Raw genomic sequence first — 72,089 nt, 5'->3', positions numbered from 1 at the left:
TAATAAGTTATTTCTCTGTCGTAAATTTCTTAACAACTGGTATCAGAGCTAAGTTGGCTTCAGAGGGATGTTTTTTGTTGCCAAGGGTTTGTACTAGCCTAGTAGATAGAGAGATAATTAAGTTTCGTTATTATATTTAGATCAAATGCCATAAGATGTGAAGCAAAGCTACACACTATTAGGTCAGGAGAGATTCAGTGGATGAGGAGGATATATCCACGTGGATTAATTAATTGATGAACCATGTACCTAAGAAGAATGCTTAGATAACTAGCGGTTACAACAGCTAGTGACCCATGTAATTCGGTAGATAGGTTCTTTTTATATGGACATTGTTGTAATATGTACAAAGGGTAAACAAGAAAAAAAATATTATAATGGAGTGAAATTTTTAATTTGCATGTAAATGGGCATACTGCTGTAAGACCTAGTAAGGCATGCAGACCCCTAGGTAATTACTGGTAAAGTCTAGGTTAGACCTAGGTAATAACAGGATGTCAAGTTAACAAATCCTGGGTAAAAAATTTGAACGGGGTAAGGGCTAAAGTGGGTCGAATTGTCTCACTTAGGAGGTTTTGGCTAGATTTAGTCAAGGAACCCCAAGTCAAGTTTAAGGGGGGAATTGTTATGTAAAATTGACTCGGGGTATGAGTCAAGGTTGACCTAGTTAAATACTAGTGGTTTTGGGTACATGGTAGAATGTACCCACGGTATTATGGTTTCTGGTATTGCATGTACTAGAGCATATAAAAGGTTGGGAATACTCCATTGTAATTTAGGCCTGGAGGTGAGTGGTGAAGGCTCACTTTGTCATATTGGCCAGGGTTTTGGCCGATGCTAATGAGATGTCATTGGGTTGGGTTTTTTCCCCGAATTTCAGGTTTTCCTGCATAAATATTGTGTGTATAATATTTATGTGTATTGTTGCTGGTTATTTTATTATTCCTCTCTACAAATCTCAGTAATAATTTATCTTGCTGTCATAAATTTCTTAACACAACAAATACTGAAGGGTGTAAGATACACTCAATAAGCGCAAGAGAAATGAAATTGATGTGTGTGAAATCATACTGATCTTTCTCAATAGATGAAAATGAAACCTACAGGACTAATATTTATTGAAAAACCATGAACAATAAAAGCTTAGCAATGTATGGTCATTCCTAAATAAACCTAAACTACAAATTCTTCATTTCTAAATTTTATACTAGTGTTAACCAGAAGAAAATGAAATAGGTAACTACACTAAGTAACATCACTACCAAGTATGGTTTGGTGCAGTAAAACAAAAATTTTGTTATAAAATTACAAAGCATATGTAATGCACACTGAGATCACCTTTGGCTCCTTACCGACTAAATATTTTTACTTTTCAAATGAAAAAAAAATCAGATAGCGAATAGTGACAGAGAAATATGTATACAAACTGGAATTTGGGGAATGCAGAAACATTCATAATATATTGGAGTTAACAAAAATAAACACCATTTTAAACACTAGAAAATATTAAAGTACAATAGGCCGCATATGGACCATTAATCCCAAAGGTAATTATGATCATTGAATATTCAATGAAAATGGGTATTACACCCTTTGAAGAAATATAGAGGCACTGTAATTATGATGGTGAGTCACACAATTTCAAAGCATAATCCAACACAAGTCCATTTGAAAAACGTTATAAAACCCATCTCCAAGATGGAGAGAACAAACCAACCTGTTACCGGGCAGATCATCGACCTGGAACAAAGCGAGGAATATTAGTCATGTTACTAGTGGAAACTAGGGTAGACAACTGAGGAGAGTGCGCTAGCCTCCATACCTATATCTGCCACGACACACAGGCACCAAATCTGAACTGTAAGCCAAGAAGTAAATTCAAAAATTTATTCACAAGCTATAAATTCAACGAAATAAAGAGGATAACCTATGGAAAATAATTCGTAGGTGCATCCTTTGCAGCTCAAATGGAAGCACTAGATATATATCAAAATTAGAATGCATTGAATTGAAACTCATTTGGGAAATACAACCATCGAGTAGTGACTGAGAATGGCACAAAGAGGTAAGACGAGATAATATTTGATAGGGGATGAAATGGAAATAAACCTTACGCATGCCTCGCCATCCGAAAAAGGAGCTAAGAGTAATTGACATTTTGGGAATTTCTGCTACACCTAGGGTATTAAAGAATGAGAGAAAATTTAAAACCGTGTTGGCTTGGTAGAGTGGATTAAAATAGTATAATTGATGGATGAATAGAGCTAGACCATACCAATAAAGTTTCTGTGCATCGAAGACCAGATTACTCGCACAAGCATCAAACATGAGACCATGCCCGTAGAAAAGCCCCAAGCTGCATATTGAATTGAGACCAGGAAAATTAGAGGAGTAATGAAGAAATGATAGTATATTTACATACCCTTTTCTTAGGAAGTAAATCAAGAACAAACAAAACACAACAAATTTACATACCCTTTTCTTAGGAAGTAAATGAAGAGCAAACAAAACACAACGAATTCACATACCCTTTTCTTAAATTAAGAACAAACAAAATGCAGAAAGGGGCTTTTTACCTAATAGGAATCTCGAAGAGACCCTACACAAAGAAAACCAAGAAAAAAAATAAGGGGTTCGCACAATGACTACAATAATTTGTGGGAGTGTGAATAGGAGCAACTAGAATGAAGAACAAGTAAACTTATATTGATAGCAAGAGTGTAGTATTTACCATTGAATAGACATGGTGAGGTTGTATTGGAGAAATGCCTATACGATAACAAAGGAAAAGACACTAGTCACCATCTATTTCTTCCTAACGTCAGTCCATTGTTAGATTTTGACACCAAGAATGTGGTGTAGTGTGAGATGTAGTATCTCTGTGAAAGGAATTTGACATCCTCCATGACAACACTGTTATTTTCCAAGGAAAATTGTTGTTCGAGATATTTCCACGTAACCATAGGTAGACTAACAATAGATTCATCACACAAATGACCAAGAAAAAATGATGTTAAGAGTTTAGGGTTTTCAAGGTAAACAACAACCATTAGATTTCCTTGATCAATCTGAGTCATCCATCGAAAGTAGAGGTGGGTAGTCACCTCAATCCTAGGTGATCGGTGTGTGATAAGGGTTGCGTGGAGAAAGAGGGTTTCCATGTAGCGGCGACATGTATCGCCTTCCATATACATTTCCGTGTGTATGATGGCATATGTGGAATTGCACCATGGAGGAAATAATTCAAATGAAACTTTAGAGCGGTAGTACCTCAATTAAATGACCAACTTCCATGGTTTATGGAGGTAAATATCATAAATTAGGTGTTAAACCAATAGGTAGGTATGCATAAACACTTACATTGAGTTATATTAAAATACACACAAAGATTGCAGCTTACCCTGGATTAGAGCATAACTGTAGTTCCCTTGACCGAATCTACAAAATACCATGGGTAGAAAACCATCATGCCCAAAACCATGTGCAAAACCCATGCACAAAACCATGGGTAGGTCTTCTCACTGTATTTTGGTTTGCCCCCCATCCTTGGGTTTGCCCAACAAGTCGTGGAAATAATATAACGCACACCCAACAACTCTCACACTCATTTTTTGTAACTTGTTGTTGGAAGTTTGATGATAATACATGTGCAGTGTCTTAGTGAACTGACATTGAAACCTAGTAATGATCCTTGTATCCACCATTTCAATGTATTTCGCCATCTGATCCAATAAATTGATTTTTCTACCCCTTCAATAAATAAATCATAAGTAATTAGTAGAGGGATCTCAACAAAAATACAGGAGAAATAGCAAATGAAGGCTTCCACCACCACCAAGAAGAAGAGGAAGACAACTTCATGGGCATCAAAATAGAACCACAATAGTGTAGAGATGGTAAAATTATATATATGTTTTAGACTGATGCATGTCGATGATGCGTTCGTGACATTTTGCAGTGAACACTCGACAACTTGCAAGTGGCCTTCGAGAAATGATGAAAGCTAGTGGGGCATTTCCCCCAAAATATTGCCTTCTGTATAACTAGATGAAGTGAATTCAAAATGACCCTTTAAATCCAATTCTTGGATATTATCACAATTTCAAATCTTTCCAGGGAACTATTAGAAGAATTCCTATAATTCACGAGACTGATAACACTAAGCCATTAACAAACCCTAGTCAAGGTCTTAATACCTAAATCTTGTGAATTGGGTATGGAACTCAAGGCAACATTTCCCTTCTTCCAGCAGAGTACAATTATTCACAAACCCCACAAACCATATATTTGAAATGCATTCATGTGGTTCTTCAAGGTTCCTTAATTATAAAGTAACTAGGTTTTAAGGGATTTAGGGGCTAACTGGAGATCTTGATCCTGGAACTAATCCATGCATTTATAGATTTAAGTTCGTCACATATTTGAAGTGAGAAATGAGAGGAGGGAGGAGTGCATGTTACTTTATCATGAGATTTTGGGTTCCCTATGTGAGCAATTCGTTCCAGACTCTACACATCATGGACGCTGGGAGAATATCCTACAACACCGATAGTTGTATCAAGATTAGGGCTAGACTCTGCACACCATGGATGCTGAGAGAAGAACTTGTGGCCCCAAAAGTTCTCTTAATATTAGTGCTAGAATACTTTTGGAGGGAAGGAAGTGGGATGCAGTGGGAGTCAATGATGGTTTTTCCGGCCACTCAAAATCCTATGCTATTTGTAATCGTCCTCCTCCCACATCTACCCAAGCAACTGGCCAACCAGGGTAAACATGTGATGAGAGAGGCCACTATAAGGGATCATACCTCCTCAGTGACCTCAAGGAAATGGAATCGAAAGATCACATTAACCAGACCTTACACATTAGTAACAACAACCTCATGAGACGTCTCAACCACTCAAACATCCCACCCATGGGTCCCACTGATCGTTTAAGCATATTAACCCATGGATGCTCTCATGCTATAGGCATGCCAGCATCCAGGGAACTTTGGGTGCTCTCACAGGCCTGCAAGCTAGCGTCCAAGGACTTTTCCCAGTGAACTTGTGCCAGCATCTGTAGAATTCACGGCACTTTTCTATCCCATAATATTGGCGTTGCCTAGAACATGTTATAACTTCCAAAATTCATCAAATAAATGATCAAAAAACTAATAAACTAGAAATCAACCTTAGGACTAAACCTAACCATCCCCAACTGGGACTTGACATTCTGTCAAAAACTTGGCATCAATGCAACCTACAAGTCTAGGATACAAGACAAAGCATGAGTGACTGAAAACACCTATGAGACATGAAAAGAAGGACAACCACCTTCTCCATTGAACTGTTATAACCTCAATTAGGTATTGCATCTATCTGTTTAATAAATACAAGTAAATGCATGAGATAACCATGACATGAACCAATCAATTAATCATGCTTATAACCATCATAAAACCATGTAAATAACAAAGATATAACAATTATTAAATCCACATACAAACAAGTGAAAAAATAAGGGAACTTAGCTTTCATTAATCATAGGAAAATCCAATAAGGTTCAGGACTTCCATGTACCTCCCAACCGTAGACATGGTTGAACCAAATCTTTCCTTCAGCCAGTCACCCTCGTGCCATATTCCAATCATGAATGTGGGATCTAGATAAACCAATCCAAAAATAACCAAGGGAATCTATAGGTTATACCACCTTCACCCTCAACAAACCGTGATCACACCAAAACCGGTGCTTTGATCGCAACCAAACCGAACCTCGAATTCCATCCAAAATCCATCACTATCCTTAAGGAATTTTCTATCTCCTTGTCTCTCAGGATTTACCGCAATCCAATCTCAGATCACTAGGCTGTAAACCGAGACAAGACTCTCAGGCTTTACTTCTATCCAGACCTAGATCCCTAGGACCTAAATTGACACTGCTCCCTCAGGATTTACCGTGTATCCCGCCAAAAAGGTCAAGGGATTCCTAGGCCTTTGGGAATGAACCCTGAGACCACCCCACCCTAGATTCAGAAATCCATCTAGAAAACTAAAACTCAGCACTGAGATAAACATCCCAACATACCATGACATCAAGAAAAATGAAAGGCTAGGTTGAAAACCACTGTCATAACCCAACAAAACCATGCCACCGATAGCAAGAGAACCATACACCAACATGAAAAGCCATGCATGCCAAATCTAGTGAGGAAATCGCATGTGCAATGTGTTACGTGTAAATATTCCTGCTGAAGCTACTTGATCCTTTCTTTACTTTGTTTTTTGTTGCTTGGTTTTCCTTCCTTGATCCAAATCTAGTGCTCCAGGAAAACTCTAAGAGACCAAGAGTGAGAGAGAGATAATAATGAGAGAGCTCCAAAATTTGAACTGACAAAAGCTTACAAACTGATCCTCATAACCCTTTTTATCAATTAGACCTCTATTTTCTTCATTTCCCATTATTTTCCTTTAATTTCCTGCTCACATGGAACTTGTGACCTTTCACCTTAATTTTCTTCTAATTTCCTTTATTTTCATATATAAATGTGCCAAAAACTCCCTTTTTCCTTTTAATGCCTTTGCCAATTTCCTTTTCCATAATAAATCGAATCAACACCCACACCAAGAAGTACTACCGAACATTTAGATCTTGAAATAAGTGTCCCTTAACTGTGGTCTTATTTTTCCTTTATTAAATTTTATAACATTATTTTTCTACGAGGGTTGTTACAGAAACCTCCTGCTTAGGGAACACCATCTTCAATGTTAAACCACACCAAGGCCTTAGCAAAACCACTAAAAAGAAAACATAGTTCCCATGGAGCTTTATAACTTATCTCGTTGTAGTATTTACAATGAAAGACCTACTAGGAAGAAAAACATCATGACAACATGACAAAATAACAACCATACCACTTATTGGAGCTTTATAAATTAGCTCATGGTGGTATTTACACCCAGATATATACATGTAACAGAACATCATCAAAACATATGCGAAACATATAGCAACATCAAACCAAAAATTCTTTTCCTCGACCGTAAAACAATGTAGAATACAGGGCCCACATCTAATCCACCATCTCCCATGTAGATTCTTCATGTCGAAAGTGCTTCCACTGCACTTTCACTTGCTCTGTGGATTTGTTCCTCAGTATGAGATGTTTCCGATACAATATGCATTGAGGATCTGGCTAGAACTCTCCTTCTTTATCCACCCGCAATAAAGACTAATCGATAACATGATCAACATCCTTTATATACCTCTTAAGTAATGAAATATGGAAAAAATCATATACTTTCACTGTTGGAGGCAGTGCAAATCAATAGGCCACTGGTCCAATCCTCTCAAGGATCTCAAAAGACCCGCAATATTGTCGTGCCAACTTAGCACATGATCCAATCCTCAAATATCTCTTCTTGGGGTTGATGCACAAATACATATGCTCCCCAACCTGAAACTCCTTGAACACCATGTGTTGATCTGCATAAATATTTTGTCTATCTTGTGCTCCCTTTAGATTCTTATTTATGACCAACATTTCCTACTCCATGTCCACCAACATATCTGACACAATAAGTACCCTGTTCATTGGATCACTCTAGCTGATGGGAGTGTTACAACTCCGTGCATATAATGCCTCGAAAGGATTCATCCTTAATGACTTTGAATAACCATTTCTATATGCGAACTCAACAAATGGAAGATACTCATCCCCTTTCCTTTGATGATGCATCACATACATCATCAACATGTGCTCTAATATCCATTTGACCCTCTCTGTCTATCCATCTGTCTGTAGATGATCAATTATACAAAAGGCCAACTCTACACCTAAGCCTACAAATAGATCCTTCCAGAACATGGAAGTGAACTTTGCATCCCTATATGACAAAGTCATCTTTGGAACACCATGTAATCTCACTATCTCTCGGATGAATACCTATGCTACCCCACTGGTGGAATATGTAGGCTTCACTAGAATGAATTGAGCTACCTTTCTCAACATGTCAACCAAAACCATAATAGAATCATTTTGCCTCACTATCCTCGGAACACCTATAATGAAATCCATGGAAATGACATCCCATTTCCATTCTAAAATCAAAATACATTGTAGTAAACCACCTGGATGATTGCATTTAGGCTTTACCTGCTAATGATCTAAGCATATAGCCATGAACTCTACCACTTCCTTCTTCATATACGGCCAAGATTAGAACCTCTTCTCCACTGTCAATGTTTTCTCATATCCTGGATCACCAAATTATGGCTTGTCGTGAAACTCCCTCAAGATAAGCTTCTTGAGCTCACTCCAATTTGGCACATAGATATTTTCCTAAATCTCACCAAACCATCTGCCGTGGGATGATATTCTGCATCCTAATCACCAATACCTATACCTATATATACACCCACACTTTCCCCTATACCTGTACCTTCACTTGTACATGTACTCTGTTCTAATGTGTGCATGGTTTCCATGTACTTGTCATCTCATTTTCTGCAATATCCTATCTTGTAGCTCTATCCCATAAGAGCTCATAGTTCCTATATGATTTACTTGTACCTTCCTGCTAAGAGCATCTACAACATGATTCTCCTTCCCTTTGATGTATCTGATCTCAAAGTCAAACTCACTGAGGGTGGCAAATCATCTAGCTTTCCTGACATTTAGATTCGGCTGGCCAAACAAATATCTCAACCCATTGTAGTAACTCATCAGTATAGACCTCCTAATAAGAAGATAGTGCCTCCGCACCTTCAATGCATGTATGATCACTGCTACCTCAAGATCATGCGTAGGAAAATTTTTCTCGTGCTCATTTATTTTTCCTGACTCATAGCACACTACCTGTTCTTCTTGCATGAGAACTTCACCATGTCCTCTCTTACAAGCATCTATACACAGTCCAAACTCCTTGTCCAGATCTGAAATCTTTAGTATTGGTGCATGCGTCAACAACTGCTTAAGCTACTCAAAACTAGCCTCACATTCTTCTATCCATTCGAACTTCTTACCTTTCCTCTACAATGATGTGATAGGATATGCAATGCATGAAGAGTTCCTGATAAGCCTCCTGTAGTAACCTACCAATCCCATAAATGACCTCACCTCATCCACATTCTTAGGAGCTACCCACTCCATGATGGCCCTTATCTTTTATGGATCCACTGCTATGCCTTCCTTGGAAACGACATGTCCCAAGTAATGCACCTCCATCTAAAAGAAGACACAATTGCTAATATTAGCATACAATTGATGCTCTCTTAAAAATCTCAACACTGCTGCTAAATGCTCGACATGTTCCTCCTCAATATACCAGTATGTCATCAATGAATACGGTAATAAACTTGTCCAGAAAATGGCACAACACACTATTCATCAAACACATAAATGTAGCTAGAGCATTAGTTAAACTAAATAGAGCTACAAAAAACTCATAATGCCCATACCTAGTCCTAAACATAGTCCTAAAGATGTTCTCTTCCTTGATTCGTACCCGACGGTATCCTGATCTCAAGTCGATCTTAGAGAACATTGTTTCTCCTTTCAACTAATTAAACAAATCATCAATCCTTGGCAATGGGTACTTGTTCTTGATCGTTACCTTGTTCAGCTACCTGTAGTTGATGCACAACCTTAGAGTAGAATCTTTCTTCTTTACGAACAACATTGGTGCACCCATAGGCGATATACTTGGGCTAATGTATCCCTTTTCAATCATATCCCTCAACTATAACTTCAACTCTACCAACTCAAGTGTGCTCATCTGGTAAGGTTCCTTTGATACTGAAGCTACCCTGGAACCAACTCAATAGTGAAGTTTACCTCCCTCTGAGGTGAAAACTCTATAATATCCTCAGTAAATACATCCTGAAACTATTGTAAAACTGGGTATCTGCCCAAAAGATCTGTATCCTTGAGTTCCTTACCTTTGTCACTAGAAATGTGCACTGAAAACATCACACAACCTTTTATGCAACTGCACTTAACCTACAAAGTGGTAACCATCCTCACTAATGTAGGCTTCCTCTTCCCCTGCAAAGTTATCTTTCCCCACTATTATCCACACCCTAAATGGCCTTGTCGAGGCAATCGACTTTGGTCCTATGATGGTATAACCAATACATACCTAAAAGAATACTGTATGAACCAAATGGTAGTACATTCAAATTTTATGTTGTAGGCATACCATTTAACTCAAATGCACAAGCTCTCATGCAATGGTGAACTCTCTTCTTTATACCTGTAGCCAACTACACAAACCAAGATTTTTCATGCACTTGTTTTCTCAAACCACACTTATCCACTAGGTTAGTATTAATATAACCATAGTTAGATCGAGGATTAATCATAGATGCTTGAAGATCCACCTACCTCTTGTCCACAACGACATAAATATGAGGAATGCTATGACAAACATCACCAATTGTATACTCCTCTTGAGCACTGTAGATCTCAGGTCTACCACCACTATGGTACTACGAACAATCCCTCTTATGATGATCCTTACCACATGTACAAAACTATAATGGTTCTCTACCCCCACCTCTAGCCTGTGGCTTTCCACGTCCTTTCTCAGTTGTATTCAACCTATTGTAAGGAATTTCATTTTAGTTCTCACTTGCATCTTGAGGTCTTCATTGCTTTGGTGGCCATTTTCCTTTAGCTTTCTAATTTCTCTTAAATTCATGCTTAGGCTGAAGTTTACACTTCGACTACTCATAACAATGTTTCCACTTTTGGATGACCTCATCCAATGATCTAGGCTCATCGAGCTCAATCCGGTCTTTGTTTGCTACTATCAATCCACTGATGAAACTATGAACCTGGGGGTTCTCCTCCTGAAGGTAAGGCACATATCTCAACAGCTCCAAGAACTTGCTAGTATACTCATTATCTATCATGGAACCCATCCGCAACTCATAAAATGCCTTAGCTTTGTCATCAAAGTATCTTTCTGACAAATAGTTCTTCATGAAGAGCCTCTCAAACTCATGCCAAGTCAAGTCATCCTCACGTATACCTTTAACATTCTTCACATCTTCCCACCAAATATATTCTTTACCTTTGAGACTGAAAGTGGTTATCTTTTCTTTCATGTTTTCTGAATAGTCATGTAATCTGAAGAATTTCCTCATACTAAGGAACCATGCCCTTTCATCCTATGATTTCTTCACCTCTCCGTCAAAGGTAGGTGTCTTTTCTTTCTTAAACTCACCTGGAAAGTATCCCCTATCACTCCTCCTGTAAGGATGATAAGGAGGATGATCACAATGCATTTTCAAAACAGAATTAGAGTAATACATGTGTCCATCACCACTCCTATCTGGAGTGTCCAACAACCCACCATATTCGATCATGTCATATTTTTCTAACCTGTGACCACTATAAGAGCTGCTACCATATGCCCTATTAGTTCAGTCCTCCTGCTCATGGTTGATCCAAGGTGGTCCTTGTTGCTACAATTCTGACAAACTCTGAAGTAATATTGCATTAACCTCTGCTTGTTTCTCTTATGCCTACATGATTTTGTCATTGTTCACCTTAAGAATCCTTATTTCTTCATTCAAGCTTCTCAATGTATCTTCCAAATAAGAAGAGAGCCCAACACCATGCTTCTCATTCGATTCATAGGGAGAGGATTTATAGTCTACCATATTGCTAGCCATTTGATCTCTTTCCTGGAGGTAGACTATATCAGCTAAACTAAATCACCATAAATCAACATATCTTAGTATAGCTTGGGGAGGATATCTCATCTAAAATATCATCAAATCAGCATGATACATGTACAACATAATTATGACAACATATAAAATATAACACATATGCATGTAACTATATGTCCATCATTCTGACTAGGGAATAGTCATCAATGCATGAACATATCAATTACACATATACCATGACTACATGCATGAAAAACACAACCATAACACCACAATCTACTTGGCCACATGAAAACATTAACATGCATCAGCAATATGTAATCGACCACACACACACATGAAAACATATAATCAAGCATGAATGACGATACTTGTAACCAAACCTACAAGAATGATACATGTAGGTAAGCATGAAATATTGTAATCAAACATAAAAGAATGTAAGAAAACATACAACATGACACATGTAAGTGACATATAAAAACATGTAACCAGTCATACACTCATGACAACATGGTTCACACAACGACATCCTTATCCCCATGGTGACATCACTACGACCATGACCAAGACCATGCATATGCAACAAGAATTCAAGGATGACTGACACATATGCAACAAACATGAATATGTGACAAAAAAATTCACCCAATAAGAGTGCAACCATGCTCTGATACCAATTTGCAACCACCCTCCTCCCACATCTAACCAAGTAACCGACCAACCAAGGTAAACATGCGATGAGAGAGGCCACTATAAGGGATTCAACCTCCTTAGTGACTTTAAGGAAATTGAATTGACAAAAAACATGAAACGGACCTTACACATCAGCAACAACAAACCCAAGGGACATCTCACATACTCAGACATCCTGCCCCAGGGTCCACCTAACCTTTTATGAATATTAACCTGTGGACGCTCTCATGTTATAGGCATGCCATCGTCTAGGGACCTTTGGATGCTCTCTCAAGCTTGCAAGCCAATGTCGAGTGACTTTTCCCATCATACATGTGCCAACATTCATGGAATTCATTACACGTTTCTAGCCCATAAATTGTTATAACTTTCAGAACCCATCAAAGACATGATAACAAAGCTAATAAAACAGACATCAACCTCAAGACTCAGGCTGACCATCCACAATTGGGGCTGACATTCTCTCAAACACTTGGCATCAATGCAATGTATACGTCTATGATATAAGACAAAGCATGAATGACTAAAAAAACTTATGAAACATGACAAGAAGAATCACCACCTTGTCCATTGAACTGTTATAACATTAATTAGGTCTTGCATCCATCAATTAAAAAATTACAACTAAATACATGGGATAACCATGACATGAACCAGTCAATTATCCATGCTTATAACCAACATAAAGCCATGTAAATAACAGTGATATAATAGCCAATAAATCCAAATATAAACAAGTGCAAAATAAAGATAAATTATCTTTCATTAATCATAGGAAAATCTGACTAGTTTCAGGACATCCATGTACCACCCGACCATAGACATGGCTGAACCAAATATTTCTTTCATATGTTCACTCTTGTGCCATATTCCAAGAATGAGTGTGGGATCTCATGGATAAACCAATACGAAAACAACCAAGGGAATCCAGAGGCTAGACCACCTCCACCCTCACCAAACTATGATCACACCAAAACTAGTGCTCTGATCACAACTGAACAGAATTTGGAATGCCATCTAGAATGCATCACTATCCTTGAAGAATTTTTTGTCTCCTTGTCCCTCAAGCTTTATCACATTCCAATCCCAGATCAATATGTCCTTAACTGAGACTAGACTCTCAAGCTTTACCGTAATTCAAACCTGAATTAATAGACCCAGAACCGAGACTTCTCCCTTAGGCGTATCCCGCCAAAACTGATTAAGGGATTCCTAGGACTTTGGGGATGAACCTTGAGACCAATTCCTTCCCAGATTCCAAAATCCATCTAGCAAACCATAGCTCAAAACTTAGATGAAAATATCAACATACCATGGCATTGGGAAAAAGAAAAGGCTAGGCTGTAAAACACTACCATAATGGGACAAAGTCATGCCACCGACAGCGAGAGAAGCATACACCAACATGCAAAGCTATGCATGTCAAAGCTAGTTGTTAGGTCCCTATACTACTAGTGTAACCCCTTATTTTTATTAGTACAACCCCCTTATTATATTGTAGTGCCCATGTAGTCCCCATATTGTTATTATTGTGCCCCATAGAAGCCCACTATTGTTATTATTGTGCCCTTACATTATTATTGTTATGTCGGATCTGATTATATTATGACCCCTTACGCTCCTATATATAGAAAGGAGGTCTTTTCATTTGTATCATCTAAGAATTTTTCATTTCTGTAATGTAAATGAGGTTTCCCCCTCAAAGAGGCTTATTTCTAAGTCGTTGATCTACCTTTTCTATCTTTTTGTGAGCTAGTTTCATAACATTTGGTATCAGAGCTTTGGATTCTAGGGTTTCGCTACTCCAAACAGGTCATTGTTGAATTTTCGCTATAAGTTTTTGTTTGCGACGTTTCAAAAGTTAAAAACAAAAGACATTTGAGATGAAATATGGCTAAACCACGGGTTCAAATTTCAGAGCTTGTCTCACTATATTTTTGGAGATATGATCTGAGGAAGTTATAGTTTTTGCAAGCTCCAGAATTTCATCTAAAACAATTCATCGTGGAATTTTTGCTATAACGTTTTCACTATGAAGTTTCAAAATCTAAAACAAAAACCCAATTGAGAAGAAATTGGTCTTAACATCAGCGCCGAATTTTAGATCTTGTCTCACTATATTTTCGGATATATGATTTGAGGAAGTTAGGGTTTCTGCAGACTCCCGAATTACATCTTAAATAGGTGACCTTTGGAAAATTTTCATAACTTTCTCTCTGAGCATCAGATTTAAATTTCGTAAGAAGTTATAGAAAGTCAATGGACTGTAGTTTTGTGTGTGTATTTTTTAGATCCGAAGGTCAAAAAATTGACACATGCCACATCATACAAGTTCGCTATTCTGAAAAGGTGTATAATCAGGTCATCTCAGGAGATTGTGCATAACTATTTCTTGAAGAATCCAATTTTGATCAAATTGGTGGCATTAGAAAGAGGACATAGAGGACTACTATAGGCTGCGATTTCAGAACTTGAAGATCCAACATTACAGAGTTACAGCCGTTTCAAGATTGAGATCCTAAAATCAAGAAAAAGCGAGATGAGGAAGTTTGATTGCAAAGATCGAATAAATTGGACACTACAGATGGAGAAATATTTTGATCTACATGGTGTACCACTATTACAAAAGGTATGTATTGCATCTAATTATTTAGAACTGAATCAATTTTTATGGTATAAAGGGCTTTGTTCTCGTAAACTACTTGTCGTGTGGTCAATTTTCATGGAGGAAATGATAGCACATTATGAGGATACAAAGAGAAACACCTTCTTTAGCCAATTGATAAATCTCAAACAAAAGTGTTCAATGGCAGAGAACATTGAGGACTTTCAAAAATTGAATATAAGGGAAAATGATATTCCATAGAAGCATAGGATTGATGTCTCCATAAGGACTTTAAAGGATAACATTCAACATGATGTTTGTCTTTGGGAACCTGATTCATTGGAGAAGGCATTCATGTTGGCAAGAAAAGTGGAAAGCAAAATTATGGAAATAAAGAATTCTACCTCTCACAACTATAAACATGGAACTGTTGTTTCTCCTAGCCTTCCATAACCTACAAGGGTTACACCACAACAATTGGAAGAAAAAGAAAAAAAGGGCTTTGTTACAATTGTGATAACAAATACATTAATGGTCATAAGTGTGCTGAGAAAAAATTATTTTACATTGATTGTGGAGAGGAGGAAGAAAAGGATCAATAAATGTCAAAAGAAGAGTATATGCACCAGGAACGAACCCCAGAGAAAGAAGAAATGAATCCGACCATGTCTTGTAAAGCATTGGAAAGAATTACCACTCCTAAAACTCTCAAGATAGAAGGACATATCAAAAAGAAAAAGGTTCAAGAAGTGAAAGATCACATCGAGAGAGAAGAAATGAATCCAACCATATCTTGTAATGCATTGGCCGAAATTACCACTCCTCAAACTATCAAGATAGAAGGACATAGCAAGAAGAAAAATGTTCAAGCAGTGAGAGATCACATCGAGCATCAAGGAATGAATCCCACCATATCTTGTAATGCATTGGAAGAAATTACCACTCCTCAAACTCTCAATATAGAAGGACATATCAAGAAGAAAAATATTCAAGAAGTGAAATATCACATCGAGCATCAACAACAACTTCTCCAACTTTTAAAGGATAACGCCACTTTGGTGTAGAATCGAATGAAACAACAAGGAAATCAACATCGCAGTGAAAGAAGTTTTGATGTAGGTGATTGGGTATTTTTACGGCTACATCTCAAGCAATATATTTATGAGAAGGAAATGTTGGCAATACTACATGCACTTAAGAAATGGAAACCTTACCTAATGGGAAGACACTTCATGTTAAAAATGGATCATGATAGTCTTAAATACTTTTTAGAACAAATATTATCTTTAGAAGAACAGAAAAAATGGGTCACAAATATGTTGGGTTATGACTTTGACATCAGCTACAGAAAACGGAAGCAAAATTTTATTCCAGATGCACTCTCAAGAAAGGATGAGGACGTGGAAGCATTGTTTTGTTCTATTTCTATTGTCCAACCAGATTTGATAATTCAAACAAGGTATGAATGGAAGGGATGAAGAAGTGTGGCTACTCATTCAAAAGTTGCAAAAGATCCCAATTCAAGCAATATTGCCAAAACTTGACGAGGAAGGAAAAATAATATTGGAACCTGGAGCAGTCACAGAAACAAGAACCTGAAAGCTACAAAATCAATCAATTTCAGAGTATCTCATCAAGTGGAAGAACTTACTTGCTGAAGATTCCACATGGAGGGCAAGAATTTTATACAGAAGCATCAAGAACTATTCAAGTGTTGAGGACAACACTTTTTGAAGGAAATGGGCATGTTAGGTCCCTATACTACTAGTGTAACCCCTTATTTTTATAGTACAACCCCCTTATTATATTGTTGTGCCCATGTAGTCCCCATATTTTTATGACCCCTTAGACTCCTATATATAGAAAGGAGGTCTTGTCATTTGTATCATCTAACAATTGTTCATTTGTGTAATGTAAAGGAGGTTTGGTCCTTGAAGAGGCTTATTTCTAAGGAATTGATCTACCTTTTCTATATTTTTATGAGCTGGTGGTGAGCACCATTATTGCAACAATAATGCTGCAACTCCTGGGCTGCCTACTTTACTCTTATCAACCCGGTAGTTCGTAACAAACTTGGAAGTGACGGTGCTGTATGCACAAGTACTAGTTCTTACTACAGGTTGTCACTTGGTCAAGCGGCACAAGATCACTAGGAACTCAAGCCAACATCTATGGATTTTAGAAGAAGCTCTATATGTGATGAAATGAGAGAAAGACTATTCTACAAATGCTACTCTAATTGCAGAAGGAAGACTAAAATGTAAAGCAAACCAAGTAAATCCTAATTAACCAACTAATCCTATTTTTGCAGAAAGCACTATGAAAACCATGAAAAGAATGCCATTACCTACACAAGGAAGTAAAAAACATCTAACTAAGCTATTTCTGGAAGTAAATGAGCAAAAAAAATATTTTTGGATTTTTATGTGAATTTGACATGCATGTAGTTTATTGTTTGTGAATGTGGCAATGAATAGGTGGTGTTAAAGGGCAGTTTTGGGACTTGAGTGGATGTAGGATGGTGTGGATGGGTCCTAGGAGGTCTCAGGTGGCCTTCTAGTGGCTTTTTCCACACTCGGCCTTCAAAAGAAAGTTTACAAGTAAATCTACAAGAGGACACATGAAATCTATAGGAGGAAAAACAACGTTCTATAGGAGGCCTACAGGAGGAGGCCGAGAGCAGTTTTCACTATTTTGAAGGTGTGAGTGTGAGTGGAAAGGGTGGCTGAAGGTTGGAATGAAGTGTTAGGGCACCTAGGGTCTACCAAGAATCATTAGGACAGAGAAAGTTGATTGGATTTGCTCAAGGAGAGAGGAAGAAATTCTATGGAAAAGCAGAATTGAGGGGAGACTTGGGCGACCTGCAGGGCATGGATCAAATGGAGGATGAGATGGCTGATAGGCTGGCCTGCTACTAGAAGATATCTGTTGCATAAACAACTGACAGTCAACCAATGAGATTAAGCAAGCAATGAAATAAGTGCATCTAGAAAAACTGAGTTTTTGCATCAAACTAGTCTAAACTATGATCTATGAAAGGAAATGCTGAGAAATGATGCAAGAAAGGAAAGAATGAAAGAATACTATTGTAAATAAAGAAATGAGCATGATGGAGAAGTTCTAAAGCAAAACAAGACTAGACTATTATCCAACTAAAAAGCTACAAACACTAGAAGTCCTATGAATGAGGAAAATCTGTGTTTTTGGGGCAGCAAGAGGGTCTTTGCTTCAAATCATTGTCCCAAAGGGAGGAAGAGAGGCCAAGGAACTGTTGCTAGCCTTTTGGATCTTTTATTTCTCACTACTTAGCCTGCTATAGAAACCACAAATGGAAGAAAACTACTAAATCATCAAAAGCAACATATTCTTAACCATGAAAGAAATGCATCTAATAGCTACCTAATCTACAAACTGAAATGAAACATACAAACACAAGTAAAGAGGATCTTGGTTGCTTGGATTGGGCCCTAACCCAAGAGCTTCAGCCCTCTAAGGTAACTCAGTTCTAGCTCAGAAAGGATTCCATCTTTATTTCCAAAACAATAACAAGATTACATGGAACTCTCAAAATAATAAGCTCGAAGTTGGAGCAAAGTTTACATAAGAAAAACTACAACAAAAATCCAACAACAAATCCACCCCTAGTGAGGCGCTAGGCCTCTCTACTTATACCAATGAAGCTACCAACAACTTCCTTAAAATCAGGGAGGCTTGGCTCCCAAAACTAGAGATAATCATCAGTCATCCTCCACTTGCTCAGCTGCCTGCTAATGCATGACTTTTCTGCCTGTACTCCGAGCTGTATGAAGGGGAATTCGAAGTGAGGAATAATAAATGAGGGGGATTCCCTCCCATAAGTCCTCTCCTTTTTCCACTTCGAGTTATTGCTGCCATTTGTCCACTGGATCCTTGACTTTGACCACAAAATTCATCAATAGTTTGCATTAAACACATATTAGACCACATGGCATCATAACTAACTCAACTCACTCTATAAGCATAAATATAATCAGAAAATTAGACAATAAGCTATGAGAATGGTTGATTTGACTAGGTTAGGAGGTAAAATGAACCCATATAATTACCCATTTACGATGCTCATCATCACCCCCCTACAGAAAGTTTTGCTCATCCTCTAAGAAACTTAGTCCATCTCCTCATCTTTTATGGCCCTGGTTGCCTCCATCACATCACATGCTTCTGATGTGGTCTCCTCTTCCTTGTCATAGAATCCTGCCTTCCTGTCTATCTCTTCTCATTGCTCTTGATCTTCTTCTTCTCTTCTGCCTTCCAACATGCCTAGCAACAGTGGGGGACTCAATTTGAGGCCAATCTAATTGACCTTCAGCCTCTGCATGGAACGCTTGTACATTGGCACTCTCCTTAATACCTCCTTCATCCTCATTGGGGAATGATATTCCATGATCTGCAGACTATGTGGTAAAGTGTTCCATCTCCTCATACATGCATGCACGCAGTCATCCCCAAGTAACCTTTCCATATCCTCAAATTGTGCAATGGCTTGTGCCTAATCACTTATATATCTAGGGGCAATTTAAGGATTATTGGCAAGCAAGTTATTTGTGCTGATGAGTGACATGGGGTCTGATGGCTCAGCTCTGATCATTAATGGCTCATTCTGCTCCTTCACCATCAACCTTCTTATTTCTGCTACTCTTAACTCTTCAGGGTTCATCCATGAGGCCATGTCCATTAGTTGCAGGTCCCCTAGCCTGGTATTGGGGTCCCACACATTCATGTTTATGAGGGCCATGTTATGCAAGTAGAATTCTGCCATCTTTGCCTTATCCTCTAATGTGCTTTGGTCACACAGGTCCATAAACTACCTGTAATCTTGGAAGGGCATTATGCCTCTTTCTGCCAAAGTCTTTATCTGAAATTGCAACCATTGGTCCTTGATGTACAGGCCATAGGATTTTTTTGGTGTTCTACATTGCAATGCCTCCATTGACCAGCTGGCCATGCATGCCAGTTGGGTCTCTTTCTCTTACAACTACCTCCTTAGAAATTCATTTTCAGTTTCAAAGTGGCTCCTTGTAATTGCTTCTCTGTGTCTGATAACACTCAACTCTCTGCCCATTTCTCTGAGTTTATTCTCCATATGGCCAATATCTTCAAATCCTTTGGATTTGGCTATTTTCATCCACCTATGTGTTCTTATTCTCTCTTTCTCTAATTCAAAGAATAGTGGAATTGGAATTTTTTGTGGAATTATTCTCCCCCCTTCAAGAAGATTGTAGTAGGAGCCAATACTGGGCTGGGGATCTTGTGCTTATAGCTCTATTTCTTCCTGCTTTCCCTATGGTTGTCTTTCTACCATTTTCTCAGATTTTTGTGTCCCCTGTGGTTTTGACAGTGTCTCCTATAGGACTGTCTGTGCCTCCTGTAGGACTGTTTTTGGGTCCTGTAGTTCTACCTTTTCTTTCCATGTAGGAGATCTAGGAGTCCCCCTTCCATATGTGATAGTTGCCTTGGAAGGGGATAATTTTCCTTGGGTAGAGGGTGAATCTTCAATTATAATTGGCACATTTGAAGAAGGGTGCGGTTTCCCTGTTTTGATTCTTGTGCTCTTTCTATCCCTGAAATACATTGAGGTCTGCCTTTTCCTCTTCTGTTTTGGCTTAGTTGGTGTGCTAAGGGTAGTGACAGTAGTTGCTGCCTCTCTTTCTAGAGTCTCAGTGATCCAGGTGGATATTGGTGGCCACCTGCCAAGTCCACCTGGACCCCCATCATTGTCTTTCTCAGCATTTTCAGTTTCCTTAATTGTAGCACAACTTACTATTTTTAGCAGTTTTTCGGGTCCTGAACTTCCGGAGCCGTTTTGAGGCCCTAAACGACGTTTTTTGGGGAATCCAGGGGCAACACGAGTCCATGGAATGGACTGTGTTGCCCGTTCCAACAATGATAGTGCTCGGATAGATCTTTCTAATGAGCTATTGTACGCATCAAACGGAGATCATATGCCAAAGTTACGACCCCGGGAAGTTGATGTACCAACTTACCCCCAAACGGGGCCCACAGTTTGGCGTTTCATCTCCTAGGGTTGGGTTTTGGAATGTTAAGGGTTTTTCCATTGTTTCTCAACAATAAATAGGCCTTCGAGCCTCATTGTAACACAGTTCAGAGGCATGTATCCATCACATCTCTTCTCAGAGATAAGATACCATCACCCTAGCTAGTTTATTTCCATTTCTGTTTGTAAGCATATTTTCAGTATTTTCCATTAATGAAATGAAGTATTATTTCCGCTGCATCTTTGTGTATATGGTTATCTCTGTAATTTGTTGCGTTCATGTTTAAACCCGGATCAGTGGTATCAGAGCGGTCTGTTTTTTCTCTGTTTTTCTTTGCATGTCCCCAACAAGGTCGGGATATAAGGAGTTAGGGCTTGAACTGGTTGAACCTTTGCAAGACCAGCCTCGCAAATCCCGAGGGCCTCCCATGGCGGACGAGAAGAAAGATGAGGGGGCAGGAGATCCCATCAAAATCTTGCTCGAAGAAGCGCTCGAGCGACAACGGAACGCGATGATGGACATCTTTGCGCAGATCCTTCAGTGGCTACCCAGAAGCGGCGCATCGGCTTCCAGCAGCTCCTCTAGAAATGCCACACCCTTTAAGGTACAAGTTAATTTTGAAATTCCCATATTCGAGGGTCAGATAGACACCGATGCCGTAGATAAATGGTTAAATCTGCTAGAGGGTTATTTTTCTTTTCATGAATTTTCGAGTCGGGAAAAGATTGTTTTTGCTCTTCTCAAAGCAGCCCCCCACGTCAAGGACTGGTGGGAAACCTACTGCGAGCAGAAGGATGAAAGTACTGGCTCACTATTTTCAGTCGCACCCACCTGGGATTCGTTCCGGGATGCCATCAAGGAGCAGTACTACCCTGTCGGAAGCTATGAGGATGAATACATAAAGTGGACCACGCTGCGGCAGGGAAGGGACCAAGACGTGCCGGAGTTCACCAATCTTTTCCATACCCTTCGCACAAAGTTGGGTATCAAGGATTCGGAGCAACATTTGATACTCAAATACCGTGGTTGCCTGCACAAGTACATCTAGGAAGAAATATAGTTCCTAAACATCCCCTCGCTCGGCGCAACATACTAGTATGCCGTCAAGGTCGAGCAGAAGTTTAAACAAAAGAAGCGAGACTTTGGATCTGCGAATCGAAAGCAGGGGAAAGGTGCCCCTAAACCACAGAACAAAGGACAAAGCCAAGGCGGGACAGCCCAAGACAACCAGCCGAAGCTGCAAGCAAAGAGCAACGCCGCGAAGCCGAGAAAGGACACTGGAAAATGGTGTGAGTTCCATAAGAGCTCCACTCACAACACAAGTGAGTGTCGGGCCAAGCTGTGACTGGTGGCTGAGCTAAAAGTTTCAGAATCAGATGCATGTTCCGACTCTAAGTCAGAACCCGATAAGGGGTATGAAAAAGGGAAGCAGATCATTGATGCGGATCCCAGTGCCACTGTTGCTACCGCAAAGATCCAGAAAAATGAACCCGAAGATCCAGAGGAGGAGGAGCGTCTCTTCCACTCCCAGATGTGGGTAAAGGGCTCCCTGATACAGTTCATTGTTGATAGCGGGAGTCAAAAGAACCTCATTTCAGCAGAGGTCGTGAAGCGGTTGGGCTTACCGACCACAGCACATCCACAACCATACACCATTGGGTGGCTTCACCAAGGGCGAGATCTTCGCGTGAGCCAGCAGTGTCGCCTTCCATACAACATCAAGCCCTTCACGGATGAGGTATTGTGTGACATTGCTCCCCTTGAAGTTTGTGATGTATTACTAGGACAACCATACTTGTGGAAGCGACATGCTGTGTATGAATCAAGGCCCCGTGCTGTTATCATTACATTGGGAAATAAGTTGTTCAGGATACCAGAGGCAGCACCACCTGCCGCCATCTCTTTGATTACTACAAAACAATGCAGTAAGATCATTTCCAAAACCAGGAAATTTGTTTTCCTGATGATACGCCCTCAAGGGAAGAAGAAGACAGTGGCCGCGGCCTCCAAACGGGGTCCCTCTGCAGGGCAGCTACAGATGGACAAGATTGTGGAGGAGTACGAAGACATCTTCACCTCCCCCGCAGGGGTTCCTCTACACTGTCAAGTCAAGCACTCCATCGATCTGACCCCAGGTGCGCCGCTACCCAATGGACCAATTTATCGGCGCTCCGTTCTGGAGAACAATGAAATCAAGAGGCAGATTCAGGAGCTCCTGCAGAAAGGTCACATCCGTCCGAGTTCTTTGCCCTGTGGGAGCCCGATAGTGTTGGTACAGAAGAAGGATGGGACGTGGAGACTTTGTATTGACTATCGGGTGCTAAACAAGATCACTGTTCGTAATAGGTACCCGATCCCGCGGATTGATGACCTCCTAGACCAACTAAAGGGGGTGAAATATTTCAGCAAGATCGATCTGAAGTTAGGATATCACCAGGTACCAATTGAACCCTCAGATGTGTGGAAGACTTCCTTCAAATCCAAGGAGGGCCTCTTCGAATGGTTGGTCATGCCTTTCAGATTGACGAATGCTCCTGCAACCTTTATGAGGCTAATGGATGACATCTTGCGGCCATTCACCAACTCCTTTGTAGTAGTATACTTGGATGACATTCTGATCTTCAGCCAGAGTTGGGAAGAGCACCTCCACCACATCCGACAGGTTCTCCAAACACTACGGCAACACAAGCTATGTGCCAATTTTGGAGAAATGCACTTTTGGCATGACCGAGGTTCAGTATCTGGGATACATCATTGATGAACAGGGGGTGCATGTCGATCCAGCCAAGGTCCAAGTCATTCGGGATTGGCCCTCTCCAACCACTCTAACAGAGCTCCGCAGCTTTCTAGGTCTTGCCAACTTCTACCGCAGGTTTGTGTTGGGATTTTCCCATATTTCTTGGCCCTTGAGTCAAGTCACCAAGGGCGGGGCGAAAGCAAAATTCTTTTGGTCTAAATCTCAACATAAGGCATTCAGGGAGTTGAAGGATCGCCTTTGCACGGCACCAGTGCTCGCGTTACCAGATTTACAACAACCATTTGAGGTCGAGACAGATGCCTCTGACTATGCTATTGGGGCAGTCCTTACTCAACATGGACATCCAGTGGCATATCACAGTGAAACACTTTCAGACACAGTCCGGAAGTACCCCACTTATGATAAAGAGATGTATTCCATTGTACAGGCCTGCGGACAATGGAAGCATTACATTTTGGGGAAGGAAACGGTCATCCACACAGACCACCGACCTCTGCAGTTCATACAGACCCAAGGGAAATTGCAGAATGATCGCCATCAGAAGTGGTCTACATACCTGCAACAGTTTCACTTGAATATCAAGTATAAAAAGGGCAGCACCAATAATGTTCCAGATTGCCTCAGTCGACCACCGATCATGGCGCTAACCACCGTGCTCAACTCTTGCGGGCACGAGACTTCTGATTGGCCACTTCTCTACAAAAGCGACCCAGAATTCGGCCACACATACCAGACACTCTTGGAGGGTCGGCAGGTTGCAGATTTTCACCTCCAGGATGCCCTATTATGCCACCTCGGTCACCTTTGTGTTCCTTCAAGCGAGCGTGCCAAGATGATTTGGGAAGCACACTATAGTCGGGCTGCTGGGCATTTCGGGGTCGAGAAAACAGTGGCAGTACTGCAAAACTATTTCTATTGGCCGAATCTTCGACAGGATGTTGGGAAGTACATCCAATCATGTACTGCCTGTGCCATTGCCAAACCGACCATTAAGAAGCAAGGCCTCTATACCCCGTTGCCTACCCCTAGTCGACCTTGGGAATCCATCTCCATGGATTACATGTCAGGCCTTCCTTCCACTAAGCATGGAAATGACTGTGTTTTTGTGTTCGTCGACAGGTTCTCAAAGATGGCCATTATGATGGCCTGCAAGAAGAATATCACAGCAGAAGCCACTGCTAAACTCTTCTTTGAACGAGTGTGGGTGCACTTTGGGATCCCACAGTCTATCATCTCAGATCGGGACAGTCGGTTTCTCAGCACCTTTTGGTCCAGTCTCTGGTCAATGCTGGACACCAAACTCACGAAGTCCACAGCCTTCCATCCTCAAACTGATGGTCAGACAGAGGTTGTCAATAGGATGATTGTGCACATTCTGCGCATGTATAACTCAAAGCATCCACGCACATGGGACGAGAGCCTCCCCTACGTTCAGCACAGCTACAATCGAGCTCTTCACAGCTCCACTGGGCATAGCCCTTTTCAGGTGGGTTTGGGATTCCAGCCACTATGCCCCATTGATGTGGCCATGCCACTTGCAGCTACTCACATGAATTCAGCTCATGTCGAGTCCGAAACAGATAAGGCCACCAGCTTCATTGAGCGCATCCAACATATTCGCCAGCAGGTCCATGACATTCTTGAGAAATCAAATGCCAAGTACAAGCAGCGACATGATCAACATCGGGTGCCACACAAGTTTCAGGTGGGCGACAAAGTCTGGTTGCATTTGCAAAAGGAACGTCTTACTGGAGCCTATCGGAAATTGAGACCACTCCGATATGGTCCTTACACCATTACTAAGGCTATGGGAGACAATGCATTTGAGCTCAGCATTCCCCCATTCCTTGCCCTGCACCCAGTATTCAATGTGGACCGCCTTCGGCCATACTTTCCACCATTGCTAGACACATCCGACATTGCAGAACAGCTCAAACCCACAGAATTAAATCCAGATTGCATGGAACAAGCTGCAACTGATCGGATCATGGACACACAGATCAAGAACACTCGCCAACAGAATATCCAACTGTATCGAGTTGTCAAAGCGGGCCAACTCCTTCAGCAGGGCAAGTGGCTCACCAGGGAACAAGTTCAGCAGAAGTTTCCTCATCTCATGGAGGAGCTCAACGCAATGGGGACCATTGCTTCCTAAGGGGGGAGGAATGATCCAGGTGGATATTGGTGGCCACCTGCCAAGTCCACCTGGACCCCCATCATTGTCTTTCTCAGCATTTTCAGTTTCCTTAATTCTAGCACAACTTACTATTTTTAGCAGTTTTTCGGGTCCTGAACTTCCGGAGCCGTTTTGAGACCCTAAACGACGTTTTTTGGGGAATTCGGGGGTAGCACGAGTCCATGGAATGGACTGGTGTTGCCCATTCCAACAATGATAGTGCTCGGATAGATCTTTCTAATGAGCTATTGTACGCGTCAAACGGAGATCATATGCCAAATTTACGACACCGGGAAGTTGATGTACCAACTTACCCCCAAACGGGGCCCACAGTTTGGCGTTTCATCTCCTAGGGTTAGGTTTTGGAATGCTAAGGGTTTTTCCATTGTTTCTCAACAATAAATAGGCCTTCGAGCCTCATTGTAACATAGTTCAGAGTCATGTAGCCATCACATCTCTTCTCAGAGATAAGCTACCATCGCCCTAGCTAGTTTATTTGCATTTCCGTTTGTAAGCATATTTTCAGTATTTTCCATTAATGAAATGAAGTATTATTTCCGCTACATCTTTGTGTATATGGTTATCTCTATAATTTGTTGCGTTCCTGTTTAAACCCGGATCACTCAGGGGACACTTTTGTCTTTTCTGCCCCTTTTTCTCCTCCTTTTGTCTCTTTCTCTGTCTCTGTTTGCTCTGTTTCTTCAACTTTATCCTCCTCTATCTTGGTTTCTTCTTTATTCCCTTCTTGTTCTTCTAAATCACTAGTTGCTTCACCTTCTCCCCCTTTCTACACTTCCTCCTCACTACCAGTGGGACTGATATCATAGGTTAGGGTCTTTATGTCATCTTCAGTTGTCATGTTTCGGAAGATTTCCCACGCTATAGGGAGTGTAAATGTATGGAGCGCTTCTTCCACTAAAATTTTGATTAACCCATGGTGAGCTAGATGCTATGGATTTCCTGCTTTTACTTTAGTACTAGAGTCAATGAGGGACTGTAGGAGAAAGTAGGGGATGTTGAGCTTCTGAGGGGTTGGACTGTCCATGTCATACCTTAATTCATGAAGGATTCTAAAGTGGTAACCATAGAGAATGTTGTACCTCCCCTCACAGGAAATATACTTGATTATTTGATAGCTAACCTCATCCCAAGGATATGGTATGCTAACCCTTCTGATGCCACTTTTATCTTCTACAGGGGTTTCATTGTTTTGGAAGAAGTTGTTTTTGGCAGCCTGGCCAATTGGTTCCTCATCCTTACTCCAAGGCAACTGAAGAGGAAGGGTAGTGACCCTACTGATAAATTCAGGGGTTATCTCCATGCAAAGAAATCTAAAGGTGATAGTGGCATGCGTTCTGGTGTGAGGGACCAAAGAGTGGGAAAATTCTTGAGCAATTTCCTCATCAAACCCTTGGAATTTCTCAAAAAAAGTTCATCCAATTTGCTCTTGTGAATATGTCCACTACTTGGGGATGTGCATCGAGCCTGGAGGAGTTGGTGGGCTCCTTCCTCATAAAACCTCTTGTCATTTTGATTATGCTTCTTTGGGAAACCAAATGTGGAGAAGGAGACAACAATTTTTGAAGAAAAACATAGAAACAGAGAGACTGTGCTTTTTTTTAAGAAATAAGCAGATTTTTTTTTTATGTATTTCCTCCACCTAAAGGCTTGATTTCCTCCTCAAATTTAAACCACTGCTTGCATATTTTGATATTGATGGGCGTATGCATAGAACCTACCTCCTCAGCCTGAGAATCATGCTAAAACCCATGTTTTTTGCCCTTTAAAACAACTCACTGGCGCTGTTGTAGAAGACTGTTCTCCCTCCTGTAGAATTCCTGTAGATTCTCCTGTAGAACTTGTAAGTGCTCCTGTAGAAGATGCAGAGAGATGGAATATGGGAGAGATCAATGGAGAATGATGGTTACGAGGCTGTGGGGGCACGAGGAGATTGCAGGAGCGGAGTTTCGAGTAGATAATGAAGGAAAAGGTGGTGAGAGTGGTCGGGGAGAAGTACTTATTTCCTTTTATGGATATTTCCAGTGATGGAGGGTGAGCTAGCAAAGTGTACGTTGGCCATATTTAGACCATTGGTCCCCATCTTCCTTGTCATCATGGCCCTTCCCTCGTAATCATCCCTCATGATTGTATCAGAGTTCACACTTCCCCCACTACCTATCCTTGACATCTTTCTTGAGTTGACTGTGCACACGTGTGGGTGACATCTTCGGATGACTGTAGTCAACTAGATGAAGGTGGCCAAGTTAATTGGCCACCATTCCCTCGTTCAACCTAAACCATCTCGTTTTTGTTGCATGCCTTCCAATCACACAAATGCAAACAGAGGAGCAGTTTAGTTACTTACCTGAGATCTGAATGCATTTGATATGAGGTGTTGTGGTTCTCTCTCTCTACTGCATGCATTTTTTTCTTTCGATGCATGTTGTCTTCTTGCTGATGTGTGGCTATGCTTTGCACAGGTTCTTCTCTGGCTAGATTTGATCTTCGGGTGTCTTCTTCAACCTTCATATTTGCACCCTCTTGCTACTGATTCTGGATTTTAATGGGATCAACTGCTACTGGAATTCCTACAGGAGCTCTTGTAGTTGCTTCTCCCCTTGAAACTTCAGCTTCTTTCTGTGCTTGGAGTTGTCAGGATGATGCCAGAGATGTATATAGATATGGAGAGGTAATAGGTAGGCTTCATGTGAGGTGGATGGTGCTTTTTCGTTTCTTAATTTTTGTTTTTTCTTTTCCTGAAAAACTATTTTTTTTTCTGTGTTTTCCTTGGACATGAAGAAGAATGATGCTTGGGATGTGATGCAGGCTTGGAAATGATGGCAAGGAGGTTTGAAGACTGTAGGAGGATTTATAGATTTTTTTTATGAAGTCTCTCTGTTCCTCAAACTGCCTTTTATATCCATTTCTGGCTCTCTGTAATTCCTACAGGAGCCTCCTGTAGAAAACACAGAGCCTCTTGTAGAAAACACAGTTTTTGAAGAAGAATCACAATGAGGTGAAAAAAATACCAAGAATGATGGAGAAAGGTGTGGGAAGGTAGGATAGGTGTTGGTATTCGTTTTAGGGCTCCCATGGGACCTTCTGTTGCTTCCTGTAGTCCTCCTGCAAACTTGCAATGCGATTGGAAATTCATTTTTCTTTTTCTTTTTTCCTCCTTTTTTTTGAAAACAACTAGGGAACCTTAAGAAGGTTTTCACCCTAACTGCCTGCCCTGGGTGCCTCCAAGGGAGGTTTTCACCCAGGGATCTTATTTTTCTCTCTTCTCTTTTTTTTGACATCACTGGGCCGCCTCAGAAGAGGTTTTCAACCCAATGATGGGACTCAAGCGCCTCATGGAGGTTTTCACTTGAGTCCTTATTTTTTATTTTTTCTCTTCTTATTCAATGAGTGGGTGAAGTGGAGGCTAAAAATGCTACACTACCATCATTGTCTTATTCAAATCTTCAATGAACTATCGCTTGGAGAGGGGTTTCTTGTAGACTTTAAGCCGATGTCCATTGACAAGCATGGGGATGGCTTCATCATCAATGGTTCTGATCATAACTGAACCATTGTCATTCCATTTCTCCACAGTGTAGGGTCCCAGCCATCTTGTCCTTAGCTTGCCCTTGAAATCTTTGTATCTTGAATCATAGGCTAGTGCCCAATCTCCCTCTTGGAATTGATTCTCGTTGATGTTTTTTTCATGCCATATCTTTCTCTGAAGCTGAACTACCTCTGTATGGAGAAGGGCCTGCATTCTGTGTTCATCCAATCCATTGAGCTGGAGTAATCTTTCTTTCTGTGCATGGCTGAGGTCTAGGTCTAGCTGAGCTGCCATCCTCAGGGTATTGAATTCAAATTCTATTGACAGCAAAGCCTTCTTCCCATAGACCAGCTCATAGGGTGTGAACCCTGTAGTGGTCTTCCATGTTGTGTTTTAGGCCCAAGTGGCCTCAACTAATCTGTTCGCCTCGTCTTTTCTGCTGCTACTCACTACCTTTTTCAGGATCCCTTCTAATGCTCTGTTAGTGACCTCCACCTACCCATTGGCTTGTGGATGGTAAGGGGTGGAAGTGTTGTTCTTGATTCTATGATGTGTGAGCAGGTCTTCAATCTAATTGGAAGTGAACTGGCTGCCTTGATCTATGATCAACTCTCTTGGATACCCAAACTTGTAGAATATGTTCTCTCTCAAAAATTCAACTACTTTTTCCTCTATCACTGCTTTGATGGATTTTGTCTCTGCCCACTTTGTCAAGTAATCGGTGCACACAATGATGTATTTCTTCTGCTTTGAAGGAGGGCTGATATGCCCCACAAAGTCCATGCCCCACTTCTCAAATGGCTCAAAGGTCACTTGAGGTTGCATGGGAATCTCATTCTTTGGAGTAGGTTTCCCCATCCTTTGACACCGATCACACTGGTTGGTATAGCTCCTCACATCCTGATGAATAGTGGGCCAATAGTAGCCTGCTTGCAATATCTTGAAGGCAGTTCTTTTTGCTACAAAATGAACTCCACAAGGCCCGTCATGACAGGTCAGGAGGATGTTAAAGACCTCCTCCTCCCTGACACATATTCTCAAGATCTAATCTGGGCGAAGTTTGAAGAGATTGCCCCCAATCCAGGTGAAAGGGGTGCTTTTCCTTACTATCTTACTCTTCTCTTTTGAGGATAGGTGTGGTGGGAACTCTACTAAAACCAAGTTGTTTGCTATATCAACAAACCATGGAGAGAGTGTTGAGATGGAAAATAGATGTTCATTTGATATTTTGTCATCCACCATTCCTTCTTCACCTACAGGAAAATTTACTCTAGACAAAAAGTCAACAACAACATTTTTTTTACCAGGCTTATCAATAATGGTCAAATCAAACCGCTGCAGTAAAAGCAACCATCTAATAATGCGAGCATTAACATCTGGTTTGTTCATTAAATATCTAATGGTAGCATGATCAGTGTGGACAAAGGTCTGATAGCCTATGATATAATGTCTGAATTTGTTTAAGGAATGCACGACAGCTAGGAGTTCCTTCTCAGTCACTGTATAGTTTAACTCAGCCTTTGAAAAGTTTTTGCTTATAAAGTATATGGCATAAGGCAACTTTTTATCAATTTATCCAAGGATTCTCCTATTGCTTTGTGAATGTGGAAAGGTAGGGCCCAGTTTGGGCCTCTCAGAATTAGGGCAGTCACGAGCTTGCTCTCCAAGGTATCTAGGGCTTCTTGATAGTTTTCTGACCATATAAACTCAACATATTTACCTAAAAGGCCAAACAAGGGAGAGTATCTTGCTGAAATATTTAATGAATCTCTGGTAATACCCAGCTAAGCCTAGGAAACTTCTAACATCTCTCAATTTTTGAGGAGGTGGGACCCTTTGGATGATGGTGATTTTGTTGGGGTCCACCTGCAGTTCTTGTTGAGATATTGTATGACCTAGCACAATCCCTTCAGTCATAAAATATTCACATTTTTCCGGACTGAGGGAGAGGTTCATCTCAATAAATTTGTCTAGAACTTTTCCTAAATTAGATAAGGCTTCCTGAAAGTGAGAGCCATAAGGAGTAAATTCATCCATGTATATCTCTACTGCATCATGAACTAATCCCAAAAATATACTCAGTACCACTCTTTAGAAAGTGGCGATAGAATTACACAAACCAAAAGGAAGGACCCAGTATGAAAAGGTACCCCATGGATAGGTGAAAGTGGTATTATCTTGGTCTTCCGGGGTATTTTGAATCTGATTGTACCCGCTAAACCCATCTAGGAAAGAGAAAAACTTTTTCCCTACCAGACCGTCTAACACTTGATCTATGAAAGGTAAAGGAAAATGGTCATTTTTAGTGGCTTTGTTCAATTCCCGATAGTCGACACAAATTCTCCACTTACCATTTTTCTTTGGTACTAGCACCAAAGGAGAGACCCATTCACTGTCAGAGATGGGATAGATGAATCCTGCATCTAGTAATTTCTACAGTTCTTCCTTAACAATATCTTTAAGTGCGGGATTCATCCTCCTTTGAGGCTGCTTGACTGGTTTGCAACCCTCCTTGATGTATATATGATGAGTACATACTCAAGGGTGCACTCCCTGCATCTCCTTATAACTCCAGGAGAAGGCACCTAAGTGCTCTCTCAATAGGCTACACAATTCCTTCTCCTTTGAAGTGGACAGGGATGGATTGGTTTTCAAGGTTCTTTCTGGACCAAACTCTATATTCTTAACATGGAGTGAAGTGGAGTCGGCTGCACAAAGATCATTTGAGGGGTTGTTTTGGGTTTCTCTTACTATGTCCTCTAATGGTGATACACTGGGAGGTGGATTCTGAATTATATTTTCAATCATATCATCCTCATCTTGCTGTTTACCCCCCATGGTGATTTCTAATGCACAAAGCGATGTAGAATATACTTCATCCTCATCTTCCTCCTCCAACCAGAGAGGTAGATCATGTTCTAACAAGGGTTGGGCAGGAGGATATAGGATTAACTGCTTGGACATATGCCCATTCTTTATGGTCATGTTCCCAGCTCAACAGCTGATGTAGGCATTAGTGGTAGCCAACTAGGGTCTTCCCAGAATGAGAGGATACCTAGTGAGCTTTTCCTTTGTTTGGAGCACTACGAAATTAGCAGGGTACTCCCACGAATCAATAGGGACCATCACATCTTCGACAATCCCCTTAGGAGTCACAGTGGAGCAGTCTGCTAGCTGCAGCATGGTCGTGGTCTTCTTCAAGGAGCCCTGGAGGTTGAGTTTGAGTATTGTGTCCTTTTTCATCACATTAATGGCAGCTCCTAGATCGATCAAGGTGTGTGGGATCATGGTGCCATTGATGTGGACATCAACTACTGGGCTTCCAGGGTCTAGATATTTTGGACATATTACCTTCCCCAACATCAGGTCAGATAACTACCCTATGACATTGATGGTTGGGGCATCTCTCTTGCGCCTTCCTGGATGCTTAAAGCACTTATCTTTGATCGACCTATTATAGATAGGCACATCTTTTATGGCTTGGAGAAGTGGTATCTTCACACATAAATGTTTCAATTCCCCTAGGAGTTCAGTTTCTTCTGGGGTAGGCTGGACTATCACGGATAGTCTCTCAAGAAAGGGTGGAATTGCTTTAAGTTCACTTTCCTCTCTATCTTCCTCAACCTCCCTGGGTGGAGGCTGACTATCTAGGAGAAATTTCCAAGATTTCAAGTTAATTTCCTGAATCTCCATAGCATAAGTTAGGCATGATGGTTCCCCACTATACACTTGTTGAGCCTGTCCATTGTTCAGGTTCAGATTTGGCTGGGCAGGCATTTGGGGTTGCTTTGGAGGAGTAGGAGGTAATGGTTGTGGTTGGGAAAATGGTGGAGGCAAAAGAGCGGGAAGAGAGTTGTATTGGGGCCTCCACCCCTGATGAGGTCCATTTCACTGAGGTGGTGGTTGAGCATAGGATTGAAATGAATGGTTTGCTGGTTGGGAATGATATTGAGATGTGAAGGACCAAGGAGGAGGTGTGGACCAGGAAGGATGAGCATGGGGACCCGAAGAAGGTATGGAAGTGACTTGGTTGGGGTTGTAGCATGCCTAGGATGTCCCTTGCATCCCCTGCTGGTATGGTCTAAGTCCATGTGGTCTTCTTTGGTTTATGTAGTAGAGTTGTTCAGTGACTCCTTCAGCCCCTTGATATACAGCTTTATGTTTGGGTAAGGAAGGGCACTTATCTGTAGAATGATTTTCTTCACAGACTGAACAAACCTCTATAGAGTTCAATGGGAATTCGTTCCTGGGATGCCTCCCAGTGTATCTAGGGAAAATAATGGCCAAAGCCCTCTCTGCTTCCTCTTGTTTCCTTTTGATATGAAAAGTATCCATTTGCATGGCAAGAGTCTGTAGCATATCACTCTTGAAGTCTTCCAACATGTTTCCAATTTCTCCTTTAATGGATAAGTTAGAGGAAGAGGTACCACCTATGGGTTGACTCCCCCTACCTTTCTTTCTGGCTGCTCTAGAATGGTTCCTAAAAACAATCTTTATGTCTTCATAGTACAGACAGTAGATGTCTCTACCGGCCAGTAGATAGAGGGTGTCTAAAAGATCTTCCTAAATTCCCCTAAGCAGGACCATCTTCAGAGACTCAGGGTCAAGTGTACACCCGACCCTTTTGTAACTGAGCTGGAACCTCTCCTCATAGTCTTCCAGGGACTCATCACTTCCTATAGTCCTTCAGAAAATTTGTTCTTTAGTATCTTTTGAGCTACAATAGTCTCGATACTTGTTGTTAAAGGATTGCTGTATCTGAGCCCAAGTTGTGATACTATTGCTAGGTAATCCCATGAACCAGCGCAATGTTGCATCCTTGAGAGTAGAAAAGAACAATTTCAACTTTTGCTCATCTTCTGCATAGTCATAGGTTCGAAAGATAATAGCAAACTCAAACAAGAAGGTGTTATGATCTTCTGTAGTCAGACCATGGAAATGAGGTAGGGCATAAGGGATTATATTCTTCATTTTGGTGTCCCCATTGGTCTCCCGAATGGGAAAGGTACCCTCTATTCTCTCTCCATTCCCCCTAGCATTTCTGTGTTCAGCCGTTGGCTCCAAAGGAATGTTTTCTTCTTCTTCTTCCCCTATAGGTTCTTCAAATATGTCTCGTTGTTCACCTAAGGCTTCTTCTTGATCGTAGCAACCGAAGAAGAGAGAAGGTTGGATGTGTGAAGCAGTGGGGGTGTTGGGGAAAAATTTTCCTGAATTATCTCTATTCCTACGAGGCATGAAAGGAAATATTTTTGGTTGGTTTTTGTTTCTTTTTTCCCTACACTGATAGTACCTACAAAACTAAAATTGATTGAATAAAACAAATTGCAACTTAACTAAAAAGAACTTGCTGAAATGAAATTTGAAGAATTGAAGAGGAAAGCAAGGAAATGCAGAACTTGAAAGAAGATAAATGACTAGTCTACTTTTGCTAAATTGAAATTTGCAGAATTGAAAAGAAAAGTAAGGAAACATAGAACTGAAGGAAAAGAAAGGAATAGTCTACTTTTGTTGAAATAAACTATTAGCAGAATGTTGCAATAGAAAATAGAAGAAAGCAGCAATCACAGAATACTCTAACATTTCCCCGACAATGATGCCAAAAAGTGTTGAGCACCAGTATTGCAGTAATAATGCTGCAACTCCTGGGCTACCTACTTTACTCTTATCAACCCAGTAGTTCCTAACAAACTTGGAAGCGACGGTGTTGTATGCACAAGTACTAGTTTTTACTGCGCGCTGTCACTTGGTTAGCTGACACAAGATCACTAGGAACTCAAGCCAACTTCTATGGATTCCAGAAGAATCTCTATATGTTATGAAAGGAGAGAAAGACTATTCTACAAATATTGCTCTAATTGCAGAAAGGAAGACTAAAATGTAAAGTAAACCAAGTGAATCCTAATTAACCAACTAATCCTATTTTTGCAGAAAGCACTATGAGAACCATGAAAAGAATGCCATTACCTACTCAAGGAAGTAAACAACTTCTAAATAAGCTATTTCTGGAGGTAAATGGGCAAAAAACATCTTTTTGGATTTTTATGTATTTTTATGTGAATTTGACATGCATGTAGTTTATTGTTGGTGAATGTGGCAGTGAATAGGTGGCGTTAAAGGGTAGTTTTGGGACTTGAGCGGATGTAGGATGTTGTGGATGGGTCCTATGAGGTCCTAGGTGGCCTTCTGGAGGCTTTCCCCATACTCAGCCTTCAAAAGAAAGCCTACAAGAAAATCTACAAGAGGACACAGGAAATCTATAGGAGGAAAAACAATGTTCTACAGGAGGCCTGCAGGAGGAGGCCGAGAGTAGTTTTCACTGTTTTGAAGGTGTGAGAGTGGGTGAAAAGGGTGGATGAAGGCTGGAATAAAGTGTTAGGGCACCTAGGGTCTACCAAGAATCATTAGGAGAGAGAAAGATGATTGATTTTCTCAAGGAGAGAGGAAGAAATTCTATGGAAAATGTAGGCAACTAAGGTAGAATTGAGGGGAGACTTGGGCGACCTGTAGGGCATGGATCAGATGGAGGATGGGATGGCTGATAGGCTGACCTACCGCTAGAAGATATCTGCTGCATAAACAACTGACAGTCAAACAATGAGATTAAGCAAGCAATGAATTAAGTGCATCTAGAAAAACAAAGTTTTTGCATCAAACTAGTCTAAACTATGATCTATGAAAGGAAATGCTAAGAAATGCTACAATAAATGAAAGAATGAGAGAAGAATATTGTAAATAAAGAAATGAGCATGATGGAGAAGTTTTGAAGAAAAACAAGACTAGACTATTAACCAACTAAAAAGCTGCAAACACTAGAAGTCCTATGAATGAAGAAAATCTATGTTTTTGGGGTAGCATGAGGGTCTTTGCCTCAAATCATTGTCCCAAAGGGAGGAAGAGAGGCCAGGGAACTATTGCTAGCATTTGGGATCTTTTCTTTATCACTACTTATCCTTCTATAGAAAGAACAAATGGAATCAAACTACTGAATCATCAAAAGCAACCTATTCTTAACCATGAAAGAAATGCATCTAAAAACAACCTATTCTTAACCATGAAAGAAATCCATCTAACAACAACCTAATCTACAAGATGAAATGAAACATACAAATACAAGTAAAGAGGATTTTGGTTGCTTGGATTGGGCCCTAATCCAAGAGGTTTAACTCTTTGAGGTAACTCAGTGCTAGCTCAAAAAGGATTCCATCTTTATTTCCAAAACAATAACAAGATTACATGGAATTGTCAAAATAATAAGCTCGGAGTTGGAGCAGAGTGTACATAAGAAAAACTACAACAAAAATCCAACAAAAACTCCACCCCTAGTGAGGCCCTAGACCTCTCTACTTATACCAATGAAGCTACCAACAACTTCCTTAAAATCAGGTAGGCTTGGCTCCCAAAACTCGAGATAATCATCAGTCATCCTCCACTTGTTCGGCCACCTGCTAATGCATGACTTGGCTGCTTGTACTCCAAGCTGAACGAAGGGGAATTCGAAGTGAGGAGTAATAAATGAGGGGGATTCCCTCCTACAAGTCCTCTCCTTTGTCCACTTCGAGTTATTGCTGCCATTTGTCCACTGGATCCTTGACTTTGACCACAAAATTCATCAATAATCTGCATTAAACACATATTAGACCACATGGCATCACAACTAACTCAACTCACTCTATAAGCATAAATATAATAAGAAAATCATACAATAAGCTAAGAGAATGGTTGATTTGACTAGGTTAGAAGGTAAAATGAGCCCATATAATTACCCATTTATGAGGCTCATTAGCTGGTTTCATAACACTAGTGAGGAAATCACATATGCAATGTCTTACCTACAAGTATTCTTGTTAAAGCTGTTTGGTCCTGATCTTCCTTCCTTGATCCTTTCTTTCCTTCATTTTCCTTTGGTTGCTTTTCCTTCCTTTATCCAAAGCTAGAGTGTTCCACGAAAACTCTAAGTGACCAAGAGTGAGAAAGAGAGAGAATAATGAGAGAGCTCCAAAACTTGAACTGAAAAAAGATTACAAAATGATCCTCAAAAGCCTTTTTATCATTTACGCCTCTATTTTCTTCATTTTCCATTATTTTCCTTGAGTTTCCTCCTCACATGCAACTTGTGACTTTTCAACTTACTTTTCTCCTATTTTCCTTTATTTTCATAGATAAATGTGCCAAAAATGACTTTTTTCCTTTTACTGACTTTGCCTTAGCCTTTGCTAATTTCATTGGCCATAATTAAATAAATAAACACCCACACCAGGATGCCTTGCCCAACATTCAACTTGGAATAAGAGTCCCTTAACCGTGGTCTTATTTTGCATCTATTAAATTTTATTACATGAATTTTTCACTAGGGATGTTACAACTTTGAAGGAAGCAAGGCACAACGGAATGAATGAGGGCTTTTCCTACCATTAAGAAACATGAGCTATGATCTTGGGAGAACTTATTCTATAGAGAGAGTTGATAAGTTATCAAATATTTTTCGATGCAGGATTCATAGAATGTAGAGAGACTGTAGGTTTGAACATATTCTGATAAAACTTCTAGGAGAAACAATCCTCTGTGGCTTGTAGAATTCTTCGTGCTTCTCTTCATTCTTCTTCTTTTTTGTTCAGAGAAACTAAAACTGTAGCCTCTGGTCTAGCGAATAATTCCAATGACAAGGAAATATCATAGCATTCCCTGTACTGATTCCTTTTATTACAAAAAATGATGTATACTTGTCATTGTTCTACGCCGCTTGAAATGTTTCCGAAGAGACAAATAAAAAAAATTGTATAGGTGCAATTGTTTCACTCCACTCGAAATGTTGCCAAAGAGATGAATAGGAAAAATTGTATAAGCGTCATAGTTTCGCTTCCCTTCAAATGTCACCAAAGAGATGAAAAAATAAATAAATGTTAATTAAAATAAATAAAAAGTATGTGAAGGACAAGTTGACATGAAAGTGTTATTTTGTCTCAAACTATTGTCTTAAAACACCAATGTTGGAAGATGGAGGAAGATTTCAATATGCAGGAATGCAGAGGAAGCAAAATGAATCTACAATTTTGCACTACATACAATGAAAGTCTTTGTATATTTGTTCAACTCCCTTTCACATTTTAAAATCGATTTGACTCGTATTCAAATTTTAATGGAAGAAATATATTATGGAATTGAAAGAAATGAAACTATGGGTTCCAAACAAGTTTCGAGTTTCAAAACTTATTGTTTGTGTTCCTAACCTCCCCTTTCTCCTCGCTTTTACAAATTCCCATATTTATATAAATTAAATAGTTAATAAATCATTAGAGGAAATTTGAGCCTAGGAGTGGCCTCCTAAGGAAATAAATAAAATAATAGTTCAAATGATAAAATAAAAGTTGTGAATTTTAAAGGGAAAAGAAGGAAACTACCTTTTTAATTGTATTTTTGGCTTATATCTTTATTAGTTTTCAAGTACAGACACTCGTTGGATGAAAAATTAAATTTCACATCCAACGAGTACCCATTATGCATATTGTTTAGAAAACACAATTGAAGATACATTAAAAAATAGGTTTAATGTATCTTCAAATTTTATCAAGGTGGGTTTTCTCAAAAGTATACATAATGGGTACTCATTGGATGCATAATTTAATTTTGCATCTAACGAGTGTCTGCACTTGAAATTTGAGTAAATCTATAAGAATATAATCCAAAAGTACAATTAAAAAATGTGGCTTTTCTTGTTTTCCCCCCAAAATATTTATATGTACCTCTTTTTAGATTTAAAAGATTTTGATTTGTTTACATATTATGACATAAAAATTAAGTGATAATTTCATGAGCACTTTTAGGCTAAATTTCCTCCAATATGAATAGTGTTTTGAAAATTATATATGTTTATCACCAATTGAATTGTGTAACTACGCTCGTAAATACAAAGGAAAAAATTTGAAACATTGAATATATTGATGTATATGAATATCATAAACAGATCCATGGCGAATATCATGATTATGTAACATGTTGAAAGTAAAAATTCCATGATGTGAAGATCATGCTACATTGAGACGAAGAAGGCTAAAGAATAAAAAAAGCTTTATAATGAAAAATGTATATGTATGACCTCAAACATTTCCTCTCATAAAAAATAAAAACCTAAGTAAACCACTGTTGTCATCAATTAATCTATGCTTATGCTTGAGCAACGACTTTCAAAAAATCATGTTTGGATCAAGGAGGCCCTACTTGCTCACATTTCCACTGTAATTGTTGTTGGGAAAAGTATCCATTCGGAATGCCCCTATCCCACTCTAAGGTGTGATAGTGCCTTAGCAACAAACAAGGAAAACTAATTGAGTATTCTTCTTTATTAAATGTAAATGAGGAGGAAGGATGTAACTAACCTGTGTCTTCCGCTAGTTTGTTGATCCAAATCGCTCCTCTCTTCAGTAGCTCCCAGCTCCCTGCTCCCTTACCGACCCAGCTTCACCAAATTCCTGCAAGATCACAAGAGAGAGAGAAACTACACAAGGATACAGATATACATTCATAAAAAGCTCAAGATCAGATTAAGCTAAACATGCAAGTATAACAAAACATCATTGATACACAGCATGTAGGAGAAACTCAAATAGTTTATTGATAGAATAAGAAAGTCCAAGAGGAGATACAACCAAGTGAGTTCTGATCCAGCATCTACCTCCCAGCAAAGGAATCCTTTCCTCTCCTCCAACAAAGCATAAATCACCCAATGTACTAATCTCAATCTCAAACCAACAACAATTCTCTGCAAAGTACAAAATTCCAGCCTCTTGGATCTCTGGGTGAGAGACCCATATATAGATGTAAGCAGAGAGGATGAGTCAGCTTATGTTTTGACTTGTGGCTTCTCTCTGTCAGTTCTTGCTTCCACTTGGAGGTTGAGAGCCTCTTACTCATCACTAGTCGAATTCATTGAGGCAAGTGTCACTGGAGAAGATTCTGGAAGTTTCCATGGTCTTTCCACCTCGTTGAATGAGCTTGCCATTTGTCATTTCCCGCTCAGTGCACCCTGGTAGTGTATCCAAGTGCATTGCAACGCACCTAGCCAGTGCATTTGGGTGCTTTGCAACACAGGCAACTAGTGGAGCTTCTGAATTGATCCTGAATTGACTGTTTCTGAGTGGTTTTTGGTGGAGAACTTCTAGGAGAAGTTATCATTGGTTGGCCTTGTTCTTTTAGGAGCTGTAACAACATCTTTAGGGACTTTGGATCCCTTGGATTATGGACATTTCATGCTTATAGTTGTAAGGAACAAAAATGTCTATAACAATTGCCCCCTAAAGTATGAGGCCATTTATCGGGTGAAATGCTTTATTAGTAGGATCCGAAGTTCATTCAATGCTGGGAGGAGACCTGTAATAAGATACAATACAATACATTATTCTTCATATTGCTTTCATGATCTAGCTGAGGCGGGCATTCCCATGCTCAGCTTTATAAGTTCATTTTTATGTACATAGGACAGACAATTGTCTGATGGTAGACTGATGATCCTACTAAAATCATCTTTCCTTTGGTAGGATGATTGTCTGTGCTGCAATGCTGTACATGTCAATGTCTTTATTTTTCTTGAATATATATTGGAGCCCGGATGGATGAAACTAGATTCGGGGTCTTCAATCTTGTCTGATCTTCACTCTAAATACAAGTCGATCCATGTGAGAAATGTTTTGAAGTCGAACATGGAAAGACATCTCTTGCTTACCAGTAAATGATGTAAAATGTTAACAAGCAGGAGAGGAATCACCGAGAATGATAATGACTCTCAAGGTACTGCAGTACAATTCGCGTGGTGTGAATAAAGGACTTGGAGTCGAACACCACGCAAAATCTTTCGGTCGAAGGTCATTGATGTATACCTGTCGCCGGAAGTGAGAAACTTGCCATTGAGGCATGCAAGCTTCAAAGTACTGAAGGGGGTGTTCCTAGATCAACTTCTTGGATAATGAGCTGATGTCTACAAGAAGAAATCCGTCAAAGGAGGGCCTTAATGTATCCCACATCAGTGACACGGAACGGAGCAAATGATTTTGATGGAGGTGAAAACGATCTGATGATATATGGTTCAGGGTGGTGGTCATGAAAGAATGAAGGATAATGTATGGTAGTGGATGGGACATGGTTGACTTCTCTGGATGAATTCTCTTGAACATATCGGCGACACTTGTGTGATGGATCGGTAGCATTTACCCCAAAAGGTGGATGGTATGGCGAGACCATGGCGATGTGACCGGTGAATGAAACAACCCAACCCGACTCAAGCATGGAGCGGAAGTGTCATGTTCAAGAGCGACTTGCTACCAATAAAAGTTCTTTGAGTTTCTTCCCAATTTTTCCCCAGTCATTGCTGACCAGTACCTCTTTATTTTTGTCAAGCTTGAGGAGGATAACATATGCTTGTTCTATAATTTTCCCTTCGGGCAAACCCATCGCTATGTTTTAACGAGCCTAGCGATAGCGAAACTCATTCTCGTCTAAAGACAAGTTTGTCGCTATTAATGTTTTTAACGAGTCTAACGACAAAGATAACTCGGTCATTTTCATTTTTAGAGAGTCTGAAAAGGTACGTAAAGTTAACTCTGAAAGTCCTTTTTCGTCATCTAATCCCTTAGGTCCAAAAAATTATAAAACAATACAGAAGGGATGAATTTTCGATAGTTTTAACGAGCCGAACAAAACAAGCGCTCGATCTTTTTGTGCAATAATCCCTCAGGTCCAAAAAGATAAAAATCTAGAGGAGGGATAGCTCTTCCGGTCGCTTTAACGAGCTGGAAGGCAAAAAATCGGCAATCTTTTCATATTTTACGTGTCAAATGAAAAGAGCTTAAAGGAGACCCGTCTTTTGAGGAACGAGTAATAAAATGGGTAGCAGCTGATTCCAGGTAAGGGTTGGAATTTTCCAAGCACGACATTGTCACAAGGATGGCTAGTGAAATCACTCTTCGCAGCTGTTCCTCAAAATGGGTAAACAATCAAATGGAGGTGAATGATCAGCGAATAGAAAAGTGGAGGTGACGGTGCAAACACGACCAAGTCTTTAATGGCTGATAATGTTACATTGACAGTGGTTATTTACCGGAGGATAGTTCATTTTTTAATGAGCTTAAACGCGGGTTGAAACACTTGCTCGATCTTATGTTTATTTTTTAACGAGCATGAACTATGTGCTAAAACTGCTCGATTATCCAGTCATATGATAAGAATGTCTCATGTAAGATGCCATTTTTTATGGAGCTTGCACCTTACAAAGCTATGCCCCGCATCCTTTCGTTATGCAAGTTCGGAAACGACTAATCCTACGAGTTTAAAGGGTTAGACCTACAGGTTTAAAGGGAGGACCTAAAAATTTAAAAAATAAATAGCCGCCCCTTGCTTGCACTCCAAAAGGTTTGCATGCCCCCAGGTATAAAACAGAGCTTCAAGGTTACCTCTACTTCACTTCAGCCAAAACAATTGTTTTACCAAGAGAGGCCTACCTCTTTCAGGTCACCCAAATATTGTTCTGTTAATCTTTCAAACAAAACCCTTCTTTGGCGATGTCTACCGAGATAAACAAAGGTGAATGAAAACGAGTGCCAAACACATGAATTTGACAAAAGAATCTTATTCTAGAACAACCCCTCTTCCAATCACGGACGGGGTACGGACTAGTCATATTCTCTCGCGGAAACCTACCTTATACCCAAAGTTTTCCTGCTGAAGCAGACCAGGATGCATGCCCCCTGGGTTCCAGTCATATCCCTCCGAATTACTCGCGCTCATCGGGAGGACGGACCGTGGGTTGAGACATTTCTTGCGTGAAGAGACCATTTAGGGACGGTATATGACTATTTGTGATGTGTGATCCCGGAAATGAAAGTTGGTCCACGAGCTTGACCATTCTTCCTTCGTGTGGAAAACACATTACTCTAAAGAGTGATGAGACGATGGCTACCATGCAATATATATAGTCTCGTCCAAGGAGTAGGTTATAATCCAAGGGTCCTTGAATGACCATCACGTTCATTTGAACTTTCTTCCCTTTCAATGTTATGGGCACATTGGGGAGGATCCCTAAAGGTCGACTGGTTCCTTTATCAAAGCCTGTCAGATTTCTCATTTCAGGCAAAAGCGATGGCGAACCAAGCGCTTTCCAAGCAGTAGATGAAAGGATACTAACAGATGCCCCCCCATCAATGATAGTGCCAACCATGACCATTCTGTATATTTGGATGATAATTCTCAATGGTATGCTTGCTGGTAAACGGGGTTTGCCTAGTTGATTCCAGTCGAAGGATACAACTAGGTTGCTTGGAGGTGGGACCGAGTAGACGGCCGGGTACGGCTCTGACGAACTTCCTTCCTGCGATAAAGGAATGGGTAGGTTGCCCCCGTGTTCGTCGGAGTCTGTGTTGATGAAGAGAATTTGGACGGTGTCATCCTTATTCTCCTCAGTGACTATATCATTCGAAGATAAAACCTCTGAAGGCAAGACCGGGTCAACTGCCGCCTCGACCTTTTGACTTTCGTCGGGTATGGATTCAGTTGGTTCATCTTCAATGACCGGCGCTTCACCTGACCACTTGAGCGGGCCAGCTGGATTTTCAACTAACGAAGGACTCGGCAAGAGTTTTTATATCCAGGAGGAAGTCGTAACGGTGAAACCGGACGATCATCCAAAACTCTTTTAGCTTCGTCTAAGAAGGGACAACGGTGGAGGGCATGGTCGCCTTCGCACAGTCTACAGGGAGATCTAGCTCTCCCTTTTTGTCCTGGGACTTCACTTTCGCTAGTTGACGGTGTGCTTTCAACATGGCTACCAGAGGTTGACGCCATCGGATTGTGCAAACGGGGAGACCAGTCCCTTAGTATCCGAGGGATGCGGGGACAATCTCTGTGCAAGTGGTCTCCCTTGCATATGACACATGGCGATTTAGGCCTAGTCAGTGTTGTGTGTGGATTTTCGTCAGACGACACTCAGATAGGTACACACACTGATAACAGGATGCAAAAAACAGAGACAAAACTGAGCAAAAAGAAGCAGGGAACCACAACTGCACAAGGCAAAGGTTGATGAGCGCACCCCCAGCACAGAGAAACTGAATTGCAGCGCAAGTAGCCCTCTCGGGACCTGCGTTGAAATGCAGAACCTCTTCACAGAGCCTGTGCTGAAGCAGAAACGAGAATTGTCTCTGGGTTCTGGGTCACGGTTTGCAGTTTAATCTACAGTTTTTGGCTGGATAAAAGCTATCAATTAAGTACAATTAGGAGGATGATTTAAAGGAGGACTAAGAGCTATCACAAAGGGCAGTTAGAGCATTTGTGGATCAGTTTGTTCAGATCATAAACAGGCCCAGTGAGTGGACTAGAGTGGCAGATCTCTACTTTGCATTTGTAAATGGCAAATGCAGTTCGATTCAGCACTCCTAAGTTTATGAGAAGAACAACAATAGAAACACAAATAAACTAACTAGATACGTTCCCCAGTGGAGTCGCCAATTTGTTGTTGGGAAAAGTATCCATTCGGAATGCCCCTATCCCACTCTAAGGTGTGATAGTGCCTTAGCAACAAACAAGGAAAACTAATTGAGTATTCTTCTTTATGAAATGTAAATGAGGAGGAAGGATGTAACTAACCTATGTCTTCCGCTAGTTTGTTGATCCAAATCGCTCCTCTCTTCAGTAGCTCCCAGCTCCCAGCTCCCTTACCGGCCCAACTTCACCAAATTCCTGCAAGATCACAAGAGAGAGAGAAACTACACAAAGATACATATATACATTCATAAAAAGCTCAAGATCAGATTAAGCTAAACATGCAAGTATAACAAAACATTATTGATACACAGCATGTAGGAGAAACTCAAATAGTTTATTGATAGAATAAGAAAGTCCAAGAGGAGATAAAACCAAGTGAGTTCCGATCTAGCATCTACCTCCCAGCAAAAGAATCCCTTCCTCTCCTCCAACAAAGCATAAATCACCCAATGTACTAATCTCAATCTCAAACCAACAACAATTCTCTGCAAAGTACAAAATTCCAGCCTCTTGGATCTCTGGGTGAGAGACCCATATATAGATGTAAGCAGAGAGGATGAGTTAGCTTATGTTTTGACTTGTGGCTTCTCTCTGTCAGTTCTTGCTTCCACTTGGAGGTTGAGAGCCTCTTACTCATCACTAGTCGAATTCATTGAGGCAAGTGTCACTGGAGAAGATTCTGGAAGTTTCCATGGTCTTTCCACCTCGTTGAATGAGCTTGCCATTTGTCATTTCCCGCTCAGTTCACCCTGGTAGTGTATCCAAGTGCATTGCAACACACCTAGCCAGTGCATTTGGGTGCTTTGCAATGCAGGCAGCTAGTGGAACTTCTGAATTGATCCTGAATTGACTGTTTCTGAGTGGTTTTTGGTGGAGAACTTCTGGGAGAAGCTGTCATTGGTTGGCCTTGTTATTTTAGGAGCTGTAACAACATATTTAGGGACTTTGGATCCCTTGGATTATGGACATTTCATGCTTATAGCTGTAAGGCACAAAAATGTCTATAACACTAATGCTTCTAAAAAGTTATTTTCTATAATCAATTACAAATACTTGCACGACGAATGTCCAGGTAGGAAACATATAAAAAAGTGTTAAAATTTTTGAGAGTAAATTTAGTAGCACAATGAAAACTCATGAGTATTTAATTAAAATCCTATTTGTAATTGGAAATTGGAAATATTACCTTCATTAATTATGGATGCTATGGGGAATCAAGATTGCCACATTTTCAAAACACTTTATTAAAGTAATTTTATGTTTGAGGTTTGTAAAATATATACTACTTTGCACCACTGGAATCGATTTTTCATGAGCTAAACTTTAGAGCTAACATAGAAATAGCATTACGAGGTATACACATATCATCAACCGAATTCTAGTCTATTGCCGTGTGGTTCTGTTGTGGAGGTGCATCTCAGTGTCATCTCTTATCTTGTGTTCAGTTTCATTTGTTGGAGTGTCCGATTCTCTCTAGATATTACGTTACAGTTTATGTTATGGACATAGAGAAGCAACATTAAAGGAAAAGCAAAAAGGAAGTGTTACTGAACCACGTGTCACGCCCTTCCACTATAGAGTCTTGCAGAAGGTCTCCAAATCACGGTTCGAATCCAACATTGCGATCAAAGACTCCAACGTGGTGCGCAAAGCCTTTGAGTCGGTTGTGGCTTCGACTTTGAATTGTAGTATAGCACGGAGCACAATGCAGGTGATCGCCATGCTAGAATCCGGTGTGTCGCTAGACTCGGGTGAGTATTTCATGGATGTCTTCATTGGCACGGCCACTAAGCATTTTTCTTTAATGCTGGACATGGGCAGCGATCTCAATTGCTACAATTCAATTCCTGCGTGTAATTCTATAAACAGGTCAAATCGTACAAAAGTATGAAATTCCACGTCATCGTGCTACTAACCAATTCCCTGTTCTTCTTTGCGGTGCGGAGCCCACTTATCGTAAAAGATGATTAGGTCATTCTCATACAAATTCAAGTGAACCTCCTACCAACTTAGAGGATAATTGCTGAAATGATAATTGAGCATGCAACATATAAAAAGGTTCCTCCAGAAACTGAATCAAACTCTCAAAACGAATTGGATCACCATTAATTTTTTATGTATTTTAATTCTGCACTGATATGGCTTTCTTCAGTTAAAAAACCAGTTGCATACCAAAATTTCATTATATTAAATTAATTATATATATAAATGCATCAGTTATTGCTTGAAGATAGAAATTATATCTTAGTCACACAATCAATATATTGATAGAATAACTCAACCACACATTTAAATATGATTTAAGATCTCTCTTAAATGTAAAAAACTTCTAAACAAAGTAAATAAATCCATTACAACACAAGTAGTAATTACGCCGTAAGGCGTTCCCTTTGAAACGAATTGCCCCAGCCGTCGCCCTGTCCTATTATTCACCGTAGATTTATGGTGTTAGACGATTGAACAAAAGTTGATCGTTGATCAAAAATGGTTCATGAAGCAAACGGTTCGGGAAACTGAAACACGGTTCTCGCTCATGGCAATGGCGGTCATTAGATGCTTATTAGTCGCCCATGTTTTAATTTCCCTGAGTTGCAGTTTGAAAAGACTTTGAGAATAAGAGAAGTCGGATGTTCAGAAAACGATGGATGCGGCAGCCATTGTTGCTGCAGTTTCTCCAACCGCACCTTAAAATTTGGTGACTCAGGAAGCTTCTTCATCATCCCCCGAGTTTCATAATGATATCCTCCAGAGTAGCCACGAGTAGCATCAGCACGCAGATACAGCATCAACCATGGATATTTCTTTGAAGTTCTTAATGTATGGTGAAATACCCAACTCCCTGTTTTAGGATTCTTCTCCCATACCACCGAATAATAAGAGACATTTTTTTGTCTACCTGATTTGAAATCAGCATCGAAATCATATGATCCACAGAATTTTCCTTTCAATTTGCCTGTTGATTGAAGCCTTGATGGATTATGATACACAAGAGGCTGGTTCATGCAGCCTTTGACAAAACAGGGGAATTTTTTAGGTTTTCTAAAAGGACCTCTCTTTTTACCGTTTGCAGGACATAAAGCTGCTTCTGTATCAAAGTTCCCATTCTTTAACATGATCATCCAAAACTACCATGGTTTTGAATATTGATGCAGTACGAACTTCACACAAGGAACCAAGGTATAACTCCTTTTCTACTGCATGAAGGTCTGGATTATTGTAAGATTTGAAGGATGTATCAGGGAATTGTTGGCCTGCATGTAATAAATTGTCGCGCCTTTTGACTCTATGATTTACCCTACACTTCCTTGATTCTGTTCATGACGAAATATACATCAGTAGCATGCTTGCAGAGAAGGATTTAGCAAATAAATCTGCATATCAGAGAATATTATGTAAATGAACAATATTTGAAAGGAATACTATTTAGCAAGCGCATTAAAACTTATGATACATAACATTAAAACTGGTTATGTATGATTCCCAATTTCTTTAATTTCAAAAAACCAGAAGGATGCACTAGTATAAATCGTCTGCGAATGTACGTTTCGCTTCAGTGACACGGAATAAAATAATTGAATGGCGAATCCCATCTCTTCCCTTGCTGAATAAGCCAATTTCCCATAAGCTCACAAAAATCATTTTGCTTTGAAGTTTCATAGATGCAAATATGTACAGACAAAAAATAAGTTGAAGTCTGTACCTATCTCTCTTGATTCAGATTTATGCTAATCCATCAGGGTAAGTTTTATTTTCTGGGTGTAAGTTTTAACAATGTGTGCCATTCTTTGCCAATCGGTTATCTTTCTACCTTTGTTAACAAATTAAGTTCACCAATTGGCCAAGGTTTTCTAAAATACATTTATGGAAGATAGAGCCCAGGTTTACCATGCTTGCCAAATTTACAAGGGTTATTAATAAATTACAGTTTTTTCCTAAAATAGTAGTCCATGCCATACATATATATTTTTATTTTGTAAAGAGGAAAGATTCATCAACTGTACTGTATTTCATTTCTTAAGAGTTCTCTGGTTTCAAGTCACTATATTTCATTTCTTAAGAGTTCTCTGGTTTCAAGTCACTAGGCATATGTGTGTGGCACCAAGATCCATGCAGTATTTTTTGTAGAATGGAACTTGTAATATACTACAGACCATAAGAACCACGTGTTGCCTATGACAGCAATGATTTATAAGTTAGATATATTCATTATTTAAATGCTAAACGTGTTAGGTTTAAGGTAACATAAATTTATATGTGCATTATGTGTTTTACCAAAAAACCTGAAGGTGCATCATCTGAGGATAAAAGTAAAAATCTGATAAGTAGACTGATACAGTTGTAGTTGATGGAAAAATAAATGTGTTATTTGCACAATTCTCGTCTATCTTCTGAATCACTAAGTATAACATCCATACTTGAGTTTCTGCATGCAGGCATGAAATCGATTGCAGGGAGTGTAACAGGTGGCACCAAAGACATTCAAGAAATGCTTGATTTTTGTGCAAAGGAAAGAGTATATCCAAACATTGAAGTCATTCCAATCCAGTATATTAATGAGGCCTTAGAACGAATGATTAACAAAGATGTGAAATATCGCTTTGTAATTGACATTGAGAATTCTCTAGTCTCAAATTGAGCTCCGAGAACCAATGTGCAGGATGTGACACTGCTGTTAGGTTTAAGGTAACATAAATTTATATGTGCATTATGTGTTTTACCAAAAAACCTGAAGGTGCATCATCTGAGGATAAAAGTAAAAATCTGATATGCAGGATGTGACACTGCTGTTAGGTTTAAGGTAACATAAATTTATATGTGCATTATGTGTTTTACCAAAAAACCTGAAGGTGCATCATCTGAGGATAAAAGTAAAAATCTGATAAGTAGACTGATCATCTGAGGATAAAAGTAAAAATCTGATAAGTAGACTGATACAGTTGTAGTTGATGGAAAAATAAATGTGTTATTTGCACAATTCTCGTCTATCTTCTGAATCACTAAGTATAACATCCATACTTGAGTTTCTGCATGCAGGCATGAATTTCTGCATGCAGGCATGAAATCGATTGCAGGGAGTGTAACAGGTGGCACCAAAGACATTCAAGAAATGCTTGATTTTTGTGCACAGGAAAGAGTATATCCAAACATTGAAGTCATTCCAATCCAGTATATTAATGAGGCCTTAGAACGAATGATTAACAAAGATGTGAAATATCGCTTTGTAATTGACATTGAGAATTCTCTAGTCTCAAATTGAGCTCCGAGAACCAATGTGCAGGATGTGACACTGCTGATTGAAAATCTCAATGGGTTTTTGGCATTATGTGATATGGTTTGCTATATTATAATGGACGTATGATATGGTCATTATTTATGATTAGCCATAATTATATATAGACGGCTGAGGCATCTGTACCACGGCAAGAGCTACAACCATACATTGAGTATTAAATGCCCTTATGTAGGCTGGCCAGCTATGTATGTCATGGGGCGCTGCGTTTATCTCCGGCGGGCACCTTTATCGCCTTTCCGGCAGCCGGTGCGGGACCCACCAATTATAGCCCGGGCCCAAAACATAGCACCCTCCAAAACCAAATCGGGCGCCAAAACGCATTCGTGACCCTCCGAAACTCTGCAACCCGCCTTCAGGAAGCTCTGCAACCCGCCTGTCACGAAGCTCTGCAACCCGCCTATCTGAAGCTCTGTTCAACCGAGGAATTTTGGAGGTATGATTGACATTTTTTTTTACGAAGAACGAGCGTTTTACAGCTTGTAAGATATCCCTTTATGGCTCTGTGATGTTATAGCTTACCTTATGAACAGAGGCCAATGCTCAACAGCACTAAAATACAGACATCAAAAGACTAAATTGTACATATAGTAACGATTTTGAAGTTACCACATACATCTATGATCCAAAAACGCTAGATGTCCGAACAAAAAACAGCAATCCTGTGCAGTAGCTTGATACTCGGAAATCACAGAGGCATTCGATCGATTGCATTTTTCTTGCTTACAAGAAAAATAGCAAACAGCAGTTGCCAGACACAAAAACGCCATTTGAACAAGGGTTTCTTTATCTAATTATATATCCCTTGAGGGCCTTGCAAAGCTTTAATCTACAGCAATGGTCGTTGGCTAGAACATCTTAAGCAGAATCTCTTTTCGGGAACATGGCCAACATTCCCCACGACCCCAAAACTTTACAAGAAGGGTTTCAATCAAGCTTACACCCTAGATCTCGCCCCACCGAGGCTTACAATTCAAGCCTGGACCACATTGTAGCAATCTAATAACTCATTCAGGCTGCAATATATTAATTCACAGTTACTTTGTAGATCAGCTTGATGAATTTGCTAATTTACATTCCTCTTCGTACATTCGTTGAATTTTTCTCCATGAATTTCAGCCATAGCCCTTTCAGTGAAGAACGTAGACCCATTTCAGTTTTAAAAAACACTATTTTGCAGGCCTAAATTTGAGAAGTAGCTTCACTTACAGTCCATCCTTCACTAACAATGGCAGCAGGTCTCCATTTGACAATACTATATGCTGTTTTTAGCCTTTTCTTTGCAGTCCTTTGAGATTGAACCATTTTCACTAATTGGTTTTTGTGGTTCCATCAAATTTCATTTTTATGGAACAGGGCAGCCATGCTTACAAGTAACTGCTATAAAAGTTCTTCATTACTTGTCAAAAAATTTACAAAGTAAATTAAGTTGGATTATTTTACAGTGCACAATTCCTTCTGGGCAAGTAAAGTAATCTGATCTTGAAGTTCCTAAAGCTTCTAAGGGAACTTCAGCTTTCTAGATAAATACCAGTCAAGATTGGTCATGGCATGCTATCTAAGGCCAGGATCTGCTACGTTCCTTAATAATGCAACATTTAGCTGTTCTTGCGTATATACAGTACCTGTCATATTCAGAATAACTGTTTGAATCATCAACTCTTTCACTGTGGATACACTAGCATGATGAACTTCAAGTTCAAGCTCTTTAAATGCAACCATCATTCTTGCAACGGGATGGTTCTGCTTAGGACACTGAACTCTGACCATGGCCTCTCGACCGAGGATTCGAACTTCAAGCTCAATATTAGGACACTGAATTTTCGAACCAAAACCTTTGACATCTGCTGGTTTTCTTTTTCTTTCTGTTGGAAAATGTTTGTAAGTCATAGAATTTAAGTTTGTTTTGTTTTTGGTAAATATAGCATATAGGAACCTGAACAGTTTTTGAATCACTTTTTTTGACATATATCCACTTTATGGAAATAGTCCTTTATTGGTTCTGAATTGTAGAGAGTCTGTAGGCAAGTTACATCACATGTATTTTTAAATTGGCATGCTAATGAAATAATGTCATGGCATGATGATGTGGCACAAAGTCATCTCTACGATGATGTAGCATGGTTACATGGTGCTGACATGGCATGTATACATGATGTGGATTAAGGTGCCCAAGAGAAGGAGGCTAGGTGGCAACCAATGGTTAGAGGTGATGTGGATGGAAAAGTACTGAATAGTGGGATGTTGAGAGATTAGATCTCAAAGTATTAGGGGATCAAGCTTCACACTATTGGATGATCAGGAGATTAGGTACCAAGGATATGGATGTTTTCTATTGGGATTCTATCTTGATACTTATATAACCTGATACTATTATGATGTGGACTAGGTATAATGATGTGGATCCATTATAATTGTGTCCCTATGCAATGTGGAGATGTGGACAATGTTTGCCACATGTAAAGTACATATGCTAACATAGTACTTAGCGGGAAATTTTTTCATATGGGCTTAATTTTAAGCTTGAATGTAATACCCAATAAAAGATGAAATACTTACAAAAAGTATTTGTAAGTCAATGGGTATTTACATTCTTCTCTATTGATTTCTTTTGTAATATTGTGTGGATTAGTTGACTTAGGCTTTCGTTTCTTGTCATATGGAACTTGGATGCCTGAAGAATTTGACTGAGGCTTTAGTTTCCTGTCAAATGGGACTTGGATTCCTGAATTCTTCTGGCAGGATTTTTCAAAAATTGCCTTCTTTCAACAAGAATTAGAATGAAATTATCATAAGGCTCCATATTTCCTGCACATAAAACAAATTTATCAAAAAGAACCAATTTCTTCCTTAACCTGATAGAGTCCTTTCTCTGTCACAAAGATAAAGATCATACAGAAAATTGTTAAGACTGCTTGCAACCAGGAATCCTTTACATGAATCATTTGTTTCTGTTTTCCTTTGCTTACATATTGTTCACAATATTATGTCCCTTCACAACCTTCGGCAGTATTCTTGAGCTTCCCATTCAAGTCTCTCTCATTGCCTTTCAAGACAATGTCCCCCTTGACATAATTTTGCTGTTCATCTATCAGAATTTCTTCCTTCATGACAGATTCTGCTATAGAAACTCTCGGCTGGTCTTCACTTTCTATTGGCATCCATTCACTAAACATTTTATTAGCTATTTTATTCTCATAATCAATTAATAAATTCTGATTTTCTGAAAGTGAATCATTTACCTTTGGATCTATAACTACTATCTCTGTATCATCTTCTTGTCCCAGCTTCACAAATTCTTTATCTCTAAGCATCACTTGCTTCCCACTCATTAACAGTACATTAGATTATTCCTTGGCTTCTTCATCCTTTAAGGGTAACTCATGCTTCTGATCATTCTTTTCAAGGGTCTAAGTGTTCTGTCTCCCATCATAAATGTTTTTCCTGTCATATTGCCAAGGTCTACCTAATAGAACATGGCAAACATCGATAGGCAATATGTCACACAACACTTGATCTTTGTAACTTCAAATATAGAACTCAACCTGACATTGTTCATTTACCAACACTTGGTGACAAAACCTTGTACGGAGTAGGATGTGGCATTCCTCCCAGCTCCAAATTTGTTCACCATTTCTACAGAAACTAAATTATCAGTGCTGCCATTATCAATGATTAATTTACAACACTTACCTTCTGACTCCCACGCTATTCTAAACAAGTTCTTTCTTTGAATTGGTTCACACACTTCCTTGTTTGGCTTCAACAATACCCTGTTCATCAATAGAATTTCTCCTATTTCTGGAACTTCAGTATGTGCTTATTCTTATTTAAGTTCATTTTCGGCTTGTGCAATTTGTACCTTTCTCTGTACTACAACATTCTCCAGACAATCCACTTTATGGAAATAGTCCTTTATTGGTTCTGAACTATAGAGAGTCTGTAGGCAGGTTACATCACATGTATTTTTAAATTGGCATGCTAATGAAATAATGTCATGGCATGATGATGTGGCACAAAGTCATCTCTACGATGATGTAGCATGGTTACATGGTGCTGACATGGCATGTATACATGATGTGGATTAAGGTGCCCAAGAGAAGGAGGCTAGGTGGCAACCAATGGTTAGAGGTGATGTGGATGGAAAAGTACTGAATAGTGAGATGTTGAGAGATTAGATCTCAAAGTATTAGGGGATCAAGCTTCACACTATTGGATGATCAGGAGATTAGGTACCAAGGATATGGATGTTTTCTATTGGGATTCTATCTTGATACTTATATAACCTGATACTATTATGATGTGGACTAGGTATAATGATGTGGATCCATTATAATTGTGTCCCTATGCAATGTGGAGATGTGGACAATGTTTGCCACATGTAAAGCACATATGCTAACCGGGAAATTTTTGCCACATGTAAAGTAATTAGCACTTAGCGGGAAATTTTTTCATATGGGCTTAATTTTAAGCTTGAATGTAATACCCAATAAAACATGAAATACTTACAAAAAGTATTTGTAAGTCATATACTTAGTATGTTTTGTTTTTGGTAAATATAGCATACAGGAACCTGAACAGTTTTTGAAATACTTACAAAAAGTATTTGTAAGTCATATACTTAGTATGTTTTGTTTTTGGTAAATATAGCATACAGGAACCTGAACAGTTTTTGAATCACTTTTTTTGACATATATCCACTTTATGGAAATAGTCCTTTATTGGTTCTGAACTGTAGAGAGTCTGAAAAGACACCCTTTCTGGAGCTTTCAAGAGTTTAGCTTTTCCTGGTTCTGAAGTTTATAAGGGAGATATGCAGATCTAAATGCCCCAATACCTTTTTGCCTTGTAAGTGCAGTAGTACATTCTGAGTGTGATTTCTTTCCTACTTGACTGGAAATGACGATTTTGATCAAGGGAAAAAAGAATAGTGAGATCATTTAAAAATTGACACAACTCAAAATGTATTACTCATGGCTCTGGATCCTTAACGAAAAAAGAAATGGGGTTCTTTGACAAGGTACCTACTATCTGATCTCTAATACAAAAGGGTCAGAAAATGGAAAAGAAAATATTAAAAAGGCATGTTGACACCTGACCACCTAGCCCTAATGGCCACCATCTTTAAAGCACAGGAAAGGATTGGAGGAAGATGGAGACAGAGTAGCAGCCACACAGACAGCCAAAGACTGTATTTTCTGAGATCGACAGGAAGTACAAAGTAACATCTGTGGGCAGAACTTCTTCTGTATCATTCTAATATATTTCTGGAATTTTGTCTGCTCCAAGAGGATTTTCTCCAGTTGAGATCTCCTTTGTTAAATTTATGGTGTGGATTTTTTTTGTTGTTGCAGTTAATAATGTATCTCCAGTTCTATTGATGGCACAATGAGTCGTAATTATGACTGGGAATATGCTCAGGTCGAACGATAACAATAAGTATGGTTTAAACTTTACATAGGAGGTTATTCCAATTTCCTTTTGCTGAAATACAGTGCACAATTACTATAACAGCAGATTAGAGGTGTAGTTAGATGCAGAGCCTTCTACACAAAAGGCTTTGTTCTTAGTGTGCCTTGCAAGTAGCAAAGTCTGTAGCAGATCACCCTTGCTCACACAAAATCCACTTAGCTGTTAAATCCAAAGAGTAGCAATAAGTCTGTAAATGTATTTGGCTGTTCCCTTTTTCCTATCTAGCATTTTGGTTTTGTAGCATTTTCTGTTAGGTTTAGATAAGAGGGGCTGGAAGGTTGTACTCTGCATCTAGAAATTTCAGTTGTTTGAGTGTGTCATGGGATCTCTGTTATTTGCTGTTACCTTTCAGAAAAATGCTTCGTTAAAGAATTTGCATCATTATGTTTGGGTTTATCTTTCGGGAATTCGTGCTTTTAATCGTTAATAGCATGTCTTAGCTTTATAAAATATATTCAATTCTAACTGAAAAAAAGTATTGACAATGCAGAAAATCAGTGGCAGATGCAACTGATGCAGCTAGAAGTGCGTCTGATATTGTGCTTACTGAGCCAGGGATGAGTGTTATTATTAGTGATGTTTTAACAAGTCGGGCAATCTTTCAGAGAATGAAGAATTACACGGTATGTAGCATGGTATTTTTGGTTTGCTTACGCACATGTTTACCTCTCACACGAGAACTAATAACTGGTCTGTATGCCCACAGATATATGCTGTGTCAATCGCTATTCCTATTGTGGTAAGTACTAAGATATCTCTAGTTAATTCACAGCACGTGCAATTCTATGCTGTCAATGGCACACCTGTACATCTCTGCATGTCTTTTCCCATATGTTTATCATCTCATCATCTTCTGATTCCACTGATTACTCCTCCAACTTCCAAGTCAAGTCCTTCATCTCCAGATCTGATCTGCTGCCCGCACCAGTCATTGTGCCCTTTCCTCTGTCCCATGATTAATGTCCTTCCAGATCTTCTTCACTGAGCAATCAATCCAGTTCTGATAGGCCTTTCTACCCCCATTTTGTGATAGGCCTTTTGTACCCCCATTTTTTGATAGGATCTGATCCTCTCACTGTGTATGGGCATTGGGTTTTGAATTACAGTTTCTGTAATTGGTTTGGAGAGTGTCTGTTCATGGATTCAAAAATGTTTTAGTTGGACCAGATGGATCAATTTGGGCTTGAGCCTCTGCTGATATGGATACATTCAATATGACTGCAGTCAACCCTGAGAAATTGTTGCAGCTTGACTCTGCCTGCCCATCACTGTTTGGTGGGTTGATGCAGTTTGATTCTAACAACAAGCACAACAATTCAGACTCCTCCCCCTGTCAGTCTCCTGATGGTCCGGTATTCCCTGCATTTGAAGGGTTGAATTTTTGCAACAACCTGAGCATTAATACAAATTATGTGTTGCAGAGAGGCAATGCAGCAGGTTCATGTGACAGCATTAACGATACTGATACCAACAGCAACATCTCACCTGCAGGCTCTGAAGATCTCAGAAAGTCAAATAGCTGCAACAGCAGTGAAGCCACCCAGGACCACAAGAAAGTGGCAACAAGAGATGTGTTTAAAAATTACAAAAATTTATTGATGGCTTTGATATATTTATGTCAAACCTCAACTGTGATATCAAGCTTCACTGTAACTTGTATATTATGTATCAACATTATTAGATATGCATGTGATAACATTGAACGTACTGCTCTATTCCTCCATGGCAAGCAGTTGTTGTGGTTCCACCATTGAAATTTTCTCTTGGGTGGGCTCCTAGGTGCATGAATAAATTAGAGCCCATTCTCCTCGTTTTCTACTTTGTAAGACATTACATTTGTTATTGAAATGGAAATGTCAAAAAAAATATGGAGATGCATCAATCTCTTCTTTTTTATAAAACACTTGGCTCTGCGATATTTTTCAATTCAATTCCATTTGTACATTGGTATGCATTTAGTATCAGTTGGCTCACGGCCTTGGATGTACTGATACAACCTGAATCAACAACACATGGTTGTGGTTGCAATGTGGTATCTTTTTCAATAACACGAATTGAAATGAAATGTTGTCAAACAATTGAATTCGCTCTGGTTTATCGATGAAATGTAATCAAACAATTAAATTCGTTCTTGTTTATCGATAAAATAGGATCAAATAATTGAATTAGCTCTTTAAAATATTTTAAAATTCTACCCTCCATCATCCAAATAACATCCAAGTCACCCAAATGCTATCCATATCACTCACAATGAAGAATGGACATCTTCAATGGTATAGATTTACATGTGCATTTTTAGCTTTTTCGGTGGAAGTACTCTCGTATAAATGCCTTGGCATTTCTCTTTTGGCTTGCTATCTTTTTGAAACTTTACATAAATACATATCAATCACAGCGAGCCATCCGAACCCTAAGAAACCAGGAAGGCTAAGTTACATAGCCATATATCATGCTCTAAATAATTTCCACTGAACAAACTTTAGCAGTCTGTGACATGTGGCAGCATCACACTAAAATGAATTCTAGGAACTGCATCATTTGTGTAAATTGGCTGCTTGTTTCTTACAAAAAAAAAAATGCTAAGACTCGGTATCATGAAATATTCGGCACACTGGCATGAGAAGACATCGGTAAAGCTGCGAGTTTCATACTTTGGCATTATTGATTATCATTATACTTGTAAAATGAATCATTGAAATACTCAGCCATGGAAAGACTGGGTAACTTTGGTTTGTACATGGAGTGGAATAAATTTGAAGAGAAGGGTTACATTTATATTTTGATATTTAGTTTGTAGGAATAAATTTGAAGATAAAGGTTACATTTATATTTTGACATTTTAATTTGATATTAATATAATAAATTAAATTGTTTTTAATATAAAAATGAAAAAAATTTAAAAAATTATCTATATTTTACACATTAAGTTTTTTATTAAATCAATTTTATACATTAGATTAGAACATATATATAGATTCACTAATATTATTAATCTATAGGAATGAAGGAGTTTAATAAGATTATTTACTATACCTTTTATAAAAATTATATGGAGCAACTTTAATTGGAACATTTGTTTATAGTATATATAGGAATCATATGGAGATAATTCAATATAATTATTTTTTTATCTGGTAGCTATTATTCTTCATATATAATGAAATTGTTTTACTGGACATGGAATTTTGCACATTTATTAGTGGTCTACTTACAATAACTTCTACAACAATCATTTCAATCAAGAATGGATCCCTGTGTAATGAACTAGATTCAAATCTGGCATATACTTATGACATTGATAAGATCAATATTTCTGGTTTGGGAATTCGGTCCTTGAAAGTGAGTTCAATTTGAAAAAATAATATGGCACAAGTATGTTAAGAAATGTCAAGTTCTCATGTACAAATCATTGAAGCTTCAAATAATCATTAATGGCATGTCTGTGTAGTCCAATGTGTCGGTAAGTGAAAAGGCAGTGTTGAATGTGTGAATTGCATTAAGCTTACATCCTGATGCAGTTCATCACGGACTGTCATAATCAAGACGATAGCTATAGCTAAGGATTGTCATATACAAGCTTGAAGCATCTGTGAGTGGGAAAGTAACCAATCATCCAGAAGCATTAATTCAGTCTTCTAGCAAAGAAGAAATTTACTAACACATTGTTCACCAGACAAAGTACTATAATTATCTTACAACAGTAGGGTTATATGTATACTTGATAGGCATTGTTGATTCTGAGTGAAAAGACAAAGGACATAACAATAATAAGGATATCAACAGTTGGGCCTTCATCATTTCACTATATCATTATTTTAGGATATATTCATGAAAGAATAAGGAGAGGGATGGGGTGCCCTATTTATTTCCTACTTAATGATACTTTATCTAGGTTAGTTGTGTCCTTTGGCCGTCAACTCTCGTTTATTGTCTTTATATGCAGGGAATGTAGATTTTTTAACATATTGAGCATTTGTTTTGGGAAACTTTAGTTTGGGATTCGAAGTGATATTGACCTAGGGACTATGGGGCAAAGATATGAATAAGTCATTATAGGTTGGCCTCTTATAATTTTTCATGACATTGATGATTGCATCAACTGTCCTACAGTTTTTATCTCCCCAAAAAGGAAATTAGAATAGGAATTTTACATTGCACTGTTGTAGCATGTGCAGTATTTCTTTTTCTTAATAGGTTGGATACACTTCTACGAGGGAAGATATAGTATAGGAAGTTTCCATCAGTCTCATATCTTGCATGCCTGTATCATACTGTGATATATTTTATGGCTTTAAGAATGTGATTCGCATGAACAACTCATGGTGATATAAAAGTAGTTGGAAGAGATATGAGTTCTCCCATGTTGTATGAAACAAAATGTATATTATGTTGAGCTAATCTGTGTGCTTTGCAAGAAATTATACATTATTAACTGTAAAGCACTGTGATTCTTGTTGGCTTCTTCATTTACCAATTGTAGCTAGCTGTTTCTTGTCTGCCTGACATAAAGATACAAAATCTCTAAATTTTCTTTATAGACAATCTTTTAACCAATAGAAATTTACATGCTTGTCTTTATAATTGAAATTCATCGTACAAGGTTTCAAAGACTGGAAAAGTTTAGAGTTCTAATCTCTTTTCTGTTATGGTTTTCCACTTTAATGCTTTTGTGGCAGAATTGAGGAAGAGATAGCAAGGCAAACTGCTATTGTCAAAATGAGCGTCAAAGATACTGAATAATATAGAGGCAAGAGCTTATTGAAGCTCATGATAAAAGGAGAAAGGAGTTAAAATTAATACACTTACAAGAGGAAGTAACTTTTTAGAAGGAATTTGAGCAAGAAAGGCTTCAAATCTTGGAGAAGTATGCCAAGAGAAGGCAAGAGGCAGCACAAAGCATCAACTTGTAGTTAGAACAGAACCAACAATGGAACTAGATAAAATATATAATAGGGTGGTTTTGTCAAGATTTTCTAAAACCTCTGCAGGGCATACAACCATATGGAAATGTACAAAGGACATACAACCATATGGAAATGTACAAAGGACATAAGCTGTTGACCCTCCTTCAGTTTTGAGAAGAATCTGTCTCATACAATAACTTATGTTCTTTATTTATTAACTTTATTTATTAAGATTATGGCATCATGGGCATGTAGGGCTTCATTGATATATGCGTACATTGCATCATTCTAGGGCAAACCATGTACCTAAGAAAATTAACTTCATACTAGGTTAGAGTTTGTCATTATTATGCATCAATGTTCCTAGGAGGGTTTCATGGTATGGAATTCTTCATCTCACATTAGATTACGCATCAACTATTTTTGGCCTGTCATCATATAGATATGGATATAGCTAGGGTTTGCATCAGAAATGACTTATACTTCACCAATGTTGTGAAAAGCAACAAACCATATGTAAATAACCTTCTTTTGTTACTTTCATTTATTCCCATGGCATCCATCCAGGTGGAAATCAACACTATTAAAGAGGTAGCATATGAAACTTGAAATTAAAATTAAATTCATACGAAGCTACAATAATATTCGCTGAACCACTAGTAGGTTAAGAATAATTAGTTCACCTCAAATATAATGTACATAATTGGACACATGAATTCAGTTATAACATGATTGGACATCTAAGGTGAATGATATTACAAAACCCAAAAAAAGTACATTAACAAGTATTTTACTGAAAGTAAGAATAATTAGTTCACCTCAAATATAATGTACATAATTGGACACATGAATTCAGTTATAACATGATTGGACATCTAGGGTGAATGATATTACAAAACCAAAAAAAAGTACATTAACAAGTATTTTAGTGAAAGAACCATGGTATGAGAATCCCAAGAAAAATGACAACCATGGTGTATACACATAGTCGAGACCTATATTGATGCTGATCAAACTAAATGATTCACCTTTTACCTTGTCAAAATTACAATGAACTAGGGAGGCTTCTCTGCAAGATTTTTGAGCATAGGAATAAAATCTTAAATCAAACTAAATAATTCTTTTCTTTCGGTCCGATAGACCAAAGTTTGGTCTCAATGGACGTTAACCACCACCACCATCATCATCAATAAAAAAATGAATATGTTCTAAAGTAATTAGAAGTAAAAAAATGTGTAAGTAAGATGTTTAAATCTTATAATTTGATTATTGATAAAATATTTTAATAAGAATTCTATAATAAAAACAATGAATATGTTGTAAAGAAATTGGAAGTAAAAAAATGTGTGACTAAGATGCTTAAATCTTAAAATTTGGTTATTGATAAAATATTTTAATACGAATTCTATAATAATAAAAAAATGAATATGTTGTAAGGTAATTGGAAGTAAAAAAATGTGAGTAAGATGTTTAAATCTTATAATTTGGCTATTGATAAAATATTTTAATACGAATTAATATTGACATATACTTGAAAATATGTTAACAATAGAAAACCATTTTAATTTGTGTCATGTTATGTAAAATGTTTTAATGTCAATTGTGTATATATATCATTTAAAAAAAAAATTGTATATATCATGAAAAATTAAGTTTTTATGGTTAAAATGTTTATTTTGTTATATACTCATTTTATTCAGCGTTTAAAAATACAATTTAAACAATGAAAAATAACACATTGTATTTTATATTGTAAAAAAATTTGAACGTGAAGAAAATTAATTCCTCTAAACTCATGTTAGATTTGTATTTAAAATAGATATATATTATTAAATTATTAAATTATGAGTAATTATTATAAAATTTAAAAGTATTAATTTAATATTATTTTTAATTGGAAAAAAATATATATAGAAAGGAAAAACAAACATAAGGAACGAGATAATAATAGCTCAAAATCTTAAGTAAAAATCTACCCTGTTGGGAATTATTATTGAAATGTTCTACATAACATATTATTCTTTTGAGAAATAAAGGTGACAAAGAATAATCACCGATTTCAAAAATCGAAATAATGCGAGCCATGTAACACTGTTAATATTTTTTTTTACATAAATCTATACTTTATAAAAGTTAAGTGCAGAAAGATTCCATGTCAGAGAATTGAATTCGTTACAGCTTCTTGTACTGTACACTGTGTAAATGCCTTCCCACAAAGCGTCGCCTGCTGTTTTAGCTGCCGGAAAGGCGATAAAGGTGCCCGCCGGAGATAAACGCAGCTCCCCCATGACACACATGGCATACATAGCTGGCCAGCCTACATAAGGGCATTTAATACCTAATGTATGGCTGGTTAGCTCTTGCCCTATATAGATAGCCTCTCATTATGTATATTGTATCGTCATACTTATTGAATACATTTATGGTTTCATGCCTTAACTTCTTCATGGATTTATGTCACTACCCTTTCGCATTCTATTCTCGTGAACATAGAGATAAGTCTCGTCAATAGGCAATCGATACAATCTTTACTATTCACTCAACCTGTTCATTATTTTGATTTTAGTCAAGAAATTTTGTGAGTTTCCATTAGAAGGTATAAATGTTTCTTAATTAATTTTGTGATTATGCAATAATTATAGTTAGTTTCTTGCTTGTAAATTCCAGTATCCTCAGTGACCATTTTTCTACTGAACTCTAGAGCTTCAAAGATTTAATTCCTTTGTCTGATTCAATAAATGCTGTAATCCGACACATATGGAGGCACTGGTCTCTCTGCATCTTTCAAGTTATGATCTATGGTAGGGAATGTGTACCACAGGGTCTGATTTACGTACCCGTACTAGGTATCATACTCAGATCATACTCAGGTACCTGTGTGCATAACCTGTCATACCCTGGATAGCGTGGGATATCGGCTAGCTAAATCACCTCATTACTCACTATCATCCTGGATAAGACCGTTCACAAATTCCTTTCGCAATCGCACCCCCTCCCTCATAACTCTAATGCTGACAGCTGTAAACGAAGTTAATTCCAACAGAAGCCCATTATGTTGAGTACTACATCACGTAATGAACCCATTATGAAAACTTAAACTTCCTACCAAGCTCTTCCCCCTCTTTTCTCTCTCTGCATCTCATTCAAAACAGATTTTGGGTTCACCTCTAGAACCCCACCACCATGCCCATTCCCTCTACAGGGAGATTAAAATTTGAATTTTAAAGCTTGAATGGGCATGCTGCATTTGATATCTACAGTTAGCAAATGTCCAGATTCGTTTACGATCAATTTGACTCTCCGCCACCTTTACCAGTGGAAAAGGAAAAGCTTTGTATTGCGAACGAGGATCCTAGCGGCGTGGCCATACTGAATACATATTAGTTTTTTTTGCATGCACTCTGCCACCTTTATCTATTCTTCCTTCCTTGCAAGAACACCAAGAGACTGTACTGAATCCCTTTCACCTGAATTTTGCCTTCTAGTCTATCTGCGTTACATTGCAAAGATAATTACGTCGTAAGGCATTTTTACGCCGTAATGCGTTTCCCTTTGAAATGAATTGTCCCAGCCGTCACCGTGTCCTATTGTTCACCGTAGATGATGTCGCCGTGTCCTATTGTTTACCGTAGATTTGTGGTGTTAGACGATTGAACAAAGTTTGATCGTTGATCGAAAAAATGGTTCATGAAACTGAAACAATTCATGAATTTTCGTCTCGCGGTTCTCGCTCATGGCAATGGCGGTCATTAGATGCTTATTAGTCGCCCATATTTTAATTTCCCTAAGTTGCAGTTTGAAAATACTTTGAGAATAAGAGTCAGAAAACGATGGACGCGACAGCCATTGCTGCTACAGTTTCTCCAGCGACATCGGAACCTGGATTTTCTTCCCCACTCTATGCTATTCTTACCCACTCTATGCCTTACGGCGTTTCCTTTGCAACATAAGATGCAAATGCTAGTTATATTTTCCAAGTCCCCCTTAATGGCTACTTGTCTCTATTTCAATCAACAAAATCTATATGTGATCCTAGCTTTTACAAATATGATTAAAGAGAATAGGCTCATGCCCATATAAAAGAACAACCATCTACTAGAATGCATGGGTACCAATAGCTGTAACCACCAGTGTACTAGGATTCCCTTCGTGTACATGGTTCAATTGACTATACATATACTTATAGTTATAATTCCTCTCCATCATTATCATTTCAAAATCTTCTAGGTTAATAACTCCATCAAGTTGTCTCATAACCCTCATAAGGGTGTAGTAGGAAAGTTGGATTCCCGACTTCCTCTAGAACTCCCAAATCATGGATCTCCCAAATTCAATTACTAAATAAAATTCCAAGTTGTTGGATAATATCACAAGAAGCCAATGCAAATGTCTTCAACAAATGAGGGATCATTCTCTAGATCCACAACTACCAAACTATCTTGAACACCATCCATGCTCAACTTTTACCTACACTTGATTTTAAGCATTTCGCTATAAAAAAAATGTATGCGAGACCTCGAAGGCAACTTCAGATCTTCGGTGTGGGAACATAGATTGGTGTGAAAACATAATATTACCAGAGGATGTGTTTATATTATCATAATTACAAGACGTCATCCTATCACCAAACCCAACATGAAGGTGACTGTCACTGAAGACACTGTTTGTCCAAGTTATGATATACAATCTCCGACTAGAGATCTCACAACATTAGCCTTTGTTGAGCACATGGTTCCATTGGAATTATCATCCTTATCAAACCACCCAACCTCATAATTAAGAATCTTGGATAGCATCTCTCTCAAATTCTTTTCATGATATATTCTCACATAGACTTGCCTCACTTCTGAGAATGAGTTAGTTTGAAGCCTAGAAGTTTGAATCACATCCTCTGCTAAATCCAATTTCCAACCCCAACTTACTATATGCTTGATTGTCTTTACTTAGGTCGGTATGGTTACAAGAACAATCCCTATTTTGTTTATCGATCATTGAAACATAACCTCATTTAATATCGTGTCTCCGAATTCACCACCAATGGCCCAAATTGGTTCATGCTTCCATTGGAGCCAGGTCTACCTAGTTCATGGACGTAATTCAGATCTGATTAGTTGAGCCATCACATACGGAATCTAACAAAACATTAGCTACCTTGAGTGGTTCACCACAATTTTCTAGTGAAACAGATTCATTTCAATCCTAAATCTTGATATCTGAAGTCTTTCGACTTCAGTCTACAAGGGTACTCTATCTGGATAATCTGCAACTCTAGCACTATTATAGCTTCTCCAATGGGAAACAAATTCTCACATCCTCAATTACAACAAATGAAACCGACAGATAAATGATGGATAAACATGCACACTCTATCTCAAATGAGAAACTTCATTCTACTCTAAAAAACACACATATTGTTTATTTCTCTCGGCACTCCCATGAAGCAAGTGAGGTCTAGGCCCATACTAGCTCTTATATTGAGTTAAAAAACCAATTAAACACTAAAACTTCATTACATTAAATTAATCAAATATATAAATACATCAACCATTGGTTTAAGATAGAAATTATGTATTAACCATAGAATCAATATGTTGAGAGAATATCTCAACCAAACACCTAAATAGGATCTAAAATATCTCTTAGATTTAGTAGACTTATAAACAAATTAAATAACTCCACTCCATCACAAGACAAGTAAGAATTATATTTTCCAATTTTTTCTTAGCATTTTCTAAAATCAATTTTGTTCCAAATTAAATAAGAATGTGCAGAATTAATCTAAAATTTTAAAAGTATTGAATTTATTTAATTAACAAAAAACAATTATAAACTAGTGAAGAATTGAATTACTCTATTTTAACTAAAACATGAAAGTCAAACAATAATTTAAATATGGTTAATACTTTATATCTAAAAGTCCATTTCATGAATAAAAATTAATATTTTTGTTAGAAAATAGAGAGAGAGAAAAGAGAGTGATTAAAAACACAACACTAAACACATGTTGTGAAATGGAAACAACAAATTCCAAATTAATTTGTCCTTGAATTAAACTGTGAATTAAAATAGAATTATTTTCTCATAGCAATTTTAAAATAATCAATTAAGTTTAATTAACTTAATTAATTTAGGAAATTTGAATTGGAAGTCTTTTAGAAGACATGTATATGTTTTCCCTAACTTATAGCAGTTAAGGATGAGTTATGAATGAGTTGTAATTAGTTAACTCAGTTTATTGAGTTAAGTCCAGTTAAATTAGTTCCAATCAGTTTCGGGAACGAATAGTGAATAAACAGTTAGTTGGGACACTAGTGACCTAATTAGTGCTACTCTAGTTAACTGAAGATTCCACCATCAAAAAGTCATGCATGTTGATTCTGAGAAAGACACACTTGAGACTAGAGTGCATGGATAGTGTACTAATTGTTTTAGATTTTTCTGAGTTGCACTCATAGTGCATGCATTCATGAATTGATCCTTGAGAGATTGCACTATTTTTAGAGGTTTTATTTCCCTTTAAATACAAGCTATCCTTCATAGGAATTACACATTGGAATAGAGACTTGGAGAGCTTGTTAATTGGCTAAGCTTTGGCCTTGAGCATGCTTATGAGTTGGAGATTGAATTTGCTAAGTGTTGGGATTGTTCTAGAGAGAACAAGCATTGTAATTTCATCTTGATTTTCTATATTAATACAAAATAGATAGTGGGGTTTTGAACTTTGTCTTTCCCTAGATATTTATTGTGTTATCTGCCTTTGATTATCTTCCGCTATTTATTATTTTTTTCTCGATATTTATGGGCTTCCGCTCTAAAGAGTAGAAGTAGATTCTTGTCTCTTGTTTTAGTAGAATACATGAGCTTGTGAATCTACAGGTTTTTCTACAACACACTATGATTTTATTGATCTCACAGACATTACATATATAGGACATAACACACTTACTTTGATACATCTATATTATGACTCAAACTCATAGCATAGGAATCAACAACTTATAAATTGACTCCTCATAACTCACACAATTACATCACACGAATACTTGGAAGTCATGGAAGCATTACTTCCAATAGCCTCCCTTAATGCTTACATGAAAAATAATGAAAATAGACATTACAACAGTAAATGAATCTTTGTCAAATTTTTCTGATATGGTCATCACTGACAATCATATCCACTATGAAATCTCATGGTTTCTTCTCTTTTCCTCACCACATTTTTGAGCTTCCCACTTGACCCATTTAAGACATAACTGCTTTAGACCATAGTTGATGTACTTTGCAGAATTGATGCTTCCCAATGTCCTAGAGCGCAATGGGTCAGTCTTAATATTGAACCATCCTATGGAACTGCCACCATCTATGAATCCACGACCCTCGGCAGCCTTCACCAATTATCTAGGATAACATTCAAGATATAGAATGTCTTCAATAGACAATTCTACAACTTGACCTTGTACAAAATAACCTGTACTGATTCTCCCGGAGCACGACGGGTCACACCAGCTTGACATTATTAAGAACTACCTATGACTAATGCTCCAGGAGCACGACGAATCCCATTAGTCTGTTGAAGAGTTGGCTTGTTCTTTGTAGTTTTTCATATTTTATCATCTCATAATCGTATATGTGTGAAACACCATCCTTCATAGATCCATTAAAAAATTTACACATATCGCTCCATCTTAATTATATGAAAAACAAGCACTCACAAATATAGTATATATAAATCACCATATGAACCACTTTAACTACATGATTAATTAACATATTAAAAACCATGAACATAGGCCCAACCATACTATTATGACATGAAATCCTTAACGCCAACAATCTGCCTTTGAGGATTGTTTCTTTCTCTGCTAAGTTTTCATTCTGACATTGACATTTAATCTCATGGTGCATAGAATTCTGAGGTTAAAAAGCCTCAGCATGGCCTGGTACAAGAAATTTTCGTCGTTGTGGAACGACCTATCGCAGGCCTCATCCTCGGTTAGTGCTCAATTTGAATTTCAAACACAAATAAACCCCGAAGCATTACATAGACGACGGTTCACCAAATGGACTATACATGGGCAATTGTTGATTTTACGAATATTCAGCAATTAGGCGAACATGGGCACAATCAATTATTTAATGCTACCATGTTTGTTTGATTGCAGCAATCAAGATAAGATCAAGTATTATACACAGATACGTGATCCACACCAAACACATGATCTATGTTGTGTTCCAACATTGCCATATGGTTTACCCCAGAATCGTGCCGATCTCATCCATATCATATTAAAAAAAAAGTAGAACTAAAAGAACCATTGGTTAATGCAGGATTGGATGTCATCATTGAGTACTGCAAGATCTCAATCCTTTCCCATTCTCTATATCTATGGTGTTAGAAATGTCATGGGCACCTTCATTTGAAGAAGATCATTTAACATTACCTTTTTTGCATTTCTTCCCTAACAACATACACATAATAGACAAACGAAATGGCTGGAGCGACTGTGGAAAGTCGATTTTACTAAAGAATCCATAGATCCGCAACAAGATCTCTTCTTTAAACTAAATAACCTTTCCTGCAACACCAATGAAATTACCTAGCCTAATATGGAAGAAACATCACGTTATCCAAATTCTCTTTTTTTGCTGAAGCAAGAGTCATACCTTCTATTTCATTAAATCAGAAAATTAATTACATAAAATACAACAATCCGCGGGGAACTGTGGACCTTGGAAATACTATTCTCTAACTGCCAAGGGTATCGAGCTAAAGACAAAAACCTGAAACCCTACCAAAAACACCTCAAAATCCTCAAAAGACTAACATTGCTGAAGCTGTATGTTCTTCCCACAGAAATCCTATAGAACTAGCGGAAATCAACGATTCCCGCAAAGAAACTAAATAAGCGTCCTTAATCTAAACCATCCAATCTCCTCACTTGATCCAGCGGTGGTAGAAGATTTCATAGCACTTAGAAGCATGACACTTAACCACCTGGACCCACCTACCTGCACGATCGATCCTGACCATAGATCTGCCTTGCTTGATCCAACGGCCAAGGATCATATCGCACGGGTCTACAACACCAAACATTAGTGTGCGATGAGGGCAGTATTCAGTCCCTCCCCTTCGCCACGTGTAGCACGGTGAGTGGAATCGCTCCCATTCTGGAAAAACCACTTCCCACTTGTGAGGTTTGTGATAAACCATAAACCACTCCAAGAGCGGTAATGCATCCATCGAAGGAACACCGGGGTAATTAAGGCGACCGAGAAAGCCCGAATTCCAGCCTCTTGCACTGTCCCATCTATGCCTGTACATGAACCACTACAAGATGTTACTCCAACCATCCAGCCGACCCTCCAATACACAGAGTTTGTCGAGCTGCTTCCACCTAGATCCTCTATGATTGAACTAACCGGGGTTGCAGAGGCCGACAGCGGCTTGCAACCCACAAAAGACCAGACTGTGAAAAACATAATAATACATGAAGAAACCCAGCCAAATGGACCTTTCCTCCATGGATCTGTTCCTAAACACCATCCTGTCTTCATCCACCTAGTCGTGACAATTCGCCTTTAATATGTTCTGAGGCTACTCTTTCCAACCCATTGCTACCCTGCTTTCTGTGCAGATCACTCCTTGATTGGCCAGAATATCCACCAATTTATTGGTTGTTCTTCGCACATTGTTAAAACTTACTGTTCTAATGCTCTGAAGGTGAAGTTGAATCCGTTGAAAGACCTAGATTAGGCTCCAGTTTTTTGAGAATTTTTTCGGTGTCATGCCCCAGCTGTTTCTCTTGACCGAGTTAATGATTAACTCAAAATCAGCTTCGACAATCACATTTTGGCAGTTATCTTGCTCCAAGAATTCTAAACATTTCTCCAGAGCCATTAATTCCGCCATATTGTTAGTGGCTCTTCCTAAATGGAAATGCAAGATGAAAATAATACCTCTGTGTTCATCCCTTAACGCCCCTCCATAGCCAACATTACCTGAGTTGCCTTTTGAAGCCCCATCAATGTTGTATTTCAAGAAACCCTTAGGGGGAGGGTGCTAGAAATCCGGCTCATAATCCATAGTCAAAACCTTCCTATCCAAGCCCTGAGGAATAAGTCCCTGCAAATCCAGTTGATGGAGAATCCTCAATTCAGCTTCTGAAGGTGGGTTCTTAGGGGGATTTCACACTATAGTGCCAACCGTCTCCTTAAGTTGTTTTAAGATCTGTTCAAAAAGGCGTTGGGAGGGCTTCTTTTCATTTTTGAAGATTCTATTGTTCCTTTCTTTCCAGATATTCCATATAATGAAGCTTGGCGTAAGAGCCCAAGCTGAGCTAAGAAATTCATAATCAGAAAAATTTCTCCTCCAGTTGTTAAGGGTATTGATAATACTCCCTTTGTCCCTATCAGTCTGATGGAAGATGGTGGAAAAAGAATCCCACAACCTGGAAGTGAAAATGAAATTGTTGAGGAGGTGCTCCATTGTTTCCTCTTGGGCTTCACAGAGTTGGCATCTGGAAGGCCCCAGAACACCCCTCTTCCGAATGTTATGCCGCGTCAAAATTTTCTTATGCTAAACCAGCCACATGAAGAGTTCAATCTTCATCCACCCTTGATGCCTCCATAGGTTCTGCCAAATCCTACCTGAAACTTGGGAAGCCATTCCAAGGAGTATGCATTTTGCCTCCTTAAGATTAAAGGTCCCCTCATTATTGTTGCCCCATCTCAGTTGGTCATGCCCCCCTGACACTAAAATCTTTCTTTGTTCTAACATTTTCATAAGTGTCTCTACTCTAGTTTTCAAGGGGCTGTCATCCCTATAATCAATGTTCCTCTAGGTTCTCTATTTTCCTATACTATTGGTTTGATCCCAAAAATCTTTTACATTAGATAACCCTTTCATGCCTGTCTCTTTCTTGAGGTCCAAAAAGTCCTCTAGTAACAGTATAGGTTCTTGTTGCCATTTATCCTCCCAAAATAAGGCTAAATCTCCCTCTCTGATTTCCTAGAAGGTATTTTTTTGAATTAAGCCCCTGTTCTCCCAGGCCTTATTCCAAATGTATGAGCCCATTATATTTCTAGACATCCTGATGTGATCATTAATTTTCCAAGTGCTGGCATATTTTCCTTTCCAAATACTAGCCCACTGAGCCTCTGGATCTTTTACCCAATGCCACCATAATTTTGCCCCTAAAAGTTTGCTTATAATCTCGTGATCATTCAATCCAATGCCCCCATGGTTTTTAGGTTTACATATTTTTTCCCAGGCTACCAAGGCCCATTTCTTTCTTTATTCCCCCTTACCCCAAAGAAAGTCTTTTTGGATGATTTTGAATTGTTGCAAGACTCCTTTTGGTGCTGGGAGAGCTGATAGCATGAAGACTGGGATTGATTGAAGAACAACCTTTGTAAGCACCA

General features: G+C 38.7%; 1 protein-coding gene and 1 long non-coding RNA gene across 2 annotated transcripts; both read left to right on the top strand.

Moving 5' to 3' along the window:
* Window positions 1-47,533: 47,533 nt before the first annotated feature.
* LOC149156384 (uncharacterized) lies at window positions 47,534-48,120 on the top strand. The gene is made up of 2 exons (XR_016263315.1): window positions 47,534-47,819; window positions 48,073-48,120. It is a non-coding gene; the product is annotated as an uncharacterized LOC149156384 (long non-coding RNA).
* A 1,648-nt stretch (window positions 48,121-49,768) lies between these two features.
* LOC149156383 (uncharacterized) lies at window positions 49,769-56,753 on the top strand. Its single transcript, XM_089444747.1, has 5 exons — window positions 49,769-49,800; window positions 50,037-50,168; window positions 50,468-50,728; window positions 56,255-56,387; window positions 56,471-56,753. Exons 1-5 carry the CDS (start codon window positions 49,769-49,771, stop codon window positions 56,747-56,749), a joined length of 837 nt encoding a protein of 278 aa, XP_089300873.1. The 3' UTR covers window positions 56,750-56,753.
* The last annotated feature ends 15,336 nt before the right edge of the window (window positions 56,754-72,089 follow it).

The sequence above is a fragment of the Pinus tabuliformis genome, chromosome 9, assembly GCF_031772625.1.
Source record: "Pinus tabuliformis cultivar Carrire ecotype Pingquan chromosome 9, CPIR1, whole genome shotgun sequence".
Classification (NCBI taxonomy): Eukaryota; Viridiplantae; Streptophyta; class Pinopsida; order Pinales; family Pinaceae; genus Pinus; species Pinus tabuliformis.
This window is presented reverse-complemented; position numbering and strand designations above follow the sequence as displayed.

What these genes read in the sequence shown, in the direction of transcription:
- LOC149156383 (XM_089444747.1), top strand. Translation starts at nt 49,769, where the DNA reads ATGCAGGATGTGACACTGCTGTTAGGTTTAAG. An exon ending in ATTGAAGTCATTCCAATCCA is followed by an intron (nt 50,169 to 50,467) that starts GTATATTAATGA and finishes GCCCTTATGTAG; the next exon opens with GCTGGCCAGCTATGTATGTC. An exon ending in AGAGAATGAAGAATTACACG is followed by an intron (nt 56,388 to 56,470) that starts GTATGTAGCATG and finishes GTATGCCCACAG; the next exon opens with ATATATGCTGTGTCAATCGC.